The 57,213-nt window shown below is 42.9% G+C and overlaps 2 protein-coding genes and 1 pseudogene across 6 annotated transcripts; 1 reads left to right on the forward strand and 2 right to left on the reverse strand.

Annotated features, from left to right (window-relative positions):
* Nucleotides 1–4,718: 4,718 nt before the first annotated feature.
* Nucleotides 4,719–6,809, reverse strand: LOC101643057 (annotated as a pseudogene).
* A 14,201-nt stretch (nucleotides 6,810–21,010) lies between these two features.
* Nucleotides 21,011–23,002, forward strand: TCEAL1 (transcription elongation factor A like 1). Of its 2 annotated transcripts, XM_045290654.1 has the most exons (3): nucleotides 21,011–21,165; nucleotides 21,483–21,550; nucleotides 21,862–23,002. In XM_045290654.1, the coding sequence occupies exon 3, from the start codon at nucleotides 21,891–21,893 to the stop codon at nucleotides 22,440–22,442; it is 552 nt and encodes a 183-aa protein (XP_045146589.1). In that variant the 5' UTR covers nucleotides 21,011–21,165; nucleotides 21,483–21,550; nucleotides 21,862–21,890; the 3' UTR covers nucleotides 22,443–23,002. The 2 variants fall into 2 exon arrangements, with proteins under 2 accessions (XP_045146589.1, XP_012864084.1); XM_013008630.2 differs by lacking the exons at nucleotides 21,011–21,165; nucleotides 21,483–21,550 and adding an exon at nucleotides 21,686–21,746.
* A 6,309-nt stretch (nucleotides 23,003–29,311) lies between these two features.
* On the reverse strand, nucleotides 29,312–48,499 carry MORF4L2 (mortality factor 4 like 2). 4 transcript variants are annotated; one of them, XM_045290651.1, is made up of 5 exons: nucleotides 48,398–48,499; nucleotides 46,365–46,432; nucleotides 40,014–40,103; nucleotides 32,506–32,607; nucleotides 29,312–30,880 (listed from the first exon to the last, which is right to left on the reverse strand). In XM_045290651.1, exon 5 carries the CDS (start codon nucleotides 30,854–30,856, stop codon nucleotides 29,990–29,992), a length of 867 nt encoding a protein of 288 aa, XP_045146586.1. In that variant the 5' UTR covers nucleotides 30,857–30,880; nucleotides 32,506–32,607; nucleotides 40,014–40,103; nucleotides 46,365–46,432; nucleotides 48,398–48,499; the 3' UTR covers nucleotides 29,312–29,989. The 4 variants fall into 4 exon arrangements, with proteins under 4 accessions (XP_045146586.1, XP_045146583.1, XP_045146585.1 ...); XM_045290648.1 differs by lacking the exon at nucleotides 46,365–46,432; XM_045290650.1 differs by lacking the exons at nucleotides 46,365–46,432; nucleotides 48,398–48,499 and adding an exon at nucleotides 42,818–42,900.
* Nucleotides 48,500–57,213: the final 8,714 nt, after the last annotated feature.

Genomic DNA, 57,213 nt, shown 5'->3' on the forward strand with positions numbered 1-57,213 from the left:
CTTTAAGACCCTAGTCGCTATATCTTTTGATAACCGGTCTCCATCAGCATTCTTCACCACATTTGCTTATGTACCTACTTTGTCTTCAGTGATCGTGTCAGGAAGGTGAGCATCATGGAATGCCAGTTTAATAGAGCAAAGTATTCTTGCATTGAGGGAGTACTTGAGTGGAGGCCCAATGTCTATCTGCCAACTTAATACTAAACCTATACTTATATGCATATAGATCTATTTCCCCATCCTCATTTATAAATATATTTACATATGTACATGCCTTATTTATACCTCTATAAATGCCCATATGGTCAGCCCCACTATGAGAGATGACATCCCTCACTGACCCATAGCCCCACAGGGGACAAAAGTGGAGACACAGTGTGGGAATTGTGCCCGATCTGATCCCACCACACCAAGGCAAAAAAGCAACATAACAGCAAGGGGAACAGAGCAATGAAGTCCCCAGGGAATACCAAAAATAGACTTTGGGGCCAGGACTTGGCACTCCACCAGACTCAACCGGAAAACACTCCCAAAGGTCAACAAACAGTCCTTGAACTAACTACAGGCTTTTTGTTGTTGTTGTTGTTGTTTTTGTCATTGGCTTTTTGTTGTATATTGTTGCTTGGTTTTGTGCTGTCTTGTTTTTGTGCATGTTATTATCTCCGCAGGTCTGTCTAAATCAGATAGGCTGGATGAACAAACTTGGAGGAGAAAACAACGGGAATGACGGTTCCAGGGGGACATGGGAGAAGGGAAGGGGGGGGAGTGGTGTTAACAAACCCAGGGACAAGGGAATAACAAGTGATCCAGATTGGTGGTGAGGAGGGTGTAGGAGGCCTGGTAGGGAATGATCAAGGGTAATGTAATGAAGAGGAATTCCTGAAACCCAAATGAAGACTGAGCATGATAGTGGGACAAGAGGAAAGTCAAAGGAAATAGAGGAACCAACTCTTTTACAGTGTACCCCCTGGCTTCAAAAGTCTCTTGGTTTTCCTTGCTCCCCTCCCAGATTAACTTCTTGGAGGGGTACTTCTTGGTGTTCTAAAACAATTGTACCTTTCTGAGTTGGCCCTGTCACTGGTTCTGGACTTGATTCAAAGCTACAATTCACCCCTCCATTCTTTTCCCCTGCCATTGTACTTACTGTTGATAATAGAAACCAAAGAATTATATGTCCTGTCCTTTTCTTATGATTCTGTATTTCCATAGGCATACTCAGGAATTAGATATACATGCACAAATTCTGTACCCCATGAATAGCTGTTGCCTTGAGTAATGGATTTCAAAATAACAGCTGCTTAAATCCATGTGTATTCTTCATTCTATCTGGAAACCACAGGTTTCTTGTTTTCACCTTTATTCCTTTTTTACCTGAAACCACATTTTCCAGTAAGTCAGGGCCATTGTAGCAAGCCCCACCATTCTAACCTAAATTGTGATAATTTCTTTTAGAAGAATGAATAGTAAACTAGTCCCAAGCAGTTGGAGATTAAAGATGTCCCAAATGTCCAACTCTTCCAAGATGCTATTCTGCTCCATTTCACCCCACTCTTCCCTTGAGTGTATTCCCTCACATCCCCAGGCTTCTGCAATTGGCTGCAACATTCCATAAAGACTCACAAAAATTTAAAGAAAAACTCATCTATCACTTGTCAAGAACTCAAGCAAGCATGGACAGGAACAGCAAGCAAAATTAATGGGTTAATTGTAACTTCAAAAAGAGCAAGGAAGCATTGCAAGGTACATCTATTATCAAAAAAGGGAAACAATACCAGAATTGATTATAACATCCTGGCTAACCTAACAAGATTAATTACACCATTCAGATCAGAACATCAAAAGGAACATTATTGAAGAATAATCAAAAGAAACAATATATTGAAGAACAGTCTAAACTAATTATAACGCCCTAAACCTGGGAACATGAGAGTACATTTTAAAATTAATCACCAGTGGAGATTTCCCAAAATGGAAGGGGGAGTGGGCAGGGAAACTAGCAATCAGCTTCCCAAGACGGGAGGAGGAAGCGGGCAAGTCATCTAGCAGCTAACAAAAATGGAGTTTCTTTGGTGAGTTTGCTTCACATTTAAGGACAAAAGTAATACAAAAACAACCATCTAAGATACGATTATTGCTCTTTATTCATCTGGAGCAAAAGAGACAGAAGGGAACTGTGGTGAAGTGAAATCAAGAGGCAGGACTCTTCCAATCCATAATCTTTGCAACCCCTATCAAACGACTGGGTGAGAGCATGCAAATTGGGTGTATGAAACGCTAATGGCCAGTATTGCCAGTACGCTGGATATAAAGTGAGCCATTTCAGAAGCAGGAACAGAGAATCTTACGGACACCGGGAAGGAAGAGTCAGGAGAACAGAGCTCATCTGAGATCTCCGCCTAGAGAAGTGGCAGCAGCAGCAGCAGCAGCAATAAAGGCACCAGAAGCAGCAGTACTGAGACTGTGAGACAGAAAGGCAGGTTTCCCAGCCCAAGCAATGAGGGCAGCTGCTGAGTGCCTTTGTTCAGGAGGCAGAGTGGGGTGCAACTATGGTCATGTGTCAGTGCTAAAGGAGTTTTGTAATAGCAACAGCTACAAGGTTGGACAGGGAACCAAAACAGGGGAGAAACGTGGTCACTAGCTAAAGCAAATGATCTTTCTTTGTCAGGTGATGAGAATGTTCTAAAATTAAATTTAAAAAGAAGAAAAGAAAATGTTCCAAAATCGCTGAACTAGAAAGGACATAAAGTACTTACTGATGAGGATCAAAGGCTGTAGTTTGCCAGAACAGTACAGAAGCCAAGATCCAGGTGCTTGGCTGAGAGGCAGAGGACCAGTGAGAAATGTGCCTGTTAGTCTGGCTGAGAACAGGTGCTGGGGCCAACAGAACTGTGTCTTTAAAATGTCTTAACCTGGAGGGTGGGGTGGAAAGGGAGAACCAATTACAAGGATCTACATATAACCTCCTCCCTGGGGGGTAGACAACAGAAAAGTGGGTGAAGGGAGATGTCAGACAGTGTAAGATATGACAAAATAATAATTTATAAATCATCAAGGGTTCACGAGGGAGGGGGGAGTGGGGAGGGAGGGGGTAAAAATGAGGAGCTGATGCCAGGGGCTTACGTGGAGAGCAAATGTTTTGAGAATGATGAGGGTAAGGAACATACATATATGCTTCATACAATTGATGCATGTATGGATTGTGATAAGAGTTGTATGAGCCCCCAATAAAATGATTTGAAAAAAGAAAGAAGAAAATGTTCTTCTAAACAATTAATTAAATAAAATAAAATGTTTTAACCTGTTCCCTTCCCGAAGAAACCTACAAGGAGCGGTCAATTATTGAATATTATTCTTCTAGCTAACGTCTCTAACTTCTACCAAATGACCTTTCCCTGCATGGTCCAGGTAAGAAGGTGGCTGGCGTTAGATACTGATAGTATTCACTTATCAATAATTGCAAACAAGCTTCCTGGAGTGGCATCCTGCTGTGTATAAAATTAACCCTCTGAGAAGCAGAAGGAGGGAGCTCATTTGAGATCCCTGTCCTTTGAATCTCCTGGACCTAGATGACAGCTACAACGCCATAGAAGCAGCACAGGACCAGGAGCTAGAGCAATGGACTTTCCCAACCCATGGAGCAAGCTGAGTGCTTTTGTGGAGGCTGGCTTTCGAAGTAGGGCGCCTTGGGGCACTAAATTGGGGGAGCTGGACGTGCTGACACATGAAAGTGGAACTGAGTGCCTGTGGGCGGAGGCTTATTGGAGTGGGGTGCTCTGGGCACTTTATTGAAGGAGCTGAATTTGCTGACCCATAGAGCTTCAGCTGAATGCTTCCAGGTTGAGACTTATAGCAAAGTGGTATGCCCTTTGGGCATTTATTGTCAGACTTGACTAAACTTTGTAACTTGTCCTGTTCAACAACTCAACCCTGAGTATTTCTCACTGGCAATATAACTTAAGGAAGTTATATTTAATCAATTTTGCCTGTGAGTTCTCTGTAGCCAATGCAATGAGTGTTAGGAATTAATTAGTTAACTTATAGAACATTAGTTAAGTAAGTGAATAACCCCTTTACCATGAGTATTGTATGAGAGTTCTGTGTGACCATTTGAATGGACTATCGAAGCCAGCAGAGAAGTAGAGTGCTGTGGGAGGGATGGTTGGTGTCAGAATAGGATAAAGGATGGAAGGTGGAAGCATGTCTGACCTCTGCTTCATAGGAATCATTCCTTGGGAAGATGTGGAATTGGATTCTCCTTCCTTGTTTTAGCTGAGATGGTCAAATGTGTCTTTCTTTTTTTAAATTAAAATGTTTTACACTTCTTCATTTTAATAGAGGGAGAAATTACTCCATATTTTAAAAACTACAAATAGTAATTAAGAACTCAACTAATGGATTCTGAATTTTCTAAAAGTAAGATGACCAGAGTCATACAACTTAGCATACACAACATTGAATATATTTATATCAAAAAAGGCATTTGCTGTTGAAGGGCAAAAATGAGGGCTTTTTTGTGAAACATTGTTTAGTAACAATTACCCCATAACAACTGTGCACTCAGAATTTGTGGACATATTACAAGCTAGGAAAAGGCCAGCCAAATGCTATTACACAGAGCCACAAAGATTCTGAATTTCCTAAATATACATTAAAAAAAATTTTTTTCCTAAAGATACATTTTGAGGAAAGAAAAGAATTCTACCACATCTTCCTAACCCCTAGTTCCAAAGGGAAGCATTTAAAATTATGCACATCTTTGGTAACATTTTATAGATAATACTGGTATCCCGATATAAAGACAATGTAACTGAGTGTTTTCTCTTCAATTTGTTTTTTATGGGAGACATGTTCATTTCATTTTGAACATGGTACGCTAAATATCCTGAGCTTCCAGGAACAAAATCATGTAGCTCCCCAAGGAATTTCTTCATGGCATCAATTGACATGTAACCTGTTACCATGTTGTTCACTAGATAATTCCGAAGAGGAAAGTACATCTGCTTTTCTACAAGCGGAGTCTTTTAAAAGGATTTTCTGTGCTTTTGGATACTTCTTTGTTGTGCTCTCTTACTACGTCACTGTTTTCTTTAATGGGCTCTTTTTCATTGGGTGTTACTTCACGATGCTTTTCTATCGAGGAATGTTGCTCTGGTTCCCAAATAAATTTACCAATTTTTTTTCTTATTTCTTTTTGCAGGCAGGCAGGAGGAAGGATGAAATGGCCTAAAGGCACTGAGGTTGTTATGTCAGCATGAGCTACTGCAGAGAGATAGTAGGTCTGAAAAGCGGTGGCTATTTATCCTTTATGTAATCAAGGCTCAGGTAAATTCTCAGTGTGTCTGGGTGAGAGGCATCACAGCTGAATAAAAATTCGGCGGCCTGCGGGCCACTGATCGTCTCCCCTTCGGCCACTAAGGAGGCAAGAGCATATGATGAGCCTTGCAGACATCCGGAGGCCAACAGGAGAGGGTGCCTCCCTCACCAACTCTCCCTCCCCTTCAGCCCAGCCTCCTACCCCAACCGCCCTCAGATCCACTCTAACTCTGCGACAGAACCAATCCTGCCTCCCTTCTCAAACGTGTCTTTCATGCCACTTCTTCAGGAACCAAAGATTCGACGAAGAAACTAGTCTACAGAAAAAAAATGAGTCTACATAATCGAAGGCCATATTGACCCTGAGACCAGAACAAGCTGGTGTTGTTCTACCGTTGCCAAGAGTTCTAATGAGGACCACAATAGATGGACCCTGATAGAATGGAAGAAAATGTGGGAAAGAACCTCCAATTCCTACAAAACAAACCTATTGGAAAGATGGAGACTATATGGGCTTATTACCCTGAGATACCACTCAAACCTTGATCCAAGCTAACCTCAAATTGGCTTTTAAAAAACGCACCCCTATGAACTGTGCTCATTTGAAAAATCTCCTATATGAGCCCAAATAGTCAAAACTACTTTCAAACACAGTCCAGAATGTAAGGGAGCATGACAACCAGACGAATGGAAATGGAACAAGACAGAAATGAGAATGCCCACATACTGTGCAGGATGTAAGCAGTCACTGAACAACTTATGTAGAAGTTATTGAGTAAAATTAAACCACTGTGTAAACCTTTATCGAAATGTAATAAACATAATTAAAATATAGTTATGGTAAATAATACCAATTGTACACAAGCTCAAAGTGCAGAGAGAGGCCTCTTCTTTACATACTGTATTAGTCTAGGTACTTTAGAGAAACAAATCCACAGCAACTCATGTATGAGAGTTTTATATAAAGGTTAAGTGAGCATCACGAAAACATCCCAACCCAATGCTGCCCAAGCCCACAAGTCCAACATTAACCCATTGACCCAACACCAGTCCACAAAGTCCTCCACCTCACAAAACAGAGGCAATGATGCTGACTGCAGGAGGAAAGCTGAGTCAGTGAACGAACAAGCATCTCAGCACTAGCAGGGGTCACCACACGGCTGCTCCAGCACCCAGGGCTGCATCGGGATAGATCCATGTGGCTTCTCCTTGGGGATGTCTTGTAGGAAGTCAATCTTGCAAGCTGAAGCAGGGAACTGCTAAGGCAGCTGCACCCTGGTGCGACCATCACAAAACAAGAGACCCGAGAACTAGAAAGGCGAGGCTCACCACCCATTTATCCCTCTGCCTTTCAATTAGTCCCACATGTGATTATCGGCCAGGTTGGCACAATTAATTAACTCACATACCCAGATCAAACGTATTGCCGATAATCAGTTCTAGTGCTTCCTCCCCCTCTCATATTCATTAATTGCTCCCCAATTCCCCTCACCCATCCCCCCTCCTGTCCCTGAAAAACCATTGCATCTGTTATTTGTCTCTATGCATCCACTCCTTCTGTGATTCATAAATTGGGAAACCTAACAGAAACAATAAAATACCAACAAATTTAAATGGAAAAATATATGTAAATATAAAAATAAAAATAAAGAAAAGATCACTAGCAATATTAAAATAAGCCAGGGAGGAAATTTCTGTCATGGAACAAGCAAGAAATACTTAAACCTAGAGCAAATTCAGTTTGGGTGAAGAGGGAGGTCCACTGACTAGGCATATTATACCATAGTTCCATTTACCATAATCAAGTTTACAATAATCTCTGATAGCAAAGCTGGTCACCTTCTCCACTGTGGCCAGAGGCAATCTACCAGAGGCTTAATCCAATTAGGTACCAACCATCGAGCCAATTCCGACTTACAGCAACCCTATAGGATAGAGTAGAATTGCCCCTGTGGGTTTCCAAGACTGTCTTTACTGGGGTAGAAAGCCTCATCTTTGTCCTGTGGTGGTTTCGAATAGCTGACCTTGCAGTTAGCAGTTCAACAGGTAACCCACTATGCCACTAGGGCTTATTCTATATAGACTGAGGTCAAAATTACTCTGATTTTGAAAAACAAAACAGCATTACAGGTAAATCATAGACCCATATATATCATAAATACAGATATAAAAATTTTTACCAAAATTTTAGGAAATGAAATGTAGAAACGTGAAAAACATCATAAATAAAATGATCACTGGTGGTGCCATGGATTAAGCATTGGTCTTCTAACAGCAACATCTGTGGATCAAACCCACTAACCATTCCTTTGGAGAAAGATGAGGTTGTCTACTCATGTAAAGGTTTACAGAAAATCTAATATTTTAGAAACCCTAAAGAGACATTCTACTTTGTCCCATAGGGTCACTATGAGTCTGAAATGATTTGATGGCAGTGTTTATTTCTCATTAATACAATTATAGCCCCATAAGACTTATGCCAGAAATTTAAAGTTAATCAAACAGTTTTAGAAATCAATGTAATTCAACACGTTAACAGAATGAAGGAGAAAAAATATGATCATCTTAATAGATGCAGAAAAAAACATTAGACAAAAGTCAATACCCACCTATAAAAACTCTCAGCAAGCTAGAAACTGAACCTGAAAATAAGCATCTGTGGTAAAAGTACAGCTAACATCACACTTAATAGAAACTAAATGCTTTCTTCCTGTGATCAGGAACAACAGAAGGCTATACGTTCTCACCACTGCTATTTAATATTGTACTGGAAATCCTAATTAGTGCAAAAAGGCAAGAAAAAATATACAAATAGGAAGAAGTAAAACTCTTTATTTGCAGAAAAATCATGACTATGCACACAGAATGCCATAATCATCTACGAAATACTGTTTGAACTAACAAGTGAATTTTTTTTTGGCCTTAGGATCATAGCTCAATGTATAAATGCCGATTGTATTTCACATACTATAAATAAACAATTAGAACATGAACATTCAAAATGCCATTTACAATGAAATTTAGAAACATGAACTATTCAGGGATACATGTGATGGCTAAGGGAGACTGAAGTAGAACGATACATTTGAGTGATGGTGCTGTGGTGTTAGTGAAGAACAGTGAATAAACCCTGGACTTTCAGAAGAACAAAACTGATCTTGGAAAAGCGCCATAATGCTTCTTGGGAGGGAGGTTGGGGAGACCTGTCTTACATCCTTTGGAGATGTTGTCTATAAGGACCAGTCCCTGCAGAAGGACATCATCATGCTTGGTAAAGCAGAGGGTCAGCAAAAAAGAGGAAAACCCTCAATGAGATGGGCTGACACTGTAGCTGCAACAATGAGCTCACAACACAGCAACAATCATGAAAAAGGCACAGAACTCTGCTGTACATAAGTTTGCCATGAATCAGAACTGACTTGACAATATCTAACAACAACAAACTCATGAAATATGTGAAGAACTGCACACTGAAAAGTATAATATATTCAAAGAATCATAAAGGAAGACCTAAGAAAATAGAGTGTTCTAATGTTCACATATCAGGAGAGTCAATATTGTCAAAGTGGCAATTCTTCCCTAGGTTAATCTACGAATTCATGCAATTCCAATGAAGATCGCAGTAGATTTGGGGGCAGTACCCCTAACAATGTTCAGCTTCCTTTGTTTAGGCTTCCAGTATTTGACAGTGCTTCGAAGCTCTGCATATCAATTTCAGCAGCTTCTTCCAAAGTGGGAAGCCAAATCTTTCTTGTCTATTCTTAGTCTGGAAGCTCTGCTGAAACCTGTTCACTTTGGGTGACCTGGTTGGCATTTGAAATGCCAATGACATAGCTTCTGGTATCACAGCAACATACAGGCCACCATGACAAACTGAGAGACAAGTGACTGACACAGTGGCCACATCAATGGGCTCAGGCATGGGAACAATTGTGAGGATGGCACAGCACCATGCAGTGTTTCGATCTGTTGCGCATAGGGTTGCTATGGGTCAAAGATGACTGGATGGCACCTAACGACAACAGGTTTTACGGTGTAAATTACCAGGGCGATGCTGATATTTACAAGGATATGCACAAAACTTACAGCTGCTGCCCAAACAATCTTGAAAAAGCACTATGAAAGACTGACAGCACCAGACTTTGAGCTTTCTATAACCTGTAACAACAAAAGCGCAGCTCCATATGTGCTAAAATGTAGAACCGCTGCATAAGGATTTGCTTGGCGTATTCTTTATGGAAGCAAATTACCAGGCCTTTCTTTTGCACTGCCAAGCCCTTGGTTTTCATCACACAGGGTCCTCATATCAAACCGGTTGCAAACAAGTTGATTCTAACTCATGACAACTTCATGTGCTGTCAAAACTCTGTTCTACCAAATTTTCCAGGGCTGACTTTTTGGCAGGAGGTTGCCAAGTTTTTCTTCCAGGGCACCCCTGGGAAGACTAGAAGTACCAACCGTTCAGTTAGTAGCTCAGTGCTTAGCCATTTGCATCACCCAAGGCTTCCCGAGCCTTCCTGTAACACTGCAGTAATGAAGACAGTAGCAAGAGGAGAGAGGTACAATATATGTACAATATATACAATATACTGCCCCATTTGCACACAGCATTTTCAATGAGTCATGAGCATAGAATCCCAGTGGGCCATATGACAGTGGCAGTGCAGCCAGACTCAAAGCAAGTAAATGGTAAGCACGCTACTTCTACGACTGTGCAAGGGGCAGGGGGTGGGCACTGAAAGCCTAGAGAGGCCATCCTCTTGGTTCACCTCCAAAGTTACTTCCAACCCAGAAGTTACTGCCAATCACCTTCTAATAAACACAAATGACCACACTATAATAGCATTTCCTTTCTTACATGGCTCTCACTGCCATTGAGTCAATGCCAACTCGTAGTGACCCTAGAGGGCAGGGTAGAACAGCCCATGTGAGCTTCGCAGACTGTAAATCTTTATGGCAGTAGAAAGCCCTGGCATTCTCCTGCGGAGTGGCTGGTGGTTCCAAACTGCCTACCTTGTGGCTAGCGACTGAACACATACCACTACTTCCCTATATTTGCCAACCACTTATGCTGAAAATCATGACACACAAGGAAAAGTGAAAGATGGAGTAACTCATATTTCCTTTCAGTCCTTCCTTATTCATCAGTAAGCCAAAGGTGGAATGTTGATGATAGACTGTGTACATGTGCAGGTATCAAGAAGTGAAATAAAAGTAGTTGAGCTCACTTTGTGCAGTGTTGCCATAGTTCTGGTGAGAAGGAAATATACTCCAGTCCCGTAAGACAATGCATTTCTATGCTTATAAGCCCAAAAAGTAGATCCATAATGCATGTATGAGCTAGAAAATGTGAATTGCATAATTTCAATGACTTAAACAATCACATATTTGCATTTAAAGCTGATGTTGTACACTATAAGAACGAACTGTATCATTCATGCTATTAATTTAAGATGGTAATTTTTCTTCAAGATATTAAATTATGAAATTTAAAAAGATCACGCATAGGACAACATCCATGGTCATAAACCACAGTGACAGCTTGAATGCTTGCTGAGGTGTGATTAAACAACGCAATTTACAGCTGTACTCTTCCTCCCTCAAATGCATAAAACCAGTCTAACCATGAGAAAACCAAGATAGATCTTAGTAAGAAGCATTCTATAAACTACTTGACCAGTATTCCTGGAAACTTCTGTCAAGGTCATAAAAAAAGGGAAATCTGAGACACTGTCAAAGTCAAGAGGCACCTAAGGAGATGTGACAACTGGAAGTAATGTGATATTCTGTAGGCAAAGGTGTAGAAATCAAAGTTCTATTAGTGGTTGGTTACCAGGACTGAGAGTGAAGGAGGAAGGAAGGGGGATTCTTGTTTAAGAAGAAGTGAGTTTCTATTTATGGTGATAGAAAATTGAGCAGTAAATATTGGCAAAGGTTGCAAACATGATTAATATAATTGATATCCCTAAATTGTACACATGAAAAACATCAACTTGTGTTATGATATATACTTTTATAATAAAGTCACTTAAAACTTAAATGTTACTCAGAATGGGATCCTGCCACAGAAAAAGGCCATTAGATAAAAATTAATGAAATCTGAGTAAAGTATGGACTTTATTTTTGTTGTCGTTAGGTGTTGTTGAGCCCGTTCTGACTCACAGCAATTCAATATACAAAAGAATGGAACATTGCCTGGTCTTGTACCACTCTCACAATTGTTATGTTTGCAGATTGCAGCCCGATGCATAACCACTATGCCACCAGGGGTCCTCACACAATCAGTATGTTTGATTTCCACTGTTGTAGTCACTGTGTCAATTCATCTTATTGAGGGGATTCTGCTTGCTCACGGACCCTCTACTTTACCAAGCCTGACGGCCTTCTCAAGGAATTGGTCGCTCTTGATAACATGTGTGAGTATATGAGTCAAAATCTCACCATCTTCACCTCTACGGAACATTCTGGCTGTACTTCTTCCAACACAGATTTGTTCGTTCTTCTGGCAATCCATGGTGTATTCAATATTATTCACTAACACCATAATGCAAAGGATTCAACTCTTCTTTGATCTTCCTTTTTCACTGTCCAGTTTTCACACGCATGAGGGGACCCATGGCTTGGGTCAGGCGCACCATAGTCTTCAAAAGGGCAGCTGTGCGTTTTACCACTTTTAAGAGATCCTCCACAGCAGGTTTACCCAATGCAATGTCGTTTGACTTTAGTTACTGATAATGTATCAATATTAGTTCAGTAAGTATAGCTCAAGAATCACTGGCAGGAGGAGAGAGATACAATACATGCCTGATGTTTCCATGTAAACTCTTGGTACTATCTTTTCAATTTTTTTGTAAATGTATAACTGGAAATAAAGACTATTTTACTGAAGGAAAAAAAAGAATATTAAAAACAAATAAATACCATGGCAAGTCAACGGAGAGCCTGCCAGAAGAAGCCAGCTCCTAGCACAATCACTACGGGTTTGGTAGGCGCAATTGTACAGCGATAATAAGTAAATATTATAGTAAAGTTATAGAGAGCATGAGAGATAAAAGAGATATATAGAAATAAATGGAGTCAGACACATTTTATGGTAGCACGCTCACCTCAGCCCCGCTTGGTAATCCATGTGGAGTGAGAGCGAACTTTAATGCTCCCCAAGCTTTTATACTCTCTCGGGACATTGGGGACGTGCAAGCCCCCACATTACAGGTGAAGACATATGTCACAGGAAAGGGTTGTGCTACAGGTATTACAGTGATGGGAGGGGGTGATCTCAGGACATATGCACTACAGAAGGAGGAATTGGGGGTGTACATGCGGCAAGATAGGCGGATCCTAGATTTCTGGTAACAGCTTAACTTGATTTTGGGTCTTCATAGGAACCATTATCAGTTGGGTGTGAACTCCGCCCACAGGAACCAAACTAATGGCCTTGGGCTCCAGAGAGAGGTAACCCATTGTCTCTAGCATCAGGGAGCAGCCCCCACCCCCCACCCCCCCTGGTGAGATGAGACAGCAGTCTGGCAGCAAGTAAGTATCTGACGTCCCCCCACAGAGAGCCCACAGGATAAAATAAAAGCTTTATCTTTTAGGACTTTTACTTTTTATCCCTAGGCCTATACTCATGGTTGTACTCCCCCCATTCACCTTCTCAAATCCATTCTCCCAGCATGTCTACGCCTCTAACTGCAGTTGTTATTACTATTATTGCCGGATTGTGTGCTCAATGGTATTTACCTTTGTTGTTTTTTACACCTCCCAGTGATTTCCTTTGCCATGTTGTCAGCCTTCTCTCTTATTGTGTATTTCGTTCCTTTACCTCTGTTAATAAGTTGTTTATTCGCTAATTAGTGACTGACCCTCCCATTACAGTTTCATTTTGTGTGTAAACCTTTTTTGACTTTATGTAATATTGTATATTATATAATGCAGTCCCATATAGTAATTATCCTTTTGTAGTTCACTTATTTCATCCAGCATATGTCCTCCACGTTCATCAGTGTTATGAGGTGTCTCACGGATTCAGTGATTCTTTAATATCGTGTAGCATCCCATTGTGTATCCCTTCACCTGAACATGGACACTGATTTTCATCTTTTGCTATCTGGAATAAGGCTGCAATGAACATGACTGTGCATTTATTTGTTTGTGCCACAGGCCTTATTTCTCTAGGTTGAATTATATGGTATTCCTATTTTTAATTTTTTCTTCTGTTTTTAAGAAAGCACCATACCATTTCCCACAGTGGCTCTAGCATTTTATAATCCTATCAGCAGTGTAAGAAGAGTTCCAACCTCTACATACCCTTGCCAACAAATATTTCAGTTCTTTAGTAGTATTTCCCATGCCCTTCTGCATTTCATTGAAAGGGCCTTGCATTTTCCTTTTTACACAGGGCCCTGCGATTACATAGCTAGCCCTGCCTCTACCCCAACTTCGTTGGCCCAGGCCCTAGTTTGGGTTATTCTGGCCCTCAGTGAGAGTCCCTGAAAGGCCAAAAGGAAAGCTGTGAGTGTGTGGGAGCCCAGCAGGCAATGCCAGACTTGGATAAGTTCTGGGCTCTGAGTTTGTCTGGATTCTGGGAAAGACCACTGTCTGAGGAGTACCCCAGTTAGGACATATAGTGCTTCTCAAGATGGTTGGCAGCATAGACCCATAGTATCCCAGAGCTGGGAGGGACCTTATTCATCATTCCACTACAACCTCCCATGGACCACTTAGGGAGAAGGAGGGTACAAAGAGAGCCACAGAGAGGGGAAAAGGTTCTCACACCTCCGGAGCTCCCAGAGCACGAGTGCCGGACAGCAGGAGGCCCCAGTCTGGTTCCGTCTCTCTTCATCACAGGTCTGGGCCTGCCTTTCCCATCCCTGCACTTTGCCCAGCAGCCTGAGTTCCTCCCCTGCCATTTTAGAAAGCCCTTCCTTGTTTCTCTGGGAATATTCAGGATGTACATGAGTGTCTGTGTGTGTACAAGAGAGAAAGAATGCGAGTGTATGTTTGTGTGTTTATGCCTAGTTAGGAACAGGTTAGAACCAGAAAAGAAAAGGCTGTTGTCACTGCATTTCTCACTTAGATGTGTCCCCTGAGGAGGGCGGAAAGATGGAGAGTGTGAGAGCTATAGGCTGAACAGGCCTGCTTCAGTCAACAGCTGCAAGGCTAATTCCAAAGCCCTGCCAGGGAGGCCATGCGGAGAGAACAGAGAGGTTGCCAGCAGGAGGGAGAGCCTCCGGATTGGAGAGGGCAGCAGAGTATGTCAACTCCAAGGAGGCAGGCCCTGCAAGGTGAAAGCAGACCTCTATGGAACTGTACCAGGGACCCAGAGGAGGGCAGGCTCTGAATCTCCTTCAAGAGTATAGCCTCTTGTTATAAGAGCTGTAAGAGACCCCAATAAAATGATCTTAAAAAAAAAAAAAAAAGAGCATAGCCTCACCAGGGATTAGCAATCTCTGGATCAGAAGCCGCGCCACCCCTGCCCTCGACTTCTTTAGATCCCTTTAAGCAGGGGTGTCAAACTGACAACCCACGGGCCATATGTGCCACCACCCATCCCCCGAGGTAATTTTTTTGTGGCCCACGATGTTCTGAAATAAAATGAAAACGAAAAAATTTGTTATGAAGAAAATAGTGCTTAGGGGAGATTGAGGCAATACTGTACACCAATTCCCTTGTTGCATTTTTTTTCAGAGCATCGTGGGCCACAAAAAATTACCTTGGGGGCCGCATGTGGCCCGCGGGCCACCAGTTTGACACCTCTGCGTTAGAGAAACGCCACAGGTTGGACATGGTGGTCATAGCAGTCACTGCCCAGGGCTGATGCCTCTCCATTTTCTTGTAGGGTTACCCTACCTGCCCCCGGACTTTCAGCTCCCACGCTCAGCTGCTTCCTGAAAAGGCCTTCGCTGCCTACTCTGCTTATGAACGAGGCTGTCGCCTACTGCTCCGGCAAAATTTGTCAATGCGATTAAAGGCAGGACCTCTCATGTCACACTGCCTGGGTTTAAAGCCCATCTCCTCTACTTACTGTCATCTGTATTACTGTGGGGAAAAAAGCTTGTAACTGGCCAGAGCCTCAGTTATTTCACCTTTAGACTAAAAACCTTACACTAAAAACCTTCAGTAGTGATAGTGAGGAGCCCTGGTGGCAGCATGAGTTGAATACAGCAAAGCTAACCACAAGGTCAGTGGTTCACACCCATCAGCCACTCCATGGGAGAAGGAGTAGGCTGTCTGCTCCTGTAAAGAATCACATTCTTGGGAACCCTGAGGAACAATTTTACTCTGACCTACTGAGTTGCCAAGGGTCAGAATCTACCCAATGGCAGTGATATGCCCTCACTAAAGCAAACCCATTAAGCCAAACCCCCGCTACTGAGTTGGCACAGTCTCATAGCAACCCTATATAGGGTTTCTGAGGCTGTAAACCTTTATGGGAATAGTCAGCCTCATCTTTATTCCAGAGTGGCTGGTAGGTTTGAACTGCTGACCTTGCAGCTAGCAGTCCAATGCCTAACCCACAGCACTACCAGAAATCCGTTATGTCCTCAGAGGACCCTAAAAAATCACCAATATCAAAATAAATTCCATCAGAAGGAATGTTTCACCTTCCACCACCTCAAACCACACAGAAAGGTAGAAGACGCATACCCTGGTAACAAGTAGATGTTACCATGGGAGAAGGTCTTCCTTCATCTTATTCTTTCATGGGGGCCCCCTTCCCTTAAGGAGCCCCAAATCAGCTACTGCCAGGCAGAGACTTAGAGCCAATATAGAGATACCATCTTTACTCTTCTCACCCGCTTCTAATTCTTCACTGCCTCCCTCATTTACCAAGTTCGCATTAAAAAAAATGATTCTACTGGTTTGGAAGCTCTCAGGGTTACCTTGCTAACCGCAAGGTCAGTAATTTGAATCCACCAGCTGCTCCTTGGGAGAAAGATGGGGCCTTCTAGACCCATAAACAGTTAGTCGGGCAATGAATGTACAAATGTGCTTTACACAATTGATGTATATTTGGATTGTGATAAGAGTCCTATGAGCCCCTAATAAAACGATAAAAGAAACAGTTACAGTCTCATAAACCCACAGAGGTAGTTCAAGCCTGTCCTATAGGGTCGCTATGAGTCGGAATCGACTCCATGCTGGAAACAATGTCCCTTGCTTTCCCCCCTGCCACGGTCAACACACACAAGAAGCCACAGTGGAAGTGAGAAGTGGGGGAACTTGCCTGGCAGGGCAATCTCCTCGCTGCCACCCCCAATGGGGAAAAGGAATTCACTAGGATTCAGAGCTCTCTGCTGCAATCCCCTGCAGTCCCTGAAATCCTGGGACTGCTGACTTGATCAAACTATTCAGTGCTTGTTGCATGCTTTAAATTAACATTTTGTTGCTAATATCCTGAATAACAGAATCTGAACATGAAAAATGAGAGACTCCAGTGAACATTCATCGCGCTTTTAACCTAAACCCAGAAGCGGCTGTTTTTCTGCGTTAAATGCAGTCTTGTTCTCTGTAGTCTCTCATAGAAACTAAGGAGCCTTGGTGGTGTACTGGTTATGTGGTTATGACCAGCAGGTCAGCAGTTCGCAACCACCAACCAACTGCTCTGTAAAGAGTTACAATCTCAGAAACCCACAAGGGAAGTTCATAACCCTGTCTTAGAGGGCTGCTATCTGTCAGAATTGACTCTGTGGAAATGAGGATTGTTTGAGGTAGCACACTGAAAGTGCTTAGATAATAACTTAGCACTTATGAGCCTGTTATAAGTGATCAATTAAAGTTAGTAATACCAAAAAAAAAACAACCCCAAACCTATAACTATCAAGTTGATTCCGACTCACGGTGACCCTATAGGACAGAGTAAGTCTGTTCCACAGGATTTCTAAGATAATAAATCTTTATGGGAGCAGATAACCTCATCTTTCTCCCATGGACTGGCTGGTGGAATTGAACATCTGACCTTGTGCTTAGCAGCCCAATTCTTAACCCACAGTGCCACTAGGGTGCCTTAACGTTAGTAATAAAAGAACCATAATTAGTAGTCGTTTTAGCTCTATGTCATATTATTAAAGTTAATGCTTATAGAATGCTCTCTATGTGCTGGGCCCTATTATAGGTACTTTACTGTACTGAAAGAACCCTTGTGGCACTGTTGAGTAAACGTTAGACTGCTAACTTTGGTTATTCAAACCCACCAGCTGCTCTGTGGGAGAAAGATGAGCCTATCAGTTCCCATAACGATTTACAAAAGCTTTGGACACCTGATATAGCAATTGACTAGATAGCAGCAGGTGGTTTTTTTTGTTGTTTTTAAACTAGCTTGCCTCATTCACTCCTTGGACCACTCTATGAGGCAGGTTTATTATATCTTCAATTTTGGAGATGAGGAAACTGAGTCACAGAACATTTAAGTAGGTTTCCCAGTAAATCTCACCAAGCTGAAGGGGTTAGAGCCAAGCCATGAACCTTGACAGTTTCCGACCATCAGGGATAAAGGGCATGTTTGTCAGTGTGTAATCGACCAGGAAGTCATTTCAGCTCAACTGGAGAGAAGGAAAACAAAACGAAAAAGGACCCAAACCCCCACATCCGAATGATTACACGTCTGCTAAGGTAACATCCATTACAGGATGTTAAAGGAAAAAGCCTAGAAATGAATAAACTCATGAAGAGGGACTCCTCTGGGAAAGAAACTACAGACATGAGAAGCCAATCTTGGAGAAATAATAAAGACAGTGTGGTGAAACTTGGGTTTTAAGGATACACATCACTGGAAAATTGAAAAGTAAAGCCCATATGGAGAGACATAAAGGTGAACTAACCTAGATCTAGTTGCTCTCAATACAAAGTCAATTAGATGCCAGAGGAAGACCACGAAATGGTCTCTTAACGGGAAATTTCACAAATGCACTTCTGTTTGGAAACGTCCTAGGCAGCCTAGGTTTGAAAAGCAAAGAAAAACAACAAAGAAAAGAAAAGAAAGACAAGACAATAATCCTCAGATCCTTACAGGTAGGAAGGCCATAGATCCTGAAAACATCCAACAGGGAGAGGGGGAAGAGACCTGGTTTGCTTCTGCAGAAAAAGATATCTGCATGAGAAAGGAACCCGCTGCTTGTTGTGAATAGGTGAGATGAGGGCATAAAATCAAAGAGCATACAGCACCATTACCAACCCAGAAGACCAAACCAACTGCCATCTAGTCGATTTCTACTCACAGCGACCCTTTAGAAGGTTTCCAAAGCTTTTGTGTATCTTTCCAGGAGCAGACAACATCTCCTTTCTCCCACAGAACGGCTGGGAGGTTTGAACTGCTTAGCTTGTGGTTAGCAACAAAACACCTCCATCCACAGTGCCATGAAAACCCCAAACCAAGCTTACTGTCTGTCATCAGGTCAATTGTGTCTCACGGCGACCCCACACGACAGAGTAGAACTGCCCCTGTGTGTTTTCCGAGACTGTTAACTCTTCACAAAAGCAGAAAGCCTCATCCTTCTCCTGAGGAGCTGGCTGCTTTTGAACTGGTGACTTTGAAGTTAACAGCCCAATGTGTAACCCACTATGTCACTAGGGCTCCTTAAAACACGATTAGATTCAAAATACATACACTTGTGAGAACAACTGAGTATGTGAGCATATATTTTATCCTGCTACTCACAGACTTAAAGTTTTGGAAATCCAACAATCAGTTCTGCTCTGTCCTACAGTAGGGTCGCTTTGAGTCAAAATTGACTCCATGGCAGTGAGTTTGGTTGTTGGTTACTCCGTGTATAGCACACCTGGCTATATGGTTTATGTACTTAGCTGCAAACCGTAAGGTTGGCGGTTTTGTCCAAAGGTGGCATAGAAGGCCTGGAGATCTTCAAAAAAACTAGCCACCGAAAATCCCACAACCAATGCGAGCAAGTGGAGGGGGGGGTCGTAGTGGAGACCCAAACCCCATCTATAGACAATGGGACATCCCCTTACAGAAAGGCCACATGGAAGGGATAAGCCAGTCAGGGTGCAGTAGAGCACTAATGAAACACACAACAGTCTTCTAGTTCTTTAACAGCACCCCACTATCATGTCCCCAGTTCTACCTTACAAATCCAGCTAGACCAGAACATGTACACTTGTACAGATAAGAGCTCTCAACACACGAATCCAGGACAGATAAACCCTCAGGAACAACAATGGGAGTAGCCAAACCATGAGGGTAGGGGGACGTGGGAGGAACCGATCACATTGATTGACGTAGAAACCACCACCCCGCCAGGGAACGAACAACAGAAACATGGATGAAGGGAGACAGTGGATGTTGTAAGATATGAAAATAATAATTTATAATTTATCAAGGGGTCACAAGGGCAGGAGGATGGGGGAGGGAAGGAAAAATGAGGAGCTGATATCAAGGGCTCAAGTAGAAAGAAAATGTTTTGAAAATATTGACAACATATGTACAAATGTGACACAATGGATGGATTGTGATCAGAGCTGTACGAGCCCCCAATAAAATGATTTCTATAAAAGAAAAAGAACACTCCACAAAGTTCTACTTTGACATACAGGGGGTCATGATGAATGCAAATTAAGTCAACAGCAACTGCCACTGGGTATGCGCTTACCTAAACAATTACATAATTTAATACTGAATGCCTGCAAGGTAGTATTTATCTTTTTTGGGGGTTGTGGGACTGTTGACCCTGACAAACATTTGTTGATTTAATGAATTAATAAAATCGTTCTCAACAATCAGCAGCACCAAGAGGGAACTGGTTAAAAACGGACAGTTCAGTAAAATACCTTATTAAAAACCTCAAACTCACTGCTATTGCTTCAGTGTTGACGACTCTCAGCACCCTCCTGTCGGTTTCTGAGGTCCTAACTATTTATGGGAGTAGAAAGCCCAGTGGATGTCTACTCAGCGACATAGGGTTTCCAAGGTTTTTGGCAATCTTTATAGAAAGCCCTGTCTTTCTCCGGTGGAGCTGCTGGTGGCTTAGGGCAGCCAAACATGCGAATCACAGCCCAATGCTAACCACTACACCACCAGGGCTCCTTTCACACATGAATATCTCTTACTTAATGTTTTTTTTAATAAGGTGACATTTCCCACCAAGACGTATCCCATTTCAGATACTAAATGGATTTTCTGACTAGTTGTGACTATGGATAGACAAAAGCACATCATATCAAAAACAACATCTTCGGTCTTTACAGATTTGTATACTTTATACACACAACTCTTTCTGGAATATTTTTCATTAGGGTATATATTTAAACACATCAAAAATGTAATTTACTTTGGTATACAAAATGGACTGGAACTTCTATTTTGTGATATAGGTTTGGGGCTCAACAAACAAAACAAAGGAAAAATGAGACAAGAGGTAAAAATATTCTGTAGTATCTACATGGACATAATGTGGCTTTGGATGTGGATGAAAGCAGAGAGAAATGATGAAGGTGAAAATAATCAAATTTCAGGGCAGCATCTGGATTGCCAGGGAAATTATGGACCTTGGTAGGGGGGAAGTGGGAGAGAAAGGCTCTAGCAGAGGAAGCAGCAGTTAGAGGAGGCGGCATTAACCCCTTGGATTAGATGTGATTGGCTCTGTAACGGAAAATGCAAATATCGGGAGGTGGGGTGAATGACAATGCCAGGTGTGTTAGGGGCCAGGGGGATAGTAGCTGGCCGCGTCACTGGTCAAAGTGGTGACAGGGGATCTGAGCTCGGTGGTGACGAGGGGCCCTCACGTGACCGGGAGGGAGCCTGTCTGCCCAAATCCCTCTAGTTCTGCTCCTTTTTGCAGGTCTAGGCGCCCGTCTTCCTACTGCCCTTCGGTCAAGGGGGAAAGCAGAGAAAAGGAAGTAAGTTTCCTCGATCTCCTTAAATCAGTTGTGTGAGGATCGGGATGGCAGATATTTCAGTGCGGAAAATGGTGGTTTTGGGGTGGGGTAGTGAGTGAAGCCACGGGAAAGAAATACAAATCGTTTCTAGGCATTTCTTTGCTTCCACTTTCCGCCTGGTGGGGGAAAGGGGAGCCTTTGCAGGGTGAAGAGAGGAGGGGCAGAGGTCGAGAGGGTGTTTGCGGTGGCGGCAGGTAACCCTGGAGACACTGGTGTGCCCAGAAAGGGGGCGTGTCAGGCCGTCCCTCATCCCTGCCCCCTACCCGGTCTCAAATCAGTCTGCAGGTCACTTCAAGGAGAGGACCACCGCGAGCAAGCTGCCCGGAGAAGTTCCGGTGGACAAAGGGTGAGTAGTGGTCTGGGCCTGGGGCAGCAGTGGTGGCGCCGGAGGAAGCCTAGTCTGTGGTCGCGGCGCGGCGCGACGCCCCGCCCCTATCACTGCGGCCCGCCCGAGGCCTGCTGGGAAAGCGGTGGGATGCCGGGAAACCCAGTGCTGGGAAAGAGAGAGACGCGTCCAAGTCCGGCGAGCCCCACGCCTCTCGGTAAGCAGGCATTTGAGGCTCCAGGACTCAGAATCTGGCAATGGCAGGTATTGGAACCCACGGTTGGGGTGCTGGCATATTCCGACTCTTCTTTTCCTTTCTTGTTTCCGGACAGTAACTGTTTAAAGAAGAGAAATTCTCAGCATGGAAAAGCCACCCAAAGAAAACGTGGAAGAACCACAGATCTCCCCAGAGACCTTGCAGCCCCCGCGTCCCCTGGAGACCCTTTCCGAAGAGCACTCTCCCAGGGAGGAGGAAGAAGAGGAAGAGGAGGACGAGGACGAGGAGGAAGAGGAAGAGGAGGAGCAGCAGGAGCAGTCTTCAGAGGAGCAGTCTTCCGAGGAGGAAGAGGAGGAATTCTTTCCCGAGGAACTCCTTCCTGAGCTCTTACCTGAGATGCTCCTCTCAGAGGAGCGCCCTCCTCTGGAGCACCTTTCTGTGAAGCACCTTTTGGAGGAGCGCCCCCCTATGGAGCAACCTCCTTGTGGTGTGGGCAAGCACAAGCTAGAAGAAGGCAGTTTCAAGGAAAGGCTGGCTCGGTCTCGCCCGCAACTTAGAGGGGAGATACATGGCAAGAATTTAAGCAACGAGGAGATGATACAGGTAGCCGAGGAGATGGAGGAGATGAAGAGAGTACGAAACAAACTGCTCATCATGCACTGGAAAGCAAAACGGAACCGTCCTTACCCTATTTGATGCCTTCTACCTTGAGCGCTGACTCGCCACTCGAAATTTTCCGTTTGCCTTTTCTCCTGTCCCTTTTGGCCCACTTCCTCTTTTTAGCTTCTGGTGTGGCTTTCTTTTAGGTCCGCCTCTTGTGAGTGGCATCCAATTGGTTTTGTCCTTTCCCTCCCCCTCCTCTCCCTGTGATCTCGACAGTCTCCATCATTGGGTCTTGAATTTCACCCTCTGGCACGAAGATGTACATTCTGTATTGTGCAGTTGGTGGGGGGCGGGAGGCGGGAAAGCAACTTCCCAAAGTATCTGAAAACGTCAGCTATGTATATTTCTATAGTCATATGCAACGAACGCAAAACTATATGATGCATCAAAAGCTGAACGACATCTGTGATAAAATAATCGGTGAAGTTTGGGTTAATTTTTGCTTTTCCGAATTTCTCATCTTTAACCTTATGTTGCTGTTTTTGTGTTGCCAAAAAAATTACATGAAGAGAATGTGAAGCAGTTAAAAAAACCCATAAATTTATGAAGATTATACTGCACTTAATAAATAGTCAAAAGTTCACAAAAGTAAATCATTTGTTTCTTCCGTATTTCTTAAGTAGAGATACAAACCAGGTAACTATGGCTATATTATGTTTTTTTAATGTTTAAGGGTCATGCTTTCCTGGTTAAATAGGAATAAAGCTTGCCTTATAGGCTTCTGTGAAACCAAATGAGATACACAGACTGTGAACTGTGACTATCTCTTTCCCTCACCTGCACCTTCAGGATCCCAGCCCTGGGAGAATCCTTCAAATAGAGGGTCGTACTCAAAGGAAGTGTCATGTGTGCTCCCAACAGTTCCTGTGAGCTTCTATTCCTTTCTTGTTCTGCGCGTCCTTTGATTACTGCCAATGGCTGGAGTCCTCCAGGTGCAAAGATTTGCCAATTGTACTGGAGTCTCTAGTGGGCCATCGCTGAGCTGTGTAGCCTATAGAAACATGAAAAATGCACTGCTTCTGGCTTTCATATTACATTTAAGTGTTGCTTAAGACATAAGTGTCTTAAAGAAGTCTTAGTAAAAATTGCCCTTCCTGTTATCATTATTGTTTTTGATAGCCTCCCTTTTCAACTGGATTCAAACACAGATCCACTGGGACCTAGGCTAGGAGACAAATTTGTGTACTGTGTGCTCTGAATGAGAACCTCCCTCCAAAATAATCTCCAAGGACATCTATGATTTTAATTACCTAATTTGCCTTCAGATGGGTTCTCTCCCAGGTGCTCCTTACAGGCATGCCTTATGAATTCTGTTGATGTGTTTGATGTGTATAAATTAGGGAATAAAGCTTAGGCTCAGGCAAGACTATTCTCCTTACCTCATGCCATCCAGAAACATGCCAAAGTACTGTGTAAGACACTTTAGTGTTAATATGTATGTCAGCTATTTTGATTTCCCCATTAAACTACATTTGTTAAATCTGAAAATTCTATTGATCCTAATTCTAGAAACAGATAGTGGTTAATAGTTGTTTGACTAATGTCTGTCATTGATGGGCTATAGAAGCTTCAGTAAGTGTGCTCCCTTCTCTAGAAAGGAAAACAGCAGTGAAGGAATCGTCTCCCCAAATTCAACATTAAAATTAGCTTAACATTTTATATACTGGTGCTTCTCTTTAAATAATGCATAATCCTGGACTCCACCTTACAAACTGCAGGACACTACCTCTGCTTTTCCTGTAAATTGGCATACTATACTGGCACATATCATTTGAAGGAACAACCTCACCAAATTTATAACTTACAATGTCATAAAAATTCTTGTAGCAAAAAAAACAACAGCATTCTTGTGGCAAAGCAAGGCTATATGCAAAAGTCGAAGGGAGGCAATCCCCATACCATTGCCATTAAATCAGTCCTGATTCAGTTATCCAATAGCGCCAGAACATATGCTTTGCATTCCTACCTTCCAATATGAGTAAAATGTAGCAGGAACACAAAAACTCTCTCTGGGGTCAGCCAGCTGACAAAAAGGTAGAGAGGGCCAGCCCTCTGCCCTTGGCTTTCTTTCCTCTGTGATGAGTTTTCTTATCTCCAGGCCCTTCTGCAAGGTTATAGCAGTCTCATGGATGCTCTTGGGGCTGGAATTCTGGCTGGAGTAAGAGAAGGTTCCTGGTGCTCACAGTGCCTTTTCATGAAACAGGAACAATCCATCACCTACCCCCCACCCCCGCTGGTGCTCAGAGAGGTGGGACTCAGATAGGAGGTAGATGGGCTATCTCCCAGGGTCTGACCTTGGAGTCTCTCCTCAAGGCTGAAGCAGGCGCCAGGCCCACCTAGGCTGACAGCCAGGCTGTCCAGGACAGAAATGCCTGAAAAAGAGAACTGTCCCTGTTGCAGACAGGAGCATTTTGATTTTCCCTTTCGCTTTTGAAGAGTTGGAGGGCAGATGAAACTCAAACATTGGCTGTGCTAGTCCTTACCAAGCAGTTCTCTCATCTGAGTCTAACCAGGAAACCTGGGGTTGAATTGTAATCTCTCACCATTCTGTGCTCATACATTGATATATTTATCATATATCAAAGCAATAACTTGCCTGGGCAATTCCAGAGCAGAAAGCACTGAGGGTCTAAGGCCTTGGAGAGAGCCCTGTAACCAGCATCTCTAGGCTCTTGGAGCAGGGCACAGTGGCTGGGTGGAGGCACAGGTCAAATGTGCAGGCCTGTCAACAGTTGTGTGAATGACTGCCAAGTAATACTCACCATATCTGTGGTGACCATGGAGTCATAAGAGCTCAGATAGCTCCTCTAAAGAAACTTTAGATCTACCCTGACATTCATGCTAAGGTTATACTTTGCCCAAACTGCTCCTTCATGTGGCTGAGCACAGCTGGGCCACTGGAGCTAGGCCATTTCAGATCGATGAGAAACTCTTAATCTTGGTTCGGGGCATCCCATTGGCGTGGACCATCTTTTATTATTAATCTGCAGTCTGATGCTCTTCCTGCTCAGTACTCCTTCCATCTTGTTCTTTTACAGCTGTCATATGCTCATCATGGTCTGAATCCTCCCACCATCTCCACCTGTTCCCCCTGAAATCATCTTGTTATCAGTTCCTAGGAGGACCTGAATTGAATGGAGGGTTGGGTACTTTTACAGTTCTCACAGTTACCATTTATTAATACCTGTATGATTTTTTTCAGAGACGATAATACGATATTGGGAGCTTGTCTGGGTTCATATCCCAGGTGGGCCATTTTTATCTCTGTGTCCTTGGGCTTGGGGTCCCTTTTATAAAATGGGAATAATCACATTACTCCTTGCAGGGTTGTTGTTGGGAGGCTTACAGAAATCATTATACAACCCACCAAGAATACCGGCACTTAGTAATGAATACATATAAACTTAAATATTTTTTTCATATTAACTTTATCATCATCTTAGGTAGAGGAAATTGGAAGAAAGGAGATGATCCTATCAGGTTTCAGAGCTATTGAGTCTGGCACTGAAACATTTAAAAAAAAATTATTTTATTAGGGGCTCCTCGTTCAACTCTTATCATAATCCATATGTACATCCATTGTGTCAAGCACTTTTGTAAATTTGTTGTCCTCATCATTCTCAAAACATTTGCTTTCTACTTGAGCCCTTGGTATCAGCTCATTCCGCCCCCCTCCCCATGAACCCTTGATAATTTGTCTTACACTGTCCGTCCCCCAGGGAGAGGGTTATATACAGATCCTTTCTAGCCCTTCCTACTCCACCTTCTCTCCACCCTCCGGGTATCACCACTCACCACTGGACCTGAAGGGATCATCTGTTCCTGGATTCCCTGTGTTTCCAGTTCCTATCTGACCCAGTGTATATCCTCTGGTCTAGCCAGATTTGTAAGGTAGGATTGGAATCATGATAGTGGGGGGGGGGAATGGGGGATGAAAACATTTAAGAACTAGAGGAAAGTTGTTTCTTTTTTATTTTTTTAAAATAATTTTATTGGGGGCTCATACAACTCATCACAATCAAAAGTTGTATATTTCATCATTGCTACACTGCACCGACTGGCTCGTCTCCTCCCCGTGACCCTTCTGTAAGGGGATGTCCGGCACTGGAATTCATAATCTAAAGTTTTGGAGCTTTAAGTACATATGCTTCATTGGTAGAAACTAAAATCAACAGTCATGAAAACACATGAAATATCAAGTGTGGGGTGAAGGGAGAGGGGTCCCCACGAATCATCACAAGTCCAGTAGGTGCAATTGTACAGTGATAATAAGTAAAGATTATAGTAAAGTCATAGCATGAAAGGTAGAGGAGAGATTAGAATAAATGGAGTCAGACACAATTCATGGTAGCATTGCTCACCTCAGCCCCACTTGATGGTCCACGTGGGGGGAACCCGGCCGGGAGAGCAGGAGAGCCCTCAGGCCCCGGGAACTGGAGAGAGCACTCTCCTTATTGCTAACCAAGCATTATATCTCTTTAGGGGGACATGATTACATGTAAACACACGTCACAAGAAGGGGCAGTACAATAGGCATACACATTGTAGGAAGGGGATGTATGATAAGCATAAGCGTAACAGGAAGGGGACGAGCTAGGGGTGTGCCCATAGGAATGGGAAGGTCTAGGGGTATACATGTGACAAGATGGGTTGGACCCTAGATTCATGATGGCAGCCTAACCTTGGTCATCCTTGGGCGGGTTTGACCTCTCTGGTGTCTCCTACAAGGAAATAGACAACTACTATCCTTATCAGAAGGGAGTGGGCCCTACTTGTGGGATAAACAGTGGTGTCTGCTTGCTCTAGATGGCTGATAGCTCTTAGGGAGAATGACCCCTGATCTATTCTTGATGACCTCCAAGTGTATAGTCATTCTCAAGCAGCTAAGTCTGGCATAAATTTGGGGGAGACAACTTGAGAGAAATCCTTCTGTTTCCCATAATCAAGTGCCATGATGATTGTGGGATACAGAAAGATTTCTCCCAAGTTGTCTCCCAAAGCCTGTTCAACCCATCCATCAGCAATACAGACCTTGGATCATTTCAGTGATCAGACTTCAGAATTCTCTCTGAATAAAGTATTCACCAGGACATGAAATATACAAATTACTGCATATACTGTGTACACATTAAGGAATTTCTGTGTGCTAAGCCCTACAGCAGTGGTTCTCAACCTTCCTAATGCGGTGACCCTTTAATACAGTTCATGTTGTGGTAACCCCCCAACCATAAAATTATTTTTGTTGCTACTTCATAACTGTAATGTTGCTGTTAATGAATCAGGCGACCCCTATTAAAGGGTCATTTGACCCCCCCCAAAGGGGTCTCAACCCAGGTTGAGAACCGCTGCCCTAGTGTGAGATCCGTGTTGGTGCCAGTAATAAACTTCTTATAACACATTTTACTATCTAGCAGCGCTCTTTACATCATTTTCAGTATTTTTCTGTCGGCTTGGCATTGTCACTTAAAAATAGACTGTTAGACTTTATATTGTGAAGAAAAAAACTGTTTAGCAATCCATGTCTAATCTAATCTCAATGTTGTTGAAAAAGTGTGATCTTTATTATATATGTAGAATATGTACATATGTATCATAATTCTAGGAATATATGGCACGAGAACTTTGGTAGCTGTTTTAGGTACTTGGACGCTGGATAGTTTTCATTTGTCCCTTGATCTTCTTTCCTTCCTGTTCTGTGACCAATATGGATTACATCAAATGCTTTTCTTGTCCTCAGGCTTGTAGCAGGCAGGTGGTGTGAAGGTGTTAGAAGAAAGTGAGATCAGGGATATTTCCCCCACCCCAACTCTCGAGCTGTAACCATTCCGTTCTGCCCTCCTCCGTTTCCCCTTCCCCTCACCCTTTTCCCTCTCTTCCTCCATTCTCATTTTCTCCCTTCCTACTCTCCAGGGCCCAGCCCAAGGGGCTGTTAGCAACAGGAACCTTCCCCTGCCCCCAACTCTTAAGCTGACAACTTGGAAAAGATTAATTCTCCTTAACTCAAGTACCCTTTTTCCCCCACTTGGAACTGTGGCTGAACGATCCAGTGGAATTTTATGTGCTGCTTAGTTCCACGGTCCTTTTTGCTCCATGTCCTAAAAAGTCTAGAGTAACCACGGAAATCTTTTTTCACATAATGGAAAATACTACCATGAAAAATAAACACAAAAACCAACCTTGGGTTTGACTGGTAATTTTCCATGTAAGAGGGATTTCTAAGCATAGGTCTCTAACACTATCCCTCCCCATGGATCACCCCACAACAACCCCCCCTCCCGCCCAACAGGGCCTAGGACTCCCAATGTTATATCCAAAAGCACAGGACAAATGACAGGTGCCTGAACTATGGAAGGCTGCCATCCTTGGCCAAAAATCAACATGAATTTTTGAGATGAACTAAGGTAGCTGCCTATGCTTTGTCTGGTGTGAAAAAGCTCTTAAGTGTATGGGACTGGTATTAGAAAAACCTGCCAGCCATTCAGACATAGTGACACCACAGGGCAGGTCAGAACTGCTGCACTGTTTACAAGGCTGCCGAACTTTTCTTCCTAGGAGCAGTTGGGGGGTTCGATTCACCCAGGGCTTTAACCATGGCAACACCTGGGCTCCTCAAGGACTATTGTAATATCTGGGAAATGTTTCATTATACCAAACTCATAGAGTATGGGGGACTTGGGCAAAATTGGCTCTTACAAGCAGAACTAGAAAGCAATGCTGCCTTAAGGAGACAGGCATGACAGGGCTCAGTGCCAGCTGCCACACCCAAGAAGGAAAAGAGATTCTTCCACTTTCGGAGGCCTAACTCACCAGCTGTTCATTCCCAACCCCGAGCCCCACCCCTGAAATCCTAGCTTGCAACCTTGATCTACACCTCAGTAATATTAAAGGCACACTGCAAATGGTTTGTTTTGAAATTTAGAAACAAATTTTATTTAAGATCTGAAATACAATTCCTAAAATATCAACTTTTCAGAAAACCGCGGCTACACAAGAATGCATTGCCTCTATCATGTTAGAATATGTATGACTCAAATACAAAAACCATGAAACAAACCACCATCCTTCAACAATTTCAGCAAAGATAGAATGCCTAAGGAACAACAACATAGATGATTTGCAGAGGACGGGCTGTTGTACTTCAAGCACCATAAAAAAAAAAAGAGCACAAATGCATGGGTTTTCAGGTATATACATTAAGTTGAACCTTTGGCACTAGGAATCAGGGCATTTTGTCACGTAGCATTAACACATATTAGAAAATTGTGTAGTGTCAAAGGGATAGAAAGAACCACCAGCATTCAAGCAATGTTGTCAACTAGGCAATAAAATGTTCTACTGAAGGTTTCTTCATTGTCTAATAACTGCGCACACTGGTAGCAACTTTGAAATGAGAAAAGGAGTTTAGACTCCCTTCTATTTTCTGTTCGAAACAAACAGAAAACGAACTTAAATGTCAGCCCTGTGATACATTAACAATTTTAGAGAACATCAATTATACAAGAAAAAGGACTAAGAACCAAAAAAAAAAAAAAAAAGGTTTACAGATATCCAGACATTAACAGTGAGTGGTCAGTAGACCCTCACAGGGCTTTGCGATGGTACTCGGCAGAAACCACTTTGTAATCACTGGCAGTAAACAGGGCCGCAGAATTCTTTGCCAGGTATTTTAGGAAATCATGCAGATAGCCCAACAATAGCGCCAGGCTCTTTTCATCAAGGGGCGTGTAAGCCAACATCGCGCCGATTCTTACAAATAATCTCAGAAGGTGGGGTGCACCATAAACCTGAGACATAGGCGCCTCAGGGTGAGCCATGAGGATCTCGGCATACTGGGGCCTCTCGAATTTATAGAGCAGCTGAGTGCCCAACATCACATTGAAATACTCTTTTATTCCCGCCACAACTTCGTTAACTGCATATTCCTTGTTGTCGACATTTCCTTGAGATCTCTTGCAATTTGCATACTCTTCCAGGATGGCATCCACGTTCTTCTTAGCCGGGAGCTGAAACAGCTGCTTCTGCCTGGTAACTAAGTCCCAGTCCTCGACAAGCCATGGTTTTAATTCTTCAGGAATCTTCACCTTCACCTCCACACGATTCTTGAATGCCTCCTCGCTTTCCACAGTAGGATCTGCCCGGGCCCTTTTCTTCCGAGGTGGCTGAGGTGCTTCGCTGGTACTGCCACCATCTCCGTTTCCAGGAGGCTTCTGCTTGTTCTTTCTGGTCTTCCTTGCAGATCCAGATGGGGGATTCTCTGCAGAGCGACCCCCCCATCTGCCTGCAAGAGCTGGCTCCAGATTCTTCTGCTGAGGACCAGCTGTTTTCTTTCCTGAGGCGGCCCCTCTCATCTTGCTTCTCTGCATGTTGCTTCTAGTTGGTTTCTTGAAGTTGTCTTCTTCGGCAGATTGTTGTCCACGGGTTTGAGAGCCCTGCTTTCTGGAACTCATTCAACCCTGTTTTTATTCCAACCACTGTAACATAAAAAGCATTGTACTTGGTTGTTTTGTACAGCAACATTTAACAGAGTATGCTTATCAAGGTATATCAAAGCAAAATACATATTCCCTTGATATTTGGATTTCAAATCCTAGTAGAAGACCTTTTATAAGTGACTCCCCCCCCCCAAAATCCTCATTACCTATGACCCTTATCCCTCCCAGCCACCCACCTACTCACCTACCCATAAATCAAATGTTTCCACTACCAACAACACACAAAAAAATGGAATTAAAAGATTAGGGAATTTCTCCATGAACTTTTTGAGGCTGCCTCGTATAGAACAAATGACAGATACAAATAAAATGAAAATTTAAAAAGGCAGTGGAGTTTAAGTAAAGGCTTCTGAATAGAGGAAAGGCATAAAGACGATTAAAATGAAAATAAGCAATAGTGCAAGTTCTCATGTTAAGTGCAGGTAGGCAGTGATTTAAAGTCCTGAACTTAAAGAGTGATGACAGTCAAGAGAAACTGATTTTCCCAAGGGTCAGCTTGGAATCAGCAACAAAATACTAGCACATCAGTAATTCCCTCTTCAGGAATCTAGCTGGTCAGTCAGTAACCTGCTTCAGGTTCTATGCTAAGTCCTGGGGATTCAAATGCCTATAGTGACAATTATAAAACGGATTACAAGGACCTACATACAACCTCCTTCCTGGGGGGCATACAACAGAAGAATGGGTGAAGGGAGACGTCGGACAGTGTAAGATATGACAAAACAATAATTTCTAAGTCAGCAAGGGTTCTTGAGGGAGGGGGGAGCGGGGAGGGAAGGAGAAAAAACGAGGAGCTGAGGCCAGGGGCTTAAGTGGAGAGCAAATGTTTTGAGAATGATGAGGGCAATGAATGTACAAATGTGCTTTACACAATTGATGTATGTATGGATTGTGATAAGAGTTGTATGCGCCCCTAATAAAATGATTAAAAAAACCAAACAAAAAACTAGATTTATACAATGGTAGTTACAGGCAGAGAATACTATAGGAACAAGAGATGGAATTGTTGGAGGCCGGGATAAATCGGTGAGGGAGAACTCAATGATGAATCACAGGTTTTGAAGATGGGTGCCTAGAACCTTAGTATTATCAAATGAAATTGTATCCAGAGGAGGTGGTAAAGGATTAGAGGGAAAAAGATCTGTATTAGACCTAGTAAGTGTGAGATGTGCAGTTAGACATACAACTTTAGGGCACAGGTGAGGTTAGAGCCAGAAATGGAGATTTGAGAATAATCCTTATATAAGGGGGCTTCAAAAAGTTCATGGAGAAATTCCCTTATCTTTGAATTCCATTTTTTGAAGCCCCCCCCATATTGTTAGTAATGGAAACCATAAATTAAAGAAATACAGTAATACAGGGAGAATAGAAATGGGGAGGAGTTAGTCAAGTATGAAGTTCTAGAAACCGTAGGGGAGGGAAGTAGAAAAAAAAATGGGCAGAGCACCCCTAGGATTCGGAGAAAGCTATTTCGGGAGCCAAAGAGGTAGAGTTTTCAGTGCAAAATTCAGGCGAGAGAGCTAGAAAAACAGGGATGGGAATATAAGGGATCTTGTATTCCTATTGATATGAAAAATACAGATGAAATAGGAGCTTTGACTTACATAATCTTCTTCTTTCTTCCCCTCCCAAGAACTCCTAGTGCTTTCTGAGATGGAACTCTCTTACAGGTCTTCAGGGATGGTTTGGAAGGATGAGGTGGGGATCTGCAATGAAGAGGACTTTTCATGACCACAGAAAATAACAATGCAAGCTTTTTATACTTATACAGGAATAACAATTTGATAACAACTAAGGTATCAGAGATGATACATGAGTTCTGATGTCACATAAGACTTGTACTTCAATTAGGCTACCACTTCTAAGCTGTGACACCTTAGGCATTTATGGGGGAAGGAGGAGAGGGGCTTCAAAAGGCATGTGGAGGAATGGAATTAAGAGGAACACGCAAATGCTTATCCTCAGTTTGCACCTTTGCAAAATGTGGTTAATTATCCCTACCCTTCAGTTTCTTCTAAGAATTGAATGAATGCGACGCAGCTGAAGTGCTAGTGAGGTGCTTTGCAGGAACACCTGTACATGCACACAAAGATGTTTACTGCAGTGCTTGCAACACCAAAAACTGGCTATTTCTAAATATTCTTCACTAGGGAAATGGTAATACAAATGACTACATATGCACCTCATAAAAGAATGTGTTAAACTCACTGCCATGGAGCCTATGCTGACTCAGAGACCCTACAGAGCAGACCTGCCCCTGTGGATTTCCGAGATTAACTCATTAGGTGTCCCATGGAGTGGATGGTGGTTTCAAACTGCTGACCTTGCGATTGCCCAACTATGCCTACTAAGCCTCCAGAGAAGGCTGTAACCAAAACAAATCTAACTAAACTCAGCTCCAAATCCATTCCTATCATGTCAACTCAGACTCATGCTGACCCTATAGGGTAGAACTGCCCACAGGGTGACCAAAGCTGTAATCTTTACAGAAGAAGACTGGTGCATCTTTCTCTGGCCTGAGAATTTCAATTGTCAACCTTTCCATCAGCAGCTGCTTAACACCTTTTTCTCTTTGTGGAAGAAAAAGGAGAGGCCATAGACCAAAGGAGGGAATTGTTATGATGAACCTGTGATCCAATTTGTGTTTACACTATAGTGTAGACCCACATAGGGCAATGACTAGACAGACAAAATAACCAGATTATGACAGGGCTTACCTTTGGGAAAGAGTACCTGGGTGACACCATGGTTAAGTGGTCAACTAGTCAATAGCTTAGCAGTTCAAACACATTTCCAAGGAGGCCCCTCAAGACAGATGGGCAATTTGCATCGGCAAGATCACAGCCTTTTGAAAACCGTGGAGTGCTATTTTGCATAAATGTGGCCACCAGAAATCAGAATCAACTAGATGGCAACTGACACTTTTTGAAAAGGAAAAAAAGGAGATGCTGCCAAACCAAACTTACAATGGGTTTCCCTAACTACCATTCACATACACAGCCACGATTCCAGTCCTCAGGCTACCAGTGAAATCCTGATGGGGGAATTGGAAGAAACACATTTGGAAATTAAAGCCCAGCAGCAGGAAATCCAGTGATTGGCAAGAGGCCTGGGTGTTGGCACTTTCACTAAACACTAATCTGACTGAAAAACGCACACTTAAAAAAAAAAAAAAGACGCACTTCTCTAAGCGGAAAGAATTAAAGGGAACAGTCAGCTTCCCACTATCAAAATCACTGAAGATGGGAGATGGGCTTTGTGAGAATCTGTAACCTTCTGGCTGCCAGGGGTATGCAGACACACCCCGCCCCCCCTTGTTGCCAAGCTTTCTGCAGGATTTCCATTGATCCGTGAAAGATCACATGAGGACTGCAGGCTTGGCCATGGTATTACTGATATACTTGAGTATAAGCCAACTCAAATATCCTCCGAGGCACCTAATTGTACCACAAAAACTGCATTAAAAATGTGCTGAAAAATTCGGCTTATACTTGAGTGTACAGCAAACTATCATGCTTACAACAAAATAGTTTTTAAAAAAGGCTATTTGGGGGGCTCTGCTTCCAGACTTTGACAAAAACATGACTCAGTGCAGACCTGCCTGGGTAAAACAGGTAATAGTGGTGCCAGGCAGGACAAGAACTATTTTGGAAGCCACACTGCTTATTACTACTCCTAGGTGAGGTGAAGGAACCTGCACTGCTGTGTATACAGACCTCACACCTGGCTCTCATTACAGATGGCCAGTTTAAGCATCCTCCACTCATTCCGGCAGGCATTCGTATGCAATCCCAAATTGAATGAAACCTCTAAGTGTGCTGGAAAATTACTTGCATCACTGACTCAGGTCTGTGAATAACAGCAGGGAAGCAGCTCTTTGAAAACCAAAGAACAATCTCAAATGTACTGCTATTAAGTTGATTCTGACTCACAATGAACCTACAGGGCACAGAACTGCCTTTGTAGGTTTCCAAGATTAAATTTTTACAACTAGCCTCGGGTCCCTACCAGCAATACAAACATAATGGCTGCTAAGCTCAAGGTCAGTGGTTCAAACCCATCAAGCAATGTGTGGAACGTGGCCTACTCCTATTAAGATTTACCTCAGAAATTCAGACCAACTCAGTTCTGTCATAGGGATGCCAGGAGCCGACATCAACTTTATATAGTAAGGGATAAAAGCAACGTTTTGGGGATAGCTTTACTACCATCACCATTTCACTCCTCCCAGTAGCTTTGATTGCTCCCACTGGTTAGTTGCAAATGTTCTGCATTCTTCAAGTTGGCATTTTGTCAGCATTAGTTTACTGAGCTACTTTAGATTATGAAGGCACCAGTTTTCAGGTAGTTTATTTATTTTGGTATGCCTAATCTCTGTTCCTCTTGGGCTTGTCTCCTTTCTCTAAATCCTGTCAAGCCCCACCTGTAAACCCATTTGAAGCCAACACCAGTCCTCTGGTTTTGCTTTATGGAACTACATTAATTTCAATTTGCTACAAGGCTTGTTCAGGAGCCCTGGTGGTATAGTGGTTACAAGTTGGGTTGTAATCCAGATGGTTGCCAGTTCAAAACCATTTGTAGCTCCAGCACCCACAAGAGGGTCATTGAATCAGCATGGACTCAAGTTTATAGGCCTCAGCACACCTTTCAAATCTTTCATTAGCACTGGGGTCCTCCATTAACAAATACTACTGCTGCCAAAGAGGTGATTCTGACTCAAAGCAACCCTATACAGGGGTTCTCCAACTAAATATTTAGGGGAGCTAGTGTGCCTCCTTTCTCTGGATGGTTTTGCAGTCACATTTGCTACTAGCAGCCTAATGCCACCAGGGCTACTTACCTAGCAGCAGGTATTAAAAAACCAAATCACGAACTCAAACCAGCCAGATTGATTCAAACTCACAGGGACCTTGGAATTACTTACTTCCTAGGGTTTTCAAGGCTGTAGTCTGTATGGAAGGACCCCTAGCCAAGGAATTGACTTAAAGACAATGGAAACTTGTCCCTCTTTTAATTTTTAAGGAAATGTACTTCCACCCCTCAAAGGAGCTAGCAGCCAAATGCTTCACTACTGTACCTCCAGGTCTTCTGGGTCTATAATAAAAAGCAAACCCACTGCTACCCAGCTGACACCAACTCACATTAACCTCTAAGGGTGGAGCAAAACAGCGCCTTCCGATTTCTGGGATTATAAACCTGAGAGCAGCCAGGGAGTTGGAACTGCTGACCTTGGAGCTAGCAGCCAGTACTAGAGTCTTTTGGGAAAGACAGGATAATCTTGAACTTGCCCTTACCATGGTCATCCCTGCCATCTACTTTGAGGCACCCATCTCACCAAATGGTCACTCCTTCCCTGACCAACCCCTTTCAGTTTTCTCCCACACCAACAGCAATGCTCTGCAAACATTTTCCCATTTCCTTTGCAAGATTTCCAAAGTGGATTTAGTGAGTCAAGAGGCCTACCTCCTAAGGTTCTTACTGCCAAATCACCTCAGGAAAATCCAACAAATGGCAGTCAGGATACTTCATAACCAGGCCATTACTGGGCAACCTCATGTATATATGAATTTGAGGAGGAAAAGGGGGTTGCTTGATTTTTTTTATTACTGAAGCTTTAACATTTATATTTCAACTTTTTATCCTTTGCCCATGAACTTGAAGTGGTTTTTCAGTTCTAAAAGAAATTACATATAGCCTTTTATGATTAAGTATGTCCTAGCTTGGTAAATATTTTCTTTTATAGTATAACCTTTAACCCTCCATCCTCCCCAAGATTTAGATAGCCAGGTATGGATGTCTTTTAACATTAAAATGACTTATTTTTATGGACTTAACCCACCTAGAACTCTATTCTGTAAGTAATAAGCCAATTTTCTCCCAAGTAATCAATCTTTTGACACCATTTTGATTTTCCCTTTGTAGACTTTCAAGTACCATGTACATATTCTGGAACATTCTCCCCTTACCACCTCAACACCCCCCAGGAATAAACTGGTACACACGCTTTAAAATTTATGTGCACATTCACTTTCATGTTTAACAGCCCCATTATATTCTGTATTATTTTTTTTATGTGCCATGTTTAACCAGTCCCGCATCGAGCACTCAGTTCTTCTAACACTTTATTATAAAAAAAATAGTGTAATAGTACAGCTATATTAACGCAATAGGCTCGCTATTGCTGAAAGATCTGTTCCCAAAAGTAGAACCATTTGAACTGCTAATCCTAACAAGAATGCAGTAGATCCTTTCCCCAATATCAACAATGGATAAACTCTATTTGGGGGCAAGTTTTTTTTTTGCCAATAGGTAATAAGGTATCTTATTTTCATTATTGAATTTGTGTGATATCTTTTCATATGATCATTGGTCAATGTGTCTTTTGGGAGTGGGGAAACGAAAAAATGTGCTGATTTTGTTGATGTCTAGTCTATTAACCTCTTTGAGTATGTTGGGAATGTTTTTTCCAAACGGTTCTATCTTGTGTCTTTTTATGGTGGCTTACTTTAAAAATTCATGTCCAGGAATATACACACACACACACACACACACACAAAGAAAACAAACAAACAAAAAACCACACACCTATCCGTCTTCTTGTGATCTTTGGCTTTTAGATCATGTTTAGGAAAACTAGTCCCAACCAATAACACAAGAATGACTGCTTATACTAATCCCTGCATTAAACAATAATTTTTATTGCTTTATCCCTGCATTTAAATCTTTAATCCATTGAGTGTATTTATTTTTGCATAAAAGGCATTAGCTTTCCCCCAAACATATAACAAACGGTTCCTAATGTCAGTTACCAAAGAATCCACAGTGATTTGAAATGCTATCTTACCCTGAACTCCCAAAGGTATATGGGTCTTTTGTGGTTTTCTCTTTGCAATGTTTTTTGTTTTCATTTCTTTTTTTTTTTTTAACATTTTATTAGGGGCTCATACAACTGTTATCTGTTTTCATTTCTTAAAGGCATCACTCTAAGCCATCTTTTCTGTCACAGTGAGACATCTGATTATTCTCAGAGCTTAGAAATATATGTTGCTCTAGAGCAGGGGTCCTCAAACTTTTTAAACAGGGGGCCAGTTCACTGTCCCTCAGATCCATTGGACGACCGGACTATAGTTTTAAAAAAAAACTGTGAACAAATTCCTAATCACACTGCACACACCTTAGAGGTAAAAAAACAAACGGAGCAAAAACACCCAGCGGGCAGGATAAATGTCCTCGGCGGGCTGCATGTGGCCTGTGGGCTGTAGTTTGAGGACGCCTACTCCAGAGTCTAGACTAACACTTGCATATATGCCCCAAGAGAACTACACATGAATGTTTGACACAGCAGTATTATTTGAAGTAGCAAACAGCAGAGTCAATCCCCAGTTTATCAAAGTAAGATGTGGTATATAGCCATAAGATGGAATAGCATGCTAGTTTAAAAAGGAATGCCATCGTGAAAGGAATCAGAGAACAAGATGACTGGATAAGATATCCAAGGACAAAACCAGCTAGTTCCGAAACAATACTTATAGTGATACCCTATTTGTGTAAAAAGAAAAACAAAAAACAATTAAATAGCCATACACATTAAAAAAAAAAGGTACACAATTTAGAGATCTAGAAGAAAATAGATCAAACCAGTAATGGTGGTCACCTCTGGAGATTGAGGGTGGTTAAAAGAAAACAAGCCCAGTCTGTACCATTTTCAAATTTTACAGTGAGAATGTATTCACTTATGCAACTTAAAATTAATTTTAAAAAGTGCTTAACATTTACAATGCTATTTGGAGCTATTCTTATCCACAGATCCTATGTATAGCTGAACTAGTAGATAATATTACTTATTGCATACTCTCCAGGCATACCATTCAGACTGGTTTCCAACTTCCCCCTATGGCCTGCTCATTCTGAGAGCCCCAGTCGAGATCAGTTTCCTCATTAAGGCTTCCTCTATTTCAGGTTACCCTGATGCCTTTCTGAGCTCCTACTGGATTAGCAATCCACCCTGCTCCCTTTAGCCTTTAATCATTCTCCAAATGGCTTCACATGGAGGGGTGTTCTGCCAATTCATCTCTTCTACCTCGGCAGTGCCCACCTCTGAAACCTAGCTTTTGGAAGGGAGAAAAATAGGAAAATGCAAGAACTTCACGAGAAAATTAAGCCCTCAAGAGACTGAAAAACCTTCCTTTAACCCATGCATGTGATGGATGGGCCAATCAGGAATGCAAACTCCCAACTACTAACATCTTTGTGACAAATAAGTATGCATAACATCTCCTAGTCCGACGGAATAAATCTTTAAATGTGCACACACCATGTCAGTTACATTCATAGTATGTCTCTTTTGAATCTTGGAACATCTTTATTTTTTTAAATTTTTCAGACGGGGAGGCATGATATTAAAAACTATTGACAGATTGAAATTATGATTTGTGACTTATCTGACACCTGGGAATTCCCTGATAAATATGATCAACAACACTTAAGACATTTTTAGATTGCTAGGACAAGCCAGAAGTCAAAATTTCAGATTTCAGTTTTAGTGGGAACTGCTGCTTCTGGAAAATCAGGAGAGAAACCAATAGTATTATTATATTTCCAAAATAGAGGTATCCACTGCTTTTAGAAATGTGTGTGTACAAAATAGGATGTGTCAGAAAAAAAAGCACTTACACAAGCACATAGCAAGATTCTGGCACTTTGATCACTTCTATTTTACATATGGGGAAACCGAGGTAAAAAGTGAGTAAATATCTTGTCCAGGATGGTATAGTTAAGTGGCAGAGTCAGAATTTTAATTTAAGAAATCAGTATTTGCTCTTAACCACGAAATTATGCTGCATATCGGAGGCCTTAGAAGGAAAACGATAGTAAATATATAAATTTGTGTAATTAAACATAGGGCATTGTTTGTAGAATCTCATAATCAAAGATCACGAGTTTATATAAGTCCTCTGTTGTTTATGCCTGTACATACACTTTCTATATTGAAGGACCAATGGGCTTATTAAAATCCAGACAGCTTATTAATCTTCAAAATATTCCTGGACATTTAAGAAGCCTCTGTGGCATGATGTTTGAGGACTGAGGTCAGGAGAAGGGAAGCACTTACCTAGAATTCTGTAATGAGGGACAGTTCTGTAAGCAGGATCAGATCTTCTGATCCTTAGTGGGCAGCAAACTTAGCTTTTTAGATGCTGACCTAGAGGGTCAAAGAAGGGAACAAGAAAGGACACAAAATACAAATGCATGAGATAATATTTTCTTTCTCACCAATCCAAAGGATTTTTTATCACACACAAAGGACACCAAGGCTGATAAACAATATACAAACGTTTCTTTTTCATCTCTTGTGGTTGTATTTTCAAAGCATGTATATTTTTGTTTTGGAAGACAAATTACCTTTTTTGGGCTTTTTAATGAAACAAAAAAATCACATGGATAAAAAATTAGAGGTTACAGGATTGCGAACACGCATAAATCCCTCACCCAGCTTCAAAGGCCATCTTGTTTTATCTATAACCCCACCCACTGCCCCCCCACCCCGATTTTTAAAGCTCACGTAATAAGCTGACTTTTAAAGCTATTTTATTAAGGAAAATTTCAAATATATACGAAAGTAGAATATCACTAGCTTTTAAACTTTAGACTAATTTAATTTCGTGTCTAGCCCGCCCCATTTTCCTCTTCACCGAATTTTTTTGCAGCAAATCTACGTATTTCGAGGCCAATCCCAGATATTTTATCATTTAACCCGTAAATATATCAGTCGCTATCGTCACAAGATAGGCAATTTCGAAACATAACCACAATTGTCATTATAACGCCTTTGAAAAAGCCCTAAATTTCATTAAAAACCCCAAAATATCGAATCGTGTTCAAATTTCCCCAACGGCATCATAAAATACTCTTTTCCAGTTGGTATGTTCAAAGCAAGATGCAAACAAGGCCTACGCATCGCATGTGGTTGATAATCTGTAGCTTCGCTCGTTTTTTTTAACTTCTCAATTTGGAACATTCAAATCCCCATTAATTTGAAGGAAATCTGTTTACGCATCCTTTCATTGGTAAAGACTGCTTCTAGTATCGCTTAATTTCTCACAGGGAAGTTGATGGGCAAGGAACTGTAACGAGCGAATTTACATAATTCATACGCATTTTCTCATTCTGTTCTCGGCGGTATTATCGAAATAATAGGAATATCTACAGGAGCCAGGCTTCTTATGACGTACTTTACACATACTGAATCATACTTAGCCCTCAGAACACGTCTCTAAGGCAGAACTATTATCACCATTTTACAAACATGGAAACCGCGACGCAGAAAGAACAGAAGCTTTGCCCGAGCTGGGCGTTGACGAGCAGGAATTCGCACCAACTCTGCCCGGTAAGAAAACAACTAGCTGATTCTGCCTATATTTAACAAAAAGGGAATCGCCAACCCGTCCTCCCCACCCCCACCCCGAAACCTGAAACGTGAATCCAGCTCTGCCCAGCAGCCGACGTGTGTTCACTGCCGACCCTCCAACCGCCATAGTGAAGCCAGGTTTCTCTGGCAACTGATATCCATACGCAGACACGTCACCCTGGAGGCGGGCTTAGGCCCTCCAGCCAATCACATTCGTCTTGTCTAAGTTTTAGAATGTTCCATAAGCAAATGATTGGACGAAGGCTTATACGTCATCAATGACACTTAGCCGCAATAAAGGCGGGTGCTAGCAACCTGCTTCTTCACGGTAAGGGATATGAGTAAACCAATCACGTTCCTTCTTATAATGTAGGCTGTAGCCAATCACATTCGCCCTCTTAGGTTTTAGGCCCACCCTCCAAAAGCGCGACAGCTTTTGGGTCATAAGTCTATAGGACAGAGTGTTCACGTGGCCTATTTTCAAGACCCAGAGTTCCCCAGACTAGAAGGTTTTTTTTTTTTCTGCAGAGAGGCATTATGGGTCCACCCTCCCTCCCCCCGCCTCACTAGGAAAGGAAGTGCTACGTGGCCTGCGGAAACGAGATGGGCGGAAATGAGCTAAGGTTCCCGCCGGTAGGAAAGCGCGAGGTCAAACCTGGGGCCACGCCCCCTACATCTTGCGCAACTCGCGGAGGGAGGCGGGGGTGGAGGATGAGTGGGGTGTTTTTGATGTGCACGTGAGTGGAGGTGGTTGGTGTCACTGGCGTGTCTTTGGGACCTGGGTGTGTGCGTGCATGGTCAAGCTCGCGTGGCCCTTGGAGTGTGCGCTAGGCTTTCGCGCTCGCATTGGGGGTGGGGAATCGGGGGTGGGCGGGGAGGGGTGTCCTTGTGCGCGCGCCAGTCTTCTCGTAGGTGAGCTGCACTTAAATTTCGGGGATATGTGTATGGATGTTTATTGCGATGGTTCTCTATTTTTGCATGTTTGAAAATTGTTCTCATGGAAAATAAGTCTAGTGGATAACAACTGAAATAAAGGACTTGTTAAATATAGCTATTTTAAAAATATATATACCTACTTTTGTTTCCCCTATCGATTCCATTTTAGACCCTAAAACTACTTTCTTTCACATTTTGCTCAGGGCAAAAATCCTGGGTTAGACCACTGTTCCCAAGTGAAGTAGATCCAAACCCTCCTATTCACCTATTAGCAACTCCAAGGGGGCAGTTTCTTGTTCCCCCAGTAATCTCTCCCTCCATCCCCACCCCGCGGCTTGTTCCTTTACCCCTCCCCCGCCAGTCCCTCTCCCTTTCTCTTCCTGGCGACTGTTTCCTGGAACCTTTCTCAACCCCCCATCATACAACAGCTCCTCGCTCCCTATCCTCTTTCCCACTCCCACCTCTTTCGCCCCCTACCCCCAGCTCCTCGACAGAGTTAAACACAACTCTCAATATGACAACCTCTCCCCTCAGGAAAAACTGAATTTCTAAGGAGGCTGAGGCGCTCTTACCTTTTTGTCCTGATCAGCAAGCACAGCGCCCTTCAGGCAAGTATACACTCGATTACTTTTCCAGAAAGTTCTCTGGTTGAGGCATACACCTCACCAGTTAGCCGCTAGATGTCACCAAATTCCAGCAAAGGATTGGCTCTTTGGTCCATGGAATTATGGGATTTTTTTCACACCCACCTTTCTGTTTTGTCGAATTTGGCAATCTCAAGCGCGCTTGGATTGCTAACCTCAGGGCTGGCGGTTCAAAACCACCAGCTGCTTTGAGGACAACTGAAGAGGCTGTCTGCTCTTAAAAATATACAGCCTCAGACGCTCTTTGTAGAGACCAAATTAGAAATCGCAGGAGGCTTTTTTGTGTGGTTTGTTTTTAATCTCTCACCCAAAACTCACTGTCATGGAGTCAATTTTGACCCATAGCGAACCTGCAGGACAGGATGGAACTGGTCCTGTAGGTTGTTGAAACTGGAGATCTTTACGGAAGTAGAGAGTCGCATTTCTTCGGTGAAGCAGCTCGTGGTTTCAAACTGTTGGTCTTGTGGGGAATCAGTCCACTGTGTAACCCCACTATGCCACTAGGGCTCCCCACTAGGGGCTATGTATCATTTCTAAGATTAAAATGAAGCCAGTGTCTCCAAATGGAGGACACCATGGCCCGCAATTCAAATGTTTTTGTGTATTTGCTCAACTGTTAAAGAAAAATATTTCCCTTCCCTTTGCCCCTTTCCTTTGTTCCATGTCTTCTTTGATCACTGAAATGATGAATTCCCCAGGCACCAATAGTGATGAAGATTCTACCCCTTTCTGCACACCTTCTATTCAAATGCCAACCCAAACCCACTGCCATCAAGTTGATTCCAACTCCTAGTGACACCACAGCTGCCCCTTTGGGTTTCCAAGGCAGTAAGTCTTCACAGACGTAGAAATCCTTTCTCCAGGAGAGTGACCGGCAGATTTAAAGTGCTGCCCTTGCAGTTAGCAGGCTAACATAACCCACTACGGCACATAGAATACCGAGGGCTCTTTGGTTAGTAAAGACAGGTAAGAACTATGAGGTAAAATTCAGACTACAGTAATGAAAACTAATCTTTTTCTGTTGACATTTGTATCATATGGGTGTGGACCTTATTTTTGGCAGTGGCATTGCTAAACTTTATTATAGCTTTGGAGTCAGAAATCTTTTAAGCTGTATTCTATCACTTTATAACCCTTTGATTCTAGGAAAATTTATTTGTATTTTATGGTCCTTAGGGTTTTGTTGTTGCATGTTTTCTATTTTTTTAAGGCTATGAGGCTAAGCGAAAAAGTATTGCTATAATACAAGCCTTTATTTTCAAAACTATCCAAATATAAAGCTATTGTGTCTGAACATAGCCTCCTCCTAAGTGTCTACACTGCTGAAGGCAGTGATACCATCTTTCTTACCCTTCCCTTAAGAAATCTGTGCTCTCTAATTTACACCACATCAAAGTAGCAGTTTTGCCATCCTCGAGGGACTCGGATGGTGTTTCTGCCTTTTAAATGTTCTCTGAGTTTGGGGAGCAAAACTAAGTCTGAAGGGTGATGAACATAGCTGTTGGGAGATGGTGTAAAGTTTCCCAGTGAAATTCCCCTAGCACAGCCATTTTGTCCCTAGAAGAGTAGACATGTGCATTGTCATGATGGAGAAAAAAATCCTCATCACAACTTTCCTGGCCTTTTCGTCCACACAGCAAGTTTCTACTTTCTTAAGAGTTTTCTTCTGATAGGCTCCTATGCTTGTCCTGTGTTTGAGAAAAATCTATCAAGATTAACCCTTTGAAATCCTTTAAAAAATCATCATTAAAATCATTTGCACTGACTGCTCTGTTTTGAAATGGCCTAGCAGATCCTCTTGGAAGCTAATGTTTTGATTACCCTATTCTTTTGAAGGCTCATGAGAACGAAAAGAAGCTCTGGTGGCATAGTGGGTTGCAAGTTGGTCCACTGACGGTTAGGGCAGCAGTTCAAACCCACAAGCCGCTCCAAGGGAGAAAAATGAGGCCTTATGATGCTGTAAAAAATTGTAGCATCAGAAACACAAAGGGGTAGTTCTACTTTGCCTAATAGGGTCAGTATGAGTTGGAATCAACTGAGTGGCAGTGACTTGTTTCCCCCAATGAGACTAAGGCAAATATTACTGAGAAAACTTGCCTGCAGCTGTCCAATGATCTGAGAGACATGTTGAAATACATTTTGTTTGGAGTAAACCAATGCAGGTAGAAACTGGAGCTTTATTGCAATACTTTTGGACTACCCTTGGCTGTTGATTTTCCCATCGGATAGTCTCACTTATTCCTCATAAAATCCCCTTTAAAAGACTACTCCTAAATCAAAATACAGTAGCAATAACAAAACCTCTTTCACTTATCAATTGTATATGTGTGTGTGTGTGTGTGTGTGTGTGAGAGAGAGAGAGATGAGAGTCAGGTGGAAATAGGGTGGGCTGGGGCTGGTTTAGAGCAGGTATTCTCAAAGTATGTTTCTCAGATCAGCTGCTTCAACGTCACCTGGGAAGGTTTTAGAACATCAAATTCTTAGATCCCACTTCAACCCTCTTGTTGCGTGCCATTGAGCGGATTCTGACCCATATGATCCTATAGGCCAGAATTACCCTATAGGATTTACTAGGCTGAAATTTTTACAGGAGCCGATATCTAGGTCTTTTCTTTGGGGGTGGGGGCAGGGGACGGTGTTAATGGGTTCGAACCTCTGACCTTTCAGTTAGCAACCACTTCATGATGCCACCAGGGCTCCTTATTTAAGCTTAATAAACATTCTTGGCAATCTTTGATTAGAAGCTTCTGTTGTACACTAAAATTCAGAGCCAGTGCTTTAGAGGCCCAAAATGTAATGCTTATATTTGCACATACCACTAGAGGGTGCTGCAGAATGTAAAGCAAACAACACATGCGCCACAGGTCCTGGTCCAGACCACAGCAATACAGTGACTATTGCAATAAAGAGTCCTGTGACCTTTTGGGTTCCCCAGTGCTAATAAAAGTTATGTTTACACCAAGAATCTATTACAGGTACAATAGCATAATGAAAAAATATAAGTAATTGTGTGAATTACCAAACTGTACACCGCGTGAGCATAGGCTGTCGGGAAAATGACACCGATGGACTTGCTGACATAGCATTGCTGCAAACCTTCAATTTGTAAAAAGCACCATATTTGTGACATGCAATACGACAGATGCCTGTATATGCTTTACTAAGACACTGCAGATTAGAACCCGCTGTAGGAGGTGTGGAAATATCCCAAGTGTGCCCGAAATGTATGGGAGCCAGGATGAGAGCTCATCTTTCTGGGCCTTACAGCACATTGCGGATACTCTGTTCCTGGCTTTTGTTAATTTTGACTAAACTCCACATCCATTGAGTCAATTTTGACTCATCATAACCCTGTATAGGGTTTCCAAAGCTTTACATCTTTGACACTGCTGGCAGCCTCATCTTTTCTCCAGGGCGTGACGGGGGTGGGGTGGCTTTGAACCACCAACTTTTTGGTCAGTAGCCCAATGCTTACCTGATAGCACCACAAATCAAGTAAGTGGAGGTTGTTTGATGATTTTTGTAGCCCTCTTCATTTCTGTTCTGTAATTGAATAGTGTGTGTGAGGAGGAATCAGAGGGATGAGAGAATGAAAGTGGAAAGCCTACTATGAGCCCCACTATGTTCAAGGGGACTTCAGAAAAAACAACCGTGGAAATACTCCATTATCTCTTAATTCCATTTCCCCCTGAACATTTTGAAGCCCCCTCATATATTCATACCCATTAATCTCAATAAAAGACCTGAAAATCAGGTAACCATTCTTACGCATTTTATAGATGATGACAGTGAATACTGGAGGTTGGGTTTTTCCTCAGTCATATACAATTTGTAAGATGTGGAATCTGGAGAATACTAGGTATATCTGACTTTATTACCCTACTGAGCTTTTGCACTCCTGGGTTGTGACAGTTGGTTTAGTTCTTTAACTTTTTGGAGTCTCAGTTTTACCATATATTAAATGCGGAAAGCATGCATGCTTCATCATTGTTATTGTTGTTTTCAAAACACTTCCAACCCATGGCAACCCCATATGTGTAGAATAGAACTGCATTCCATAGAGTGTTAAGTCTAATGGCTACCAGCTCAGACAGTTCAGATGAAGAACATTCCTACCTTTGATGAAAGTTCTATTGGGTAGAACTAATTTAGACGATATCAAATAAGTGAAAGGGTTTATGGAGCCCAGGTGGCGCCATAATTAAATGCTTGGCTGATAACTGAAAAGTTGAAGGTTTGACCTCATCCAGCAGCTCCAAAGTGAAAGAAAACCTGCCAATTTCTGGGATAACTATGACAACCTAGGAAACCTCATGGAGCAGTTCTCAGTCACATGGAGTCACAATGAGTTAAAATCAATTTGACAGCACCAAAGGGGCTGTTTTAACAACAACAAAGGATCCCTGGTGGCATAGTGGATTATGCGTTGTGCTGTGAAACGAAAGGTCAGCAGTTCGAACCCACCAGACTTTCTACTCCCATCAAGAATTACAGTCTCAAAAACCCACCTGGGCATTCTACCCTGTCCTACAGGGTTGCTATGAGTTGGAATCTACTTGATCGCAGCTTTTTCTTTTTTCTTTTAGTTTTAACAGCAAGAGGTTTTATCTAGCACAGTGCATTTCTCATGGCAGATGCTCCAAAGATGATTTCCTCTTTTTTTCCCTTTGAGAAGCATTAGGGATGTTCTATAAATGGGGTCAATAGAGAGGGGTAGCTTTCCGAAATACTGTAACAACAAAGCAGGGCACCACATCTCTTGAGTCTTGCTCCAAGAGTCAATCTAGCAGCCCCATCATTATGCTTTACTGAGGGCAATTTCACGGCCGGGGGTGTGGATGCCAGGAGCTCACTTTGAAGTCTGGGTAGCAGCAGAGAAGGACATGGGAACTGAGAACTCCCATGTGCTAGGCAACCTTAGGCTCGGCTCTGGACATCTCTTATCTCAGTGAATCCTCAAAACATCTCCATCGAATCAATTCTGACTCGCAGTGACCTTCTAGGACAGAGTAGAACTAACTGCTCCTGTGGGTTTCCGAGACCACAACTGGCTTTCCGAGAAAGCCTCATCTTTCTCCCTGAGAGCTGGTGGGGTCAGAGTGCCGACCCTGTAGATAGGAGCCCAACACGTTAACTGCTATGCCTCCAGCGCTCCTTCACTGAAGCCTCTGGAAGTTAAATCTGTAGCCAGTTGCTCAGTTAGTAAACCGCACAGTAAAGGTTTACATTTCTTTGACTTGAAAGCCATCATGACAACCCTCCAGAACTGCCCCCAAAGGGTTTTCAAGGCTATAGTCTTTATAGAAACCGACTACCACATCTTTCTCCCGTAGACTGGCTGATGGGTTTGAACCACTGGCCTTTAAGGTAGCTGCTGAGTGCTTTAACCATCGAGCCACAAGGGCTTCTTCAACTGATCTCCAAAATGCAAGCTTCCCCCATTATGCCCAGTGCAAACACCCCCCACCCACCCCCAAATGGAGACTCACCCCCGCGCTCTCCACTTACTTGTGGTAAGGAGCTTCAGCAGCTTCCTGATTTGAAGTTTTTCGAATTTGGAGCTGAGCAACTGTCTTCACAGTCCGTTGCAACTGGAAGGGAAAGATGGCTTTGGTTAATATTTGTTTGGCTCCAAGGCTCAAGGCCAGACAGAGCTATTTATGGCCCCAGCCTCCACAGGACACTCAATGGTTCCCTCCACCCCTGTGCTTATCTTCAAGGCCACCATTAGCTCATACAATACCTCTGTGCTAATTAGAACCATGTGTTCCCAGGGGGCAGATAAATTGTAGAACTGTGTCCACTCTGGAGGAATAATGTTTTAAAATGTTTTTCTTTTTCTCAGAAGTTGCGGTCTCCACCAGGGCTGTCAAAAGATGTGTTTCTGCCCTCGCCCCCCACCCTCTCCTTTGTGGTCTCGACTTTGGGCACCCATGTGCAATGTGCACTCTACCCTACAATATCTGCTGACCTTGCTTGCTTGCTTAGTGGCAAAGAGAGCCTGCCAAGGTCTGGGAAGGTAGTGTTGATTTGTTCTGGAGGGTGGGGAGGAAGAAGAGTGCCCTATTGTGTGCTCCCCTCCCCAAAATATGTGTTGGAATCCTAACCCCCCTCATACTGGTGGATGTACTCCCATTTGGGAGTAGGATTTGCCTTGTGATGTTAATGAGGATGCATTAATGTAGGTCTTGTCTTAAACCTACTGACTTGTGAGGTGGAGAAAAAAGGGAAATGATGTCAAGGAGTCCAGGAAGGAAATGTTTGGAGACTGATTGTGGAAGCAATTGTACAATTTTGTTTGAAGTGATTGAACTATGGAATGATATGACATAAATATTAACTCCAAAGTTACAGCAAATTAAAACAAAACACAACAAATACATAGATCCAGGAATGGGTTTTGGGCTTGTACTAAATTCTAGATCCAACTTAAGAGCAATTAGTTCTTACATCATGGCCCAATTGATCCTTGCCCTGAGGAAGGGAACACAGAAGATATGGGTGCTATAGCAAAAAACGTGGCCAATGATTTAGATGGTGCCCGGCTAATCAGATAAAGTAGCCTCTGGGGTCTTAAAGGCTTGTTTCCAAACAAGCAGCTATCTAAGAGAGATATCAACTAAGTCCACATGGAAGATGCACATGTCTGTCATCAGTTACCAAAGAATTCGAATCCATATAATCCAAAGTCGATGGAGGGACCAGTGTCAGAGCCTAAATTGTGAGAATCCGGTGTGCAGAAGGTGATGGATGTCAGTGGGAGCCCAAGATTCACTTGCGGAACTCCATAGGAAATGCACCTCTGGAGACTTCCCCTATCTAAAATGGAGGGATGGGAGGAAAGTGGTTACTAAGCAGAGTCCTTGGGAGAGAGGAGTATAGAAGATCAAAGGCATACATCTGACCTGAACAGTTAAAACTCTGTCCGTAGATCCCCCCATATGATGCAGGCTGGACCTGATATGGTTTCCAGAATTTTCTGTATTTTTGGTTTGTAATGTTTTGTTTGGTATTTGTGTGCTCATAGTCGAGTGTGTCTCAGAGGTGTTATGTCAATGGAGGTCACCCTTTTGAAGCAGGGTTATATGCTTTTCTGTCTTTTGGTACGTGAAACCCAGGATGGATGAACCTGTAGGGACAGCAAGTAGAATAAGGGTTTCAGGGGAGGAGGGTACAACGGTGGTGGTGGTGGTGGGGTAAAAGGCAGACGATGTCAAGGAGTCCATGTAGAAAAATAATGCTTGGAAACTGTGGTAGCAATTGTACAGTTCTAATTGACATGATTAAAATATGAAATATTATTTAATATGGAACATTTAATATATGCATTAAATCCCAACTTTAAAAAAACCAACCTACTGACTTTTGAAGTTGGGGTAGGGAGAGCAGATAAGACAGCAAGCATAACTGAGAATGGTAGAAATAGAGGTGAGCGTCACCATGGGGCCTAGGAACATGGGGCATTTGGAAACTGAGCCATGTATCTTCTCTCAGATCAGAGCTGGGAGAGGAGGGAGGGAGGGAGAAAATTATTTTTCTGTGCTGCACTAGATAACTTAGACACCTCCTATGGCTCTAGGGAGGAGACACACTTGTTCTAAGGTTCATTTGATACATGAGTTTCCATTTGGGCTCTGACTAGCTTATTAGATAATTTTGAAAAGAATGGTCAATTTAACGTCAAACAAAACATAATCTCTCAAGGCTAAGCAAAATGGTATTCCTTTACTAAGGATGTTTTGTTTAGCTATTTATACCTCTCTCATTCCAAAGGGATTTTGTAAAAACCAGTTCAGCACATTCTTCTGGATCAGTCTAGTTTGCTAACCCTCGACAGATGGAAAATAAGATGAGAACAGTCCTGGGGCAACCCCTTTTAGGGGTTTCTGTTCTTCTCCTGTAATATAAACCCCCATGACTGATTCAGTCTTTTGACAGAAAGAAGTTACTTCAAATGACAGGAAATATGGAGATTGCTACTTGTGCATAATCAACATAGTCTTTGGTTGACCTTGGGATGCTGGACTTTCCTATACTCCCTTGGCTTTCCCCCTTTTGAACCAAGAATTTAGCATGTAATTACCTAAACCTGTGGTTTTGTGTGCCACGGACTTGACTTGGAATGACCACGTAAAGTCACCCATGTTATATATCAACCCGCAGAGATGAGGACTGACTTCCACCAGTGGACACTGATGCCTACACTACAAGTATTGCCTCCAGAGGATGTCCTTAGCCTGTTCCCCACCCAGTGAGATGGTTTTTGTTTTATTTTTGTTTTTTTGCTTATCACTTCCAACCTATATTCTCTCATTCCATTGGGAATGAAACAAGCTGTGTCTTTTGAAAATATTAGCTGTCATATTTAAAAAATGACAAACCCAGTAAGTGCTGCATCTTAATTGTTGAAGCTTGATGAAATATAATATTCTTCCTACTTTTGTGTATTTTCAAAAATGTCCATAGTAAACCTTTTTAAAAGACAGCGTGTGTGTGTGTGTGTGTGTGTGTGTGTGTGTGTGTGTGAAAAGAAAGTGCTTCATCAGTTTTAGGGAAGAGAACACACAGGGTCTTTTCTTTAGAGGCATACTTCTTATCCAAGGGGTGGGGTGGTATGCTGTCTCTCTAGCAGGGTTGAGCCATGTGAAAATTTGGGGACTAGAGTAGTTTAGTTTGATAAAGGCTTTTGCCCAGAAATTCTGATAAGGCCCTTCTCAGGGAAGGGTAAACTTTCCCACACCCGAGTCCTTCCCTTCACCACCAGACCCTGAAGAAGCATTGTGGTACTGAGCCACTCCTACTGAAAGAAGGTATCACATCCCTCAGGCATTTGGGAGTGTGAGAAAGCTGAAAGCCTCCGAAAGAGGCCTCAGCCAATGGGAGGAAACACGGTTAGCTAGCAGGTAGAGAGCAGAATCAGGAGGTTGATAGGGTTTCATTTTCAAATGAAATGAGGGATGGAGAGGGCCAAGTTGCTAAGGAAAGCAGAGTCCCTCAGTATCCATTGAAGGTTTATGGTGTCATCTGATTTTCAGATTTTAAAACTTGGGAAACACACACCCGACCCCACCCCCCACCCCCCAACCACACACTTCTCTGGACCTGGAACCAGCCACTCATCTTGGGAAGGTAGGCTTCTATAAGCTACCCAGTGGAAATTGTGATCTTGTTCCCTTTTTATTGTGTGTACTGTGCAGCGAAGCAAATGAAGGTGCCAGGCGTTACAAGATCTGTTACAAGATGTTACTAAGCATTAGAAGATCTGGTTGTAGAGGGAGACACTGTTCCGGGCTTAGGGACATAGGAGGACATGTTCTTTCAGGACCTCGAGGTTGAGGTACAATGATTGGAAACTGGAGATAGTTCCTAAAAGGTACAAAGCCAAGATTCACCCCACTGCTTCCAGGCCAGAGTTGTGAGTGGGACATCAGTGAGACCCAGGCGGGTGCAGCCAGCTTTCAATAGAGCTGGTCTGTGAAAGTTGGCTGAGAGGACAGAGGAAAATTGATGTTTGCCTCAGTGGAGGCTGTCAGCTGTACTCACCGCCTCACCATGATCCCAGCTGTGAACAAAAGTCCTGGCCCTTCATGGCACTGCAGAGCTGGCGTAAGTCTCTGAGGACAGCTAGACCATTTTCTAATCCTGGATGATGACCAGAAGACAGAAGAAACAATAGAAGGCGGTGGGGGAGCTGAAAGAGATGATTCGAAGGGGGTGAGAAGCAGTTACCAGTGGGAAGGAGCGGTCAGTGGTTGATACGGGTCTTTGGATGCAAGTAGCTAGCACCTTTTAGGGAAAGCAGGGACCCCTTTCCATGTCAGCTTCACAGATGATAGCACTGAATTATCAAAGGAGACCTGCTGAGACTCCAGTGCCAAGTCCATCCATTCATTCATTGACTACCTTTTCTGTGTCTGTTGCTGTGCTGTGTTCTCCGGATGATAGCAGAGTAATAGGAGCTGCCTTGTAAATTCAAGAAGCTCATAAGGAGCATGGGGATGAATGTGTGTGAAGCTGAATAAACACACTCAGTAGCATCCCTATCAATGGTAAGGAACAACCATGCAATGGGATTTCAGAAGCAAGAGAAGCCATAGATGAGTGTGATCTGAGGAGGTGGGATTTGAGAGAGTTAGGCAGACATGATATGGCTAAGAGGAAAAGACAGCAGGCATGCGGAACTGGAACCAAAACAGTAGCAAAAATGTAGAAATGTGAAAGCAGCAAAGTAGTGTGTCTGAGATTTCTCCAATCCCAGCCATATTCTCTCCACCAGGCCATAGCCTTCAAGTAGTCTCACCTCAAATGTTACTTCCTCAGGGAGGTCTTTCTTGATCGTTAGAACCAGGTTCATTTGAGGCTCTGCTAGCCGTCCTGGCTTTCTAAGCCATCTCTTTGTACGCTTGAGACTTCCTCTTGTCCCCTCCAATTGGTTCTTTGCACCATAGTCAGAAGTCTTTGCAGCACACAAATCTGTTACAGCCTTTCCCTCTTTAAAACTCTCTTGACCCTAACCCCATTCTTTTCTTTTGCTTCTCTTGATGACCTTCCCACTTGCCTCCCAGCCTTACTCTTCTTTCAGGTCCCATCTTAAATGTCCCTGTCATGGGGAAGCCTTCTAACGTACCCCTTTCCCCAGCTTCTACCACAACTAGGTCAGGCCCCCCTGTTACATATTTCTGTAATGCTGCCAAACTCTCCGTTTTACTGTTTTCTGACAACTTGGGCCGTGTTTGTCCCCTCTGTCAGAAGATAAGCCCTCTGAGGTTGACAGATAAGGCTCTTTTTTGTTGTGTGTCCAATGGCTCTAGTCCAGTGCCTGACATATTGTGGTAGGTACTGTGCATACACACATCATAATCACCGCTGCTGCCGCCCCAACAAAACTAGCATCTCCAGTGTGAGGTTATCCCAAACTCTAGCCTTCCAATGATCTTGAAGATTCATAATCATTCCCTTTCTGTTCTCCACTTCACTCTACCGCAGACACAAGATGACTCAATTATTGATCCTTCCAACTGGAGAAATTTGGGAATAGAGTCCAATGCGCTTACTTCCATATGTGGAATGTTCATTTGGCTGACATCTATTGCTCACACACTTCCTTGGTGGCGTAGTGGTTACATGTTGGGTTGCTAACTGCAAGGTCAGTGGTTTGAAACCACCAGCCAGCTCCTCAGGAGAAAGATGGGTCTTTTTATTCCCACAAAGAATTACTGTCTTGAAAATTCACCGGGCCAGTTCTACCCTATACTATGGACTCACTATAAAGTTGCCATTAACTATGGCAGGGAGTTTGCTTTTTGAGTTTCCATTGTGCCAAGTACTGTGTTCTTTCGTGGCAAAAACAGAGCCCTTCTCCCTACTTTTGTGGTGCTCCCTGAGTAAGTCCCTCTCCCAGTGATGGTTCACCCATCTGATGATAGCTGCACATTTCTCACAGGGGGGTTTGTCTTACATGGGCTCAGTGCAGGAGACTTTAAGAGAACTGAGCTGGCCAGGGTCTCAGTCTCAGGAGCCCTCTGTAAAACTAGGGTCTCAGTGGAATTCAGTGACTGAATGCCCAGGCCATTCCACACTGGACTTTCACCTACTCCATCAGGCCTTCATTCCTTAACCTGGGTCTGATAAGATGTAGCTCTTGAATGAAGGAGGTGAGGAATTAAAGGGATAATGGGAAAAGGAATGAATGTCCCAATACAAATAGATGAATTACTCAACCCTTTAATGGTGGCTGAAACAAGAATGTAGCTCCAAGAAAGCTCCAAAGACAAACAGGCCACACCTACCCTCACCTTGGGACAACCATGAATGCCGGCAGATGACTTCTTTTCTTCTTAGATTCAGTTTCCAGGTAGTTAGGCATATAGCTGATCAGGCTGTCAGAAGAGCATTGCCCCAAGCCCTGCAATGATGGCCCTTAGACGCCCTTCAAACCTGGAACTAGACCCAACGAATAGGCCTATAAAGTGAACAATAGCACCTGTGAGGATTGCCCTCCAGAACAAGCAACCACATGAGCACCAATGGGCAACATTTGTCCCCAAAGTTTAGAAGTTAGGAAGAAGCAGGAAAGATTGACATGACAGATGGCAACAGAGAGGCAGTGGGAAGAGTGCTATTTATTACATTGTGGGATTTGCAAGTAATGTGAAACAAAATGAGTATAAATTGTTGAATGGGAAATGGATGTACTATCTAAACTTTCACCCAAATGGTAATAAACTGTTAAAAAAAACAGTATTGCCTTCCTGTCCCAAGGAAGGGTTGCTGGTACCCTCAAACTATGGCCCGGGGGCCTCATGCAGCCCACCAAGGACATTTATCCGGCCCGCCAGGTGTTTTTGCCCCATTTGCTTTTTTACTTCAAAATAAGGTATGTGCAGTGTGCATAGGACTTTATTCATAGTTTTAAAAAAAACTATAGTCCAGCCCTCCAACGGGTCTGAGGGACAGTGAACTGCCCCCCCCACCCCGTTTAAAAAGTGTGAGGACCCCTGGGTTAGAGGGATGAAAGGGATCTTGGTTTTGTGGTTGTGTCCTAGTTAGAAGATTCCTGCTGGTGGTGTGTGTTAGGCGCTGAGCTGTTAGCCCGAAGGTGGATGGTTTAAGCATACCAGCCTCTCCTCAGAAGAAAGGTGAGGTTGTCTGCTTCTGAAAAGATTCACAGTCTCGGCAGCCCTAGGGAGCAGTTCTACCGTGTTGCAATGAGTCAGAGTCAACTCTGTGGCAACGGGTTAGCCCTAATTAGGTATCTCATGGTTAAAGGACATCAGACACGGTACCTGTGATGCTTGGAAGACATATTAGACAGGTTTAAACCCCTTCCTCCCTTTGAATCCTTGACCATCAACATGAGCCCACCACCAATATCCAGAGAAAGACTACTACATACATTGCAGTAGCCACAAATGGAATTTGTTTCCATGACTCATTGTTCTCCTCTTGGTGAGGTAGTCTTGAGTGAAGAGGGATGGTTTTACCAGTTGCCATGAAGCCTATTATGGCTCATAAGGACCCTCTGTGTGTCAGAGGAGAATTGTACTCCAAAGGGCTTATCCAGTTTGGTTTTGAAGCCCAAATGGGACAGGAAGGGTTAACCCCACAATCAGTGGAGTCCATTTCATAGAAGGATGACTATATAAATAAACAAACAAACAAGCAAACAAATAAATATATATATGAGAAAGCGCATTAAGAAGCCCACCTGAAGCTTAGGTTAATCAAATGAAGATGAAAGATTATGTTTCTATTAGGGAGAAGCTAAAAGAAATATACGTCTAGAAGATCTGTAAATTAATTCACACACACACACAACTTGGAGAAAGAAACCCTAGATTTCTAGACTATGGAATATGGTAGACTATTTTAAACCCGTGATTTTTAACTGTGGCCAAGATTTGCGCTACCTCCTTCCTGTGGGGACTGTGGGCCTCTAATGTGGCTGTCTACCAATAAGTGAACACGGTTGAGACTGGGCCCTGAATGGTCAGTAGAGGAACAGTTGTCTCACTAGTGGTGACCTTTGGCCTTGACTCTGATGCAGCCTGCGAATCAGGGCAGTCCTAGAAGCGAGCCTCTGGAGCTAGCAAATGATGACACAGTGGAGCCCTTCCCTGTTCAGTTTATTCTTTAACAGCTTCAACTGAACTGAGAGGGAAAGGGGGATTGCACTATGGGCCTGGGCTTTATCCACTGAGGTACTCTGTGTCCCCATGTTGTTTGTCCCATTCAGTAGACCAGACTCAGTAATCTGGGAAGGCCCTTCCAGTACTGCTCTGCCTAGTTCTAGAATTTTAAGATGTAATTTGTTAACCCAGTTGCCTCATGGAAAACCCCATGAGAGATTAGTTTTCTAAAAGAGCCAATTGTGTGTTCCCTCTCTGTGGGAATTGTGGTGAGAGTTAAAAATAAACAAAATAGCAAGTGTGTGGCTGTGAGCAGTAGTCCCAAAGATTCTGCCCCTTCTCATGGTTTGGGCTGGGTTTATAGCAATGATTTCCACTGCTAGAAATAGTTAGGGGTCGACTTTAAAATTAAGACTAAGAGATTAGTCAGGAAGACATTGGTAGTAAGTGTAAGGGGAGGGTGACAAGTACTGATGACTTCTTTTTGTAGGCTGATAACTTGGAAGAGGGTCTATAGTCAGAAAGATACCTTTTCTTTTTTAAAAATTGTTTTATTAGGGGTTCATACAACTCTTATCACAATCCATCCATACATTAATTCTGTAAAGCACATTTGTACATTCATTGCCCTCATCATTCTCAAAACATTTGCTCTTCACTTAAGCCCCTGGCATCAGGTCCTCATTTTTTCCCCTC

This window comes from Echinops telfairi, unplaced genomic scaffold, assembly GCF_000313985.2.
Source record: "Echinops telfairi isolate 266 unplaced genomic scaffold, ASM31398v2 ScPeMD7_47;HRSCAF=170, whole genome shotgun sequence".
Lineage (NCBI taxonomy): Eukaryota > Metazoa > Chordata > Mammalia > Afrosoricida > Tenrecidae > Echinops > Echinops telfairi.

Excerpts from the sequence above, each read along its gene's own strand:
- TCEAL1 (XM_045290654.1), top strand. The coding sequence starts at position 21,891 with ATGGAAAAGCCACCCAAAGAAAACGTGGAAGAACCACAGATCTCCCCA.
- MORF4L2 (XM_045290648.1), bottom strand. The coding sequence starts at position 30,856 with ATGAGTTCCAGAAAGCAGGGCTCTCAAACCCGTGGACAACAATCTGCC.